Here is a 71,635-nt window from a genome sequence, read left to right on the forward strand (position 1 = left end):
TCAAAATATCAGTGGATAATATATTTTTTTGTAAAAGAACCAAAACAAAAAACGTTCACTTGACTTAGTTCTAGTCTAGTGCTTTTTACTTCTCTACATTTATCTAACAACTATAGTTAAGATTTTAATTTAAAAACCATATGGCAATCTTATCTACTAAAAAATAAACCAATGGTTTCAAACCTTTTTGACTTGAGTCTTGAATTCTTCCAGTTCGGTCTCATTGTCAAATATTTGTCTTTGAGTTGTTAGCAGGTCCACTAAAGAGACATTTACACTTTAATCTGCTCAGGAGGTTTTCAAACTTTTATCTGGATTTTATATCCAGTACTTTTATTTTAGAAAAATCCCCAAAATGAATGTAAACTTGTGTAGTATAATGTTTTTTTCATTCTTATAAAATATTTAAAGTAGTTGACCAGCTGCAAAAGTAAAATGTTGCTTATACATTGTGGCATCAGCATTAACAATCTCATAAAGTCAGATATAATAATAATACTGTATATCAGTCACATGGGGACTACTTTTGATATTTATAGCCGATAACATTTACTTTGAAGTGTTTGATTTTTAATGATTTAACAGTATTTTTACATTGTTGTATTGGCACTTTTACTTAAGTGAAGGCTCTGACGTTCCACCGCTGGTTCTAGTGCAGTAAGAGGAGGGAGAGCTGGTTCTAATTGGGATGAGGAGATAGGCTGTAACCTTATCTGCAGAAAGCTGCTGTGTGCTGCATTATTTCATCTCTTCAAAATATGACAAAAAAACATCAGAGAATGGAAAAAGAATGACCTCAGACTTTGTAACCTGGCAGATATAATCCAATCATTCTGCTGAGGGCCTAACTCGTGTTTAACGCCAGTCTATACATCATACTGTATATCTAATTTAAGGCTGAGCTGACTGGTCTTTGAAGAGGTAGTTTTGAATTCACATTCCAGTTTCCCCTCCCAAACAGCAAATTATTTCTACTCCCGTGAGACGTGTGATTTCGGACTCAGAGTTGGAGCAAATCACTTGCAGACTACTTCATGAGGAGCTTATTAATCTGAGACAAGGGGTCTGGGATTCAAGTTGAAGTATAAACAACCTCATCATCAATGGACAACGTAAAAAAGCTTTGACTATATAGAGTGTGTGCTTGGTTCCACCTTAACAGCATCAACATACGTTCAGAGTTAGGTTTGATGCCAGATACCACAGAGAAAAGCTACGTCAAAAATGTGCCCCATAATTGGTAACAGTCTCTGAATTTATGTAAGCAAGGTAGGCTGTAATTAATCCCAGCACAATGAGGATCCTCTGCGGAGCGTGCTCATGTATTTGTTATTAGACGTCACCACAGGGCCACTCTGGAGCCCATCAGATAGTGTCTAAATACACTGCAATCAGATGGATTTTATTTTTTATTTTTTCATCCCCCACCAATGCCTCAGCAAAAATTACCAAAGGTTATCAGGGAGCATCTACCACCAGACTCTGACCTATATGAACCCACCCTCATTTCCCCTAAAACGTGCCTCAGTGCCTTCTTTCTTCCTCATTAAAATCCTTGAATCAGGCTGTTTAAATTAGGATGGCCTGCAGTTCTATTGCGAGAGTTGGAAGAGAGATGATGGGAAAGGCAGTTTGGAAATATGCTGAATGTACCTGGCACTTCTTATCTACCACATATTAGCAAAGTTGAGAAATGGTATTTGCCATGTTGCATTAGCCTGCTGCCGTCCCATCATCGCCTGCCATTCCCAGCAACAACACGTTCCAAATGCAGTCCAGATGTCTCAGCCATCAAGCTTCAATATTTCACTAACCCTGCATTAATCTTATCAAGTGTGTCACAGATCCCTGCCTGATAACATCTCACAGGATTTTAGAAAATCAGTGCCTGCAGCTGACCACAGCTTCACTACAAATTGAAATTGGTATCACCTTGCAGATTTATCTCCCACAAAAATAGCAAAATAAGCTGGAAGCCTAACAGTGAAATTAGTTGCATCCATCTGAAAGTCAGAAAATAGTGAAACTTAAATAATCCACATAGGGCAAACAGTAACTAACCCCAGTGCTGGACTTAAAGCACAATTTTGTGGTGCATTAAAAGGCTAATCTAACTCTATGATAAAACTATTAACATAAATTGTTACATTTAAGAGGTTTGCTAAGCCCATTAAATATGACACAGTACAAAACTATAATAACCACATTATTACAGTTTCTCTTCTCAGCATCACAACTAATGTATAATTTAAAATATAAAGGAGGGGTTCCAAACTTCTTAATTTCAAGGGCCCCCAGGAGTTTGTTGTTATCTCCTCTTATATTATATAATATATATTATTGTATTTTTATTCAATTATTTTTAGGTTTGAAAATAATTCTCACTATAAAACTATACTACTGTAATCAATCATAACGACTAACCTTATTTCTTCCCTGTTGCTTCCAAAAATTATGATAAGATCTAAAGTATTCTACCTATATTAAATATATTACTATATATATTATTTTACTGGGGACCCCCTACAACCCACTAAAGGACCCTTGTCAGTCCCCAGGTCCCTGTTTGAAAAGCACTGGTATAAAGACTTAAATAAAAATAAATAAATGATGTGCAGTTCAGAGATTTTAAGAGCGATTTTTATACATACAATATATTCCATACTGTATAATTCATACTTGTGGACAGACTAAGAGTTCAGTTCAGGCCTCCTACTCGCCTCTCCTGCTTTTCTTAATAATACATGTCCACAGACCACTAGAAACACCAGCACACTGGTAACTGCTGACAGACCTGAGGCTTGCTTTGCTGAAGAAACTGGATTGTCAAATAAGTTAAAAACAATAACTTTCCTGATGCTCACATGAGTGAGCAGTTTCATATTAGTGAAGAGAAATTATACTTTCAATAGATCAATTTTCATCCATACTGAAAAAAGCTGATGGAGGTACTTCGCATTATCGGTAATAAAGAAGAAAAAAAAAGGATTTGGATTGTCACCTTGAAACAAACACAAATATTTGGGAAATCAGATGTTTTTATTAAATTCTGTTACACATTTTGTAATAATTAAATCTGACACATCTGCAAGCTCATGTTTATTTTCTGGACAAAACTGTGAACAGTTACCATTGTGCCAAAACAGTCTGCTACACCTGCTGTTGAGGTTTAAGTGCATATCATTTTTAACACACTAAAATAAAAAAATCATCATACAACACCCTCAGGCTCAAAAAGCCATGACATCATCAGTTTCAGTATACTGACAAGAAACATTTGCTTAAAATTTAGAATATAAAAACTCCTATTCAACAGCAAGTATTATTATTCCTGCAGGACACTGAAACAACTGAGGCCAATACAGACTGAATGAGAACTAAGTAAGCTAGTTTCTCAACCTGCCATTCAATTTCCTGAGCTGAGTCTGGGATACCAACACTGCCTTCACACCGTGCAAAGACCCTTTTCCTCTCTTAAGAATCCTTGTCCTTGGAGGGAAAATCCTGTTTGATGGGTCCTGATTGCAAGGTCCAAAGCCTGTTTCCCTCAGGGCCAAGGTCACACTGGTTTCCCCAGCTCTGGCCTTCCAGGATCAGTCTTCCTCTGAGGAGAGCTGGGCTCCTTCATCATGAACCTCTCTGTAGGCAGCCATGGGGCCACCATCAGGAGTGTAGCTCCCCATAGAGATCTTCAGTCCCTCAGACAGTTTCTGGGCTGCCAGCTTGGCCTGCAACTCCTGAAATTAAACACAACACAGAAAGAGAAAAAGTTGACATGAATAGGCTCGTGAACAGAAAACCAGCACATTATCATAAAGCAGCACAGCCGTAGCTGTTAAACCCTCAACAAAAGTAGGACTGATAATAAGCTTAACAGGCCTCCTTAAGTTGACAACAGCACACTGTTTGACGTTTGGCTCTGAAGTCATTACTCTAGATGTGAAGTGATACACGATGCCTACACTGCCTGAACGCTGCCCTCTAGAGCTGGTGAAGGGATCTGATGTGGACTTCACATTAATTGTTTTAATTCCACATTTGATCAGATGAGAAAATGTCACAAGTCACCACTGTATAAACTCTTTGTTTGTACGCAGCCCTTTCATTCATCTAATGGGGCCAGTCCAGAGCTGCCGACATACAGGGCTCCAGAAAAAAAAAAAAATGCAGGGTCGTCCAGCAAAATAGTTTCTAGCCGCTCAACTTTTGTTGCACCACAATGCAAGTCCATCTGTCACTTTGGTGGCCAATCTAATACATGCAAGAGCACATTTATTAGTAATTTGTAATGTGAACACTACATTTTACATTTACAAAATTGTGCTGATAACACCCCTGTGAGCAACAACGTAGTCACATCCTTTCTCATAATATAAACATTGTGCAGTGTTTTGCTGTCCAATAAGCTTTCGAAATAATGTATCTATTATCAAACTACATATTCTGGATCATAATTTTAATGTCTTAACAGCACACACCTGCACCAATACAGCCCGTATTCAAATACTGTTATGTCAACATGTTACCACCCAGCATGGTGAGGAGTCATATTTGTGTATTCAAAGACTTCTTTTTACTCCGTCCGTCTGCCCACAGTTTAATGTATACAGTGTAAATATAGGACAAATGGGTACTAGATGACTGCACTTACGAGTTGCTTCTTGACTTGTTCCTTCAGGAGGACAGCCGACTCATCCAGAGACAGAAGCTGGGCTGGACTGTAATGGAGAGGAGGCTGTCTTGCAGCAGTGATGTCATCCAGGTGTTTTCTGTCCCGCTCCTTCTTGGCCTGTGCAGAGAGCGGTGATGAGCCTTCAGAGGACTGACTTGGTGATGAGGATCCTGAGGGAGAGATGTCACTTCTGTGGGGCAGCCTGGAAACACAATTGAGACGTTTAGAATTAAATAACTAATAAGAACTATGAAAGACAGCAACATAATATATAGTTTTAATGGTTTACTAAAATAATCATCACTCACTGATTTGGTTTGAATTTTTGCTTCCTGGGAGTTGAAGTATTCTCTGTTCTTTCCAGGACAGTTACATAGTGAGGCTTTTTTGGTATCTGCTGTCTGAGAAAGTAATTGTCTCTTGCTGTGCTGTTTAATGGGTCTTTGGACTCGCTACTGAAACCAGTACTAGTTTCAGACAGTCTGACCCTTTCCAAGGCCTCCACAAGGTCTCCCTCTTTTGTCTCATCAGAGTTCAGAGAGGACCCAGCAGCAGTCGTCTCCATGGTTTCACCAGCAGCTGCTCTGGACAAAAACTGGTCCTGTGGCTCATCCAAAGAGTTGTTTTCCTGCACATCAGATGAGGCAGGTGAGGTCTCCTGCATCGCATCACCTGCAGCAGCCTCACGTTGCCTGTTTCGGTGGGAGGCTGCTGGTATGTTGGGGATAGCACGTTGATGGGTAGTGAAAGCCTGCTGGTACTTGGACTGAAACTCTTTCCTGGCAGCAAAGACCGAGCTCTGTCTCCTCTCCTCTTCATCGTGGTGTTCAATGGCAAGGCGCACTTTCTCTGCAAATTCTTTGATCTTCTTCCCTTTGTCAGGAAGAGTCTGTACTAACCTCCTGCAAACAATACAACCCCATCATTTCATGTTATATTTAAAACAAGCATTCAAGATACAGAATGGAGACATTAAACAAATAAACCAACATTAAATGTCTTGGTGGTATTGTGGATTATGGTAATAGAGACGCTCCCACTCTCCTGTAGGTGTTCATTTGAGTTAAAATATAATTTGTCTCACATCATTTTAATATTCATGAAACCATTCACTGAGCCCCTATAAAAAGATTCTGCCTTTGTTATGTTATCCATTTATTTAATCAGCTTTTTTCTTTTTCACCCATCTGTATTTTATCTTAAATAATTTCATATATCGCATCCGACATTCAAATAGTTGTATAATTAAGTTGTACAATATATTCTATTACTATCTGATCTAATACTACTGTAAAACCATAATAGTTGTGTAGAACTATTTTGACCGCAGTCTGTTTTTTCCATTGTAAAAATGTATTACAATTGCAAATATTACTTGACATAATAGTTTCATTTAAAACTGGCTCAGATAATCTAACGTGTATATTTAAATCTACAGTGTGTGCATTTAAGTCTAGCTATGTTGTAATAATTCTGCAGCACTGTACTGGAGGCTCTGTATCATAAACACAGCAAAGCTTTGCACTATTTTCTCTGTTCTGTAATATTAAAGACAAAATATGTGGAGAGAAAAAAAAACACCACTATAATGTAGTGCTACAGTGATACCCTGGACTACAAAACTTGTTCTCCAGATATAGGGTTTGTTTGGTTCAGACCCCATCATATCATTATGATTTAAAGAGTTTTTTCAGTGAAAATAAAAACTGTGGGGCAAAAAGGATCATTCCCACTAATCTCTAATCATATTACAATGTCCAAATCTGCCAAAATAATCGGAATATGATTTTTTACCACATGGTGCATCCCTAGTTTAAAGTTACAGCTTTGCACTATTTTCTCTCAGAAACAGTAGCCTCACATCGCTGTTTTAATTTTTTTTATTAAACACAAATATAATGTGTTCATTGTAGGGGGAAATATATCAAATAGTACATATCTGAGCTGAAGCAAACATGTGTCTTCTGTCATACTGCCATCACATCATCAAACTACATCAGAGCTACTTTGACAGGAGGCAGGTGGCTAGAAAGGTTCCCAGTTTGTTTACCACAGAGGAACAAACTCTGATAGTGTCAACTTACTGGTTAGAGAGTATCTTCTCCTGTCGCAGGAGCAGTTCTTGGAGGTCTTCTTTTCTCTGGTGTCTGAGGTCTCCCACCTGTCCCTGGCGCTCTGTCCACGACGAGGACATCACTGTGAGTTAGTTAGTTAGTGCTAGTAAGCGCTAGCTACAGCCATTCACAAACAGCAGGAGCTTACGTCTCAGTTTAACAACAATAACGACAACAACAACAACAACGTACGAACTCTAATCACATGTTAGCCAGCTCAAAACGCCCCCTGTTAACTGGCTCTTTTATAGTTAAAGAGAGAGGTTTCTGAAGGCGGCAGTTCACTTCTTCAACATGAGACAACAACATTTCAAAGTGGGGGGCTCTGCTTCTTCTTCTACGGCGGAAATCAACCATGTGAGGTGCAGCTCTAGCGCCCCCCGCCGCACAGGCCAGTGTAACGCACCGCTTCGTCCTGTCACAGCCAGAGAAGGTGATTTGCTGCCCTCTGCAGGTCAATTGTAGTCATCAGCGCTAAGCGTACATTTCAAAGAGTGACAGGCAGTTCTTTATATAAGATATTTTCTTCTCTTTAATCAGTGCAGTCAGCCTAAACAGGCTTCCCAGTCTCACATTTTCCATAGCTGCATTTCCTGTCCGGATGTTTCCCAACCACTGTGCCAAGCCATTTTTCACTCAACTCCACGAACAATGACCCAACTTCAACCAAGAGGTAACAGCTGTGTCCTTTATATCCCTTCTCAGAGTTCAAAGTCAGTTTAACTTTTGGTTGCAGCTGTACAGCTGGAACAAAATCTCAAAAATATATTTTTCCTTTGATTTATTATGTTACAGCTTTCTCTTCTTCAGTGCTTGTATTAGACATTTAGTCCTGTGTACCAAGTCAGATCACACAAGACACTGTAAAACATTTGGCCTTTTTGCAGTTATCTTCTTTCTGTGTACCCTCACCCTCTCTCTCTCTTTGGAGATGTTGGAAATACCCTATCTGCACCCCACACAGAAGACAGTTCCTCAAAATATACTCTAATACTGAGCTGTTGCATATTTACATAAAGTTGATCTGGAGTTCAGTGGTTATGCATGACATTTATGTAAAATTGGGAAATCGACTCATTAGAAATGGAAGGAATACAAACAAGCCCTTTTGTGTGTAAAATTGGGATCCACAATGAACAATGAAGTAGTCATATATAAGCTTAAGGCTTTAGAGAATGAGGTTGTACAGTATGTAAGTGCATGCACTGACACAATCAGCCTGTCTGGTTACTTATACAGTAAAGTCTTTATTATCCAAACGTACGCTGGCCTCTTAACATGAGTCGCACTGTGATATGTATCGTTAAGGAAAAGGCACGTCATGAAACACAGTTGTGGCAGTGCAGATAACAGCTGGATAATACTTGTGCCTGTGGCTCAGGAATGGCAGTCACCTCAATAAGGTCGATATCTATAAAGTGATTTAACAGTTTTATCATTAGCATAAAAATGCACTTCATATTACATTGTTATTATTACCCTGTCGCCAATTTAAAGAGATTCACTCCCACCACCAGTATCAAATACTAGGCTGTTCACAAAGGCACAAAGCATGTTAATAAATATTTTTGTGAAAATGTGAAAAATAAGAAAATAATATTCATTTAATTTGTACAGAGCCAATATAAAATGAGGAAAATACACACAATAACCTTATCAACCTTCATATAGGAGTCAATGCTCCACAGGAAACATAGGCTACATTTACTGTAAACAAAACAAATATAATCCTTCTGTATGTTATTTACAAAATATTTTTACATTACACATTATTTACACCCAACAGCAACCAACATTTTATTAATGGTGCTATGTGCAAATGGCTGAAAAGACTTTTCACATCATCAACCAGAATCATATTCTGAACCATAAGACTTAATAACACATGTGTCAGCTTTTGAGTATTAAAAAAAAAGTCACATTTGGTTATTGTTTAAAAGAGATAATCAACCAAAGATAAAATGAGACCAAAGACAATTGACTTAAATAATAGTTCAACATTTTATAAATTACACTCATTCACTTTATGCTGAGAGTTAGAAGAGAGGATTAATACCTCTCGTATGATAAATAATGTAACTGCTGTTAACTTTAACTACAGCAACATGTTTACTGTACAGTCATTATGTATAGATTTGCTTTATGCTAAGCTAACTGCTGCTACATATAATTTAGACTGGAAACTGTTTACTGTTCTGTCCACAAGTATCAAAATCCACCTACCAGCACCTCTAAAGTGTGAATAGATTTCACAGGAGTTTGTGTTTTCTTTTACAAATTGAATAAATACATATAATGTTGTTAATCAGCTGTAGAGATGACGATATGTAGGTTTTGTGTTATTTGGACAAAGCCTGCAGCCTAGGTGTTTCCCCCTGTCTTGTTGCTAAGCTAAGCTAACAATAGCTTCATATTTAACATAAAAAAATGAAACTGATTTTGAACATATCATCAAACTCGAGAGAATGTGTATTTCCCAAAATGTCAAACTACTCCTTCAAGTTCACTCTATATTAATATTTGCTGTTATTTCCATTAGTTTCATGAATGGTGAATAAACTTGAGGGGCTCTCGATCTTGGTCGAGAAGAGAACAAGGATGAAGTGGATTCATCTGGACTTGACTGTGTGTCTGTGTCTGCGTCCACCTGATCTCTCCTGGACGAGACCTGACTCGCAGGAGACTCAGATGCAGACGAGGGAGTGTAGGAGAATGTCCCACTTGTTACTGATGGATTGGACTGCAGGAGGCGGCTGTACTGGACAGGAGTGTACCTCAGTAAACTGGAATCCAGCCTGCTGGGCGGAGGGGTATTAGACTTAAACGTCCTTGGTTGGGTGGGTGTTGTCAAGTAGTGGAATGGATGTTGAATGGGAGATGTAGGGGATGAAGTTTGTGTGGGAGATGAAGGTTGTGTGGAAAATGAAGGTTGTGTGGGAGATGAAGGTTGTGTGGAAAATGAAGGTTGTGTGGGAGATGAAGGTTGTGTGGAAAATGAAGGTTGTATGAAAGATGAAGGTTGTGTTGGAGATGAAGGTTGTATGGGAGATGAGGGTTGTATGGGAGATGGAGGTTGTATGGGGGGTGGACGTTGTGTTAGAGATGGAGGTTGTATGGGGGGTGGATGTTGTGTTGGAGATGAGGGTTGAGTGGGTGACGGAGGTTTCACTGATGATGGAGGTTTCATTGGTGATGGAGGTTTCACTGATGATGGAGGTGGAAGGAGTGGTGGGTGTTGTATGGGATGGAGATGAGTTGGTTCACGCTGAACATCATGTCTTTGTGCTTCATGTCTGCAGATGCACAGTCACACATCAGAGTGAGAAAACCACCTCCAAATGAAGCACCAGATATATAACCTGATTCTGCCAAATATCTTTTCCAACTTTGTTTCTTACCTGGGGAGCAGATCACAGCCTACTCCTATCTCCCTGGTTTCCAAAAACTCTTGCGGTCTATTCTGTGTGGACATAAAATACTTCAGCTTGTCTTCTAATTCATTATTCTAGGAAAAGGAAAAGAGGAAACAACACTGTCAGGTCAGACACATGCAAAAGATCGAAGTCACTTTACACATGAAAGGGATGTGATAGGTGTAGTGACACAAGGAAACCACACAGACATTGTTGAAAGCTCAGGATATCCAGCGCTCAGCAGCCAGGGCAATCATGTGCCACCATGTAGGAGATTGCCACACCACACCATGATTAAAACAGGCATAAGCACATAGGGAAGTAGTCGTCTTACCTCACACTCAACTATTGCAATTCTGTCCAGAAGCTCCGAGATGAACATATCCTTCTGAGCCACTTGAGCTCGCAGTGATTCAACCTTCACAAAGAGTTCAGTTGCAATTATTATGTGTTTTCAGTCAGATCTCTGCTTCGTTGATTCCATCAAACATTGTTATCTTTGTATGTTGATTGCTGGCAGTAAGTGTGTAACTTCCTAATAATGTTTTTAGAACGATAAGGATGTCTCCTAGAATTTCTTTTCTGAGTTACACTCCTATTCTTACATTTAGATTTCAATTTATTTCTCCTTCATTTTGTAAATGTACATGAATTTTATCCTTTTACTTTTTATTTTAATTAATTTCTTTATTGCTTATATTTGCTACTATTCATACAATCCTGTATATTTTATGTAATCCTTTTATATAGATGAAAATAAGCACTGACACAATAATATACTGTGTATATGTTTTTCTACGCTCGATTGTGATTCTTATGCACCAATGTACCAAGATTCCTCGTATGTGAAAACTTACTTGGCAATAAAGCTGATTCTGATTCTGATTATTTTCTTAGAAGTTTCCTGGAAATAATTATTATTTGATGCTAATTTTAGACAAAATAGGAATAGAAAGAAAAGCTGCATTCAAACCAAACATTATTCATTTTAATTGAAAACTTGCCTGTAGACAATTGTTAAATTGTTGTTGTTGTTGTTGGAGGTTTGGCTGCTGCGCATTTCAGAGTTTCTAAGATGCACTAATAATTCATTATTAATAATAAGACGTGTTCTAATCAAGCACTGCCGCTATCTTCCCTATATACTACATAATAACATAGTTATTGCCAGGAATCTTCTTGGAAATTATTCAGAAATACAATTACAGCAAAAAACAGTCTGTGCAACACTTCAAGAATCATACCGTGAGATATGATGGATACTGAATGGTGTCACTGTAATACTTTAATCACTAAACCCTTTATTTGCACATTATGTGTGTCTATCTTAACCACTAGGCCACCATGGCACTCCACCTTTTATTGACTCTGGGCCAGATGAAGTTTATATTGCTTATGTGCAACTCAACCGTACTCTGGAGAAAAACTTCTACTACTTCAGCTGAGGTATGTCTCCATCATCCACGCCCATTATCAAAACATAATTAGAAAAGAACAGCTAATGCTGGTGACTGGACAGTATTCACGCACAGATAAATAAACACTCCTCACCTCCTCAATCATTCCTTTGACTTTCCGCTGCTGGCAGAACACCATGTCGTTCAAGTGTTTGATCCTCTCACGGAGATCCACAGTTTCAGACTGCAGCTCCTTGGACCTAAACAGGACCAACAACAACCAGTTAAACCCATATAAATCCTTGTATTTTCCAGAAATGTGCAGCCAGGTCAGCAGCTTCTCAAATCGAGGATACAAACCCTAATCCAAACCCTAAGCCCATGCAAAACAATCTCAACTCAAGGTGCTCTTGAACATCTTCAGATGCAACTTTATGACAACCTAGAAAACGCCAACTACTGATGAAGACTGTGTGATACAGTTAAAAAAGAAAGCTAGTGAATGCACCTCTAGTTGGGATTGTTTTGTCATCCTGGTGTTTGTTTATGAGGACATCCTTTTTGTACCTTTTGGCTACAGTTGCATCAGTTTTGTCCGTCAGCTCCAACAAGCGGAGACGCTGTTCAGAGTCCTGCAGCTTTTTTTGGAGTTGACTCTTTTCCTGTAAGAAACATTTTTTATTATAAGTTTTTATTGTCTGCAAACAGTGCAGATAGCCTTTTGTTAAGTTAAAATGTTCCTTACTTTCCCCATACAGTCCAGTAGACGCTCCACTTCAAGGATCCTCTGGTCCCTCTCAGCAATCTTGGCTTCTGCAATCTTGATGTTGCTCTCTGCTTCCTCTAGTCGCCTGATGTACTCATCAAGTTGAGCCTGTGTGAACAGAAATACATTTCAGTTTAGACGTTGGACTGCCTTTAAAATGGCTCATCAAATTATCAAGAATGTACAGTAGTAATTTTTGGATGAATGATCACACTGCATCATAATCTTTGTAAAATGTGTCAGAACCAAAAATATTTTAGACATCTTCAGTTATCATCACACATCTATCCTGTTCTTATAACCCGTATGTTTTGGTTCCTGTTGACATTGAAACTATATGTGCATGATGGTGAATGAGGACTAAAGAATGCAGACCTGTAGGTTTTCAATCTCCTCCCTGTGTTTCCGTTGTTCCTCCTGCAGCTTTTCCTCATACTCCTGCTGTAGCTTTGCTGAGAGCTCCTGCAGCGCCTGAGTGTTGGCCTCCCGTGAAGACTCCACCTGGACAATTCACAGCACAGCAGAAATTAAGACTATGTGAGGCTGATTATTCCATATTCACACTAGAATATAAGATGCAGATACAGCTAATGTGTTACTGTACTCAAGTTAGATGATCTGCTTCATCAAAACACACTGATTTACCTACTATTACTCATTTGTTTTAATTAATTTAAATTGGGGTAATTTGCTCTCCAATTGAGAGTTTTGTCATTACACAGACCATAGATGAACTTTTGGGACTATATTGATAATCAGTTAAGTTTTATTTTTACCTTTGATTAAAAAACATATGGTATCAGGCAAAGAATAATTTCTACATGTGAAGCGTTCCCACATTTCTTTGTTAGCTGTCATGCAGTGCCACACTGTTACTGACTCATCAGACCATTTGTGCAGCCACTCTTCACGCCAGCTGGGTGACCGGTATCTCAGTTAATGTGGCGGAGGACATACTTCCACCGTGATGTTTTTAAATTTGTGACTGCATGAGGGTGTGTGTGTGTGTGTGTGTGTGTGTGTGTGTGTGTGTGTGTGTGTGTGTGTGTGTGTGTGTGTGCACACAAAGAGATGTGTATGCAGGATTACCTGTAGCCTCAAAGTCTGGTTTTCAGCCTGTGCAGCAGCCAGCTCCTTCTCCTTATCTCTGAGTTTTTCTTGGGTTTTCTCACAGGTGCTTCGCAAACTCTTCACCTCCTCTCTCCTGTCTACTCTGTTCTGACAGTTCTCCAGAAGGGATTTCTGCAAAGGAAACTTCTTTTACTTATGAAGTCTTTTCTGTGATGGCATGCGGCTGCCACGGAGGAGATCTTCACTGGTTCATTGACATTGATTTGTTACCTGCAGGCCGATATTAGCAGATATAAGGGAGCTGTTCATCTGATCAAAGTTCTCCATGGCTGTCGTCCGGATCTTCACCTCTGACTCCAGACTCCTTCGCTGTGAATTGGCAGCCTGCAGACACACATGACACCGCATTTTCACATTTATTCACAGCTTCACAAACTGGAGTTTGATGAGCAGTCACACGGTGTTACATAATTCATTACCCTGATTTCCTGCGAAAGCTTCTGCATTGATTGCTGCATTCCTCCGAACTGCCCGTACATCCGCTCTCTCACCTTCTCTAAAGAATCTCTCACCTGTATAGAGATACACAGAACATACAGATATATCCTACAGTTCAGTAGATTAAGTGACATTAAAACAATGAAGTGTTGACCTGAAGGCTTGGCTGCTTGTTGTGTTAGTTTCCACTCACCTCCCTGATGTACTTCATCTCATCGTGAAGGTGACTGACTGTCCACTCACGCGCCATCACCTCCTGCTGTCTGTCCGATCCCGTTGTCTGCACAACGCCGTACACTTTGGGCCCATGATGCTGCAGCGAGGTCTCTGGCACCCCATTGGTCATGTCTCCAAGGTGCTGAGGGAGACAGGATCACACCGCTCAGGTTTCTGTAGCCACCCTCCACTGAGGCTGACTTATACTGTCATTGTGTTTGTGTGTTCGGGTGCTTGCTTGTGTGCACACGTGCAAGTGCATCATATGTGTTTGTGTGTGTGGATGCAAATGCCTGCATATGAACACTTGATCAGGTATTTCCAGCACCGCTGCTGCTGAGCACTGGAAACAGGAGGCTGGGAACGAATGGCTAAAAAAAGTGCAAGGTGTATTGAAGGTGTCATGTTTCTGCAACCTAGTACATGAGCGGCTGCCGTTTCTACCTATTGTGCCTCGAGCAGCTCAGTGAAAACAGATGCACACCAGCACAGAAGTGCAGCACTTTAAACAATGCAATAACTAAATAACAAATAACAATTATAGTTAGGGGCACAACTAAATTACAGAACTGAAGCTTAGAGAATCAACTTCTATAAATATTTCAGTTGGCTACTGTAGTGCAGGAGGCAGACATTTTGTCTGGAAATTAGAAATAATTTATTTGGGGGCTGCAACTAATGCATATTTTTATTACTGATTAATCTGTATATAGATATAGATAGATACACTTGAGACATTTAATTTGTTACTGACACCTGGCATCTGTTCATGGTGAGTATCCATGAATACATTATTAATGACAACCTGAAGGTGCATGCACAGAAATGTGTTTTACAGAAGGATGTCAGCGACACACATGCTGAAGCAGTTGCAGTATATGCGTCGCAGTGTCATGTCTATTACTCATGTGGCGGATGTGGCTGTCTACCTGCTGAGGTGACTCCCTGCCAGCTGGCCTCTCTCTTTGGATCAGCCCATTCTTCTTCTTCCATGCCCCATTGACATCCTTCTCTTTCTCAGCCTACAGAGAAAAAAACAAATATTCAAGATTGCTGTCGGATGATTCCCTTAATTCCAGGTGCAGAGCCTGTAAAGTTGAAAATTTTTTAAAATACGGCATTCCACAGTGTGGATACCTTCTAATTATCAACGTTTCTGTTGCAGTAATGCACTCTAGTCTGTCATTGTTTCTGGTTACATGTAGAAAATGTGCTCTCAACAAGAAAGAATGCAAACAAACAAATTTGAGCTATTTTATTATATTTGTTCTTTGCTTATTTGTTCCATCTTCATTTGTATTTGTTGCACAGATTTCTATGTAAATATTAGATTTAGTTTTTCTTTTTTTTGTTTCTTTATTTTGGTTTTAGATCCTTTCGAAAATGTATTTGTGTTCACATCTGAGAAGTGGTGTGTGAGCTAAGCTAGTTTGTTTATTGTTTATTGTCCAATCAATAAAACTGTCATAAATTGTCTCACCAGTCAGTGTCTGTTAAAGACATGTATAGATAGATAGATAGATAGATAGATAGATAGATAGATAGATAGATAGATAGATAGATAGATAGATAGATAGATAGATAGATAGATAGATAGATAGATTCAGACTAAACATTCAGGACCTATTACCCACATAAAGAGTCTTAACATCTCACAGAGATAAGAGTGAGGAGGAACTACAACAAAGATGCCAGTGTTGTCTCATGAACAGAGCCGAGCCTCACATTTCTCCACCACTTAATCTACAGAGGACACGGCGTTGAGAAATGGTGGGGGCCCACTAATAGGCGGATGTGAATTCCAGTAGATGGGAGGGAAGAACAGCCAACATCTTTATGTTTTAACAACACTGCAGCCTCCTTCTCTGAGAGCTCAGAATAACAGTGCTTTGAATTTTACAATGCCAATGTTTGACCAAACTGGTGGACAATGTTTACCTGCTTCTTGTAGCTCAAACTGACATTTTGATGGGAGGAACACACTGGGTTTCTTTTGTTCTATTGCCTTAAGCAGCATGACCTCCTTACAGACGTGACTGACTGCCTTGATTATGTAAGCACGTAAAAAAAACAACTTCAAGACGCCCCCCCCCCCCCAAAAGAACTATTTATCAGTGCATTGTCAAACACTGTGTTATTTGTTTGTTGCACACGAACTGACTGAGTATCATGTGACAGCATGTGAAGGACTCTCCTGATTGGATTAGCTCTTCTTATTTCCGACACAAACATGAAAGCTGTATTTGAAGTCACAACACAAAGACCCTCTCGTGTAGCTCGTTGGGCTGAAGCTTGCTCACTTTGAAGAGACTTTCAGCCATTGTGGTGATGAAATCCAAGGATATAGGTGTAGAAACTTCTATATGTAGCAAATAGGTCTGTTCTTTGTGTGTGCTATGGTGCAGATGTATTATATCTCATCTAGGCCGTGGTCACTGGTTGGATTGTGTCGTCTCAGGTTGCAGGATACACCCTTTCTAATTTTATGTCAAATAACCACCTTAACCAAGATTCCTACTGAAACCTAATCCCTCTGGTTATCTCCAAGGATGTTTCTGTCACTTCCTTCCTCCTTGATCCCCTCTTTCCTTCTTTTCCTTTTTTATCACAAAGTCACAAAAAACACAAGCTCAAAAAGACTCAACTGACCTACATTTGAGTTAAGATTACATGTAAGATCAAAGATTTAACAAATTCAGTGAAAATGTGTTCAATCAAATTGGCTAAAAAAGAACATGGATGCTTTATGTCTAAATAAGTGTAATAAAAATGGATAAATCAAGCCTGCTGAACACTGCTGGTATTTGAGCTAAATGTTGTTGTAACAAGTGACAAGAGTGACGTGTCACAGCAATTACTGCCACACCTGCACAGAGCTCTGGGCTGAGCACTGAATGCATAATGAGTAAATGAAGAGGACATGGAGAGGTGAGTTGTTACCCTCTTGAACCCTGATATTCCCCTTCAGTTTTCCCTGAAATGGCTTCATGGTTTTTTCCACACGGTACTACAGTTTCACAAGCAAATTATATATCAGCTTGTTTTATAATTTAAATTAGTTTCTATTGAGTGAAAAATGTTACTCAAACTGGCACCATAATACTGAATTGGAGACCAGTGTTGTCTTGTACATTACTTTATCCACATGTTCTTGCCAAGAGTTAGATGAGTGGATTGATAACCACTCTCATGTTTGTATAATAAATATGAAGCTGCCACCAGCTACACCAGCTACAGCAGTTAGCTTAGCTTAGTATAAAGGGGAAACAGCTGGCCTGGCTCTGTCCAAAGGAAATGAAATCTGCCTCCAACCACCTCTAATGCTCAATTACACATAATGCCCTGCCATAAAACAACAAATTATAATTTTTTACAAGTTTTCAGTACATAGGGCTTCAGATTAAACAAACAAGATACTGTATACTGTATAATTAATGACCTTCAGAGGTGCTGGTAGGCTCTGTTACCTTTGGACAGAAACAGCTTCCCCCTGTAAGGCCATTTCTAATTGTTTTCATTTTTATGTACTGTTTTTATTTACTCTCTACATTTCCTCCCACTATTTCCATTACACTTAAACTGCCATCCTGCTGTTATTCCACATTAAAATCCTTAACAAGGCATCTACTCCTTCTAACCCCATTAAAAATTCAAGAATCTATGAATTTGCTATTTTTTTCTCTATAGTTTTCCTGTTGGACAGAAGATGTCTCCTACTTCAGTACAAGTCCATTCTCAGTGTATGTGCACTGGTGGCTTCAGGTTTCTATATCACACTTGTAAACTGGACCAGTAATTTCTATATGTAAAGCATTCCCATATTTCTTTGTTTTGTTAGAGCTGCTGATGTCTGTCGAGGGAGAGTGAGCTGCACAGTTGCAGGGTCCTCACTGAACACACACTGAAGTACACGAGAACATGTGTTTGTTACTCTTCAGTTTGTGTTCACTCTTGATTAGACTGTCCTCTACCATCAGTTCCAATAGTCATGGTCACACCCTCCCAAAGGGAAGCACATAGGGAGATTACGGCAGCGTGCTATCATTGGAGTGTGTGGAGGTGTGGTAACTAGACGAACACCATACGCCTTGGCCAAGGTTCATACAAAACATATCACCATGTCATGCACAGTTAAAACGTCCAAAAACCTTTGCAGTGCCAACAATGAGTAAAGTCTCACTCAGTTCTTACACTCAAACTCTGGCAGCAGCCTCTGGACCACAAATTCTGAACACAAACAAAGGCAGGGGCCGAGCAACCTACAGCAAACACCCACACAGCCTGCAGCATACTCAGTACAGTCACAATGTGCACTAACAGACATTGATACTGTACAGAGTGTAATTATGCACTCCAATAAGCAAATGGCATTTTTATGAGCTATGTTTGTTTCGTTACTAATGTTTGAGTCAATACTGTTTCAACTGAGCTCTCAGGTGTCTCAGGTGTCTCTGTGAGATATTAAACATGGTGTCTGTTCAGTAAAAGTATTTCAAATATTTTGTATTGTATGGAATAGATTTACTGTCAGAGTTGAGCTTTGAAGTAAATGTGAAACAGCTGCATGTGCATTATCACACGCACACACCCTCCTGTCATGGTTGTGTAACTGGTCAAGATGATAAAAAAAACACATAAATCTCAGTTGCTCCACCACCTTTCATGCTAGTATTTTTATATTATGATGAATTAATGTTGTATTTTTGGTGCTTATCATTCTCCCATATCGCTATTTTTTAGTGTGTGAGAGAGAGGCACACACACATTCAGTTGGTTTATTGAAACAAAGAGGGAATTTAAGGGTTAATTTAACTCTATTCATTAAACCTTTATCTAAATAGAGCTGTCAAGAAAGACTTATAGGCAGTATGTAGCATGGTTAATTGTAGAAGTTTCAGTGACAGAGATATACGACTTACTGTGTCTGAGTTTGCAGTTCCTGGCTTCTTGTTTTCATGATCCCCCGCATGTAGAGTTAACCTGAGGCGTCTGATCCTCCTCTGAGAAAAACAAACAGACAAAAGGCAAATAAAAAAATGTTCTGCAGGCCTTTTTGCATTATGTCATTATGAGAGAGGAGAGAGAAGAGTTGACATTAAAACATCACTGAAACTGAGGTGGTGGAACAATTGACAAATCTCACAGACCTCAACTGTCCACCACTGTGGGTTTATTTATAGACTATGACAACAGAGCTGCAAAGTTTATGTAAATATAAAACTTTGCTACAGAAACACACATCGCAATATTTACACCACAGTTTGTATAACAACCAAACATTTAAAATGAGACATTTTGAAAGATTTTATTCCAAAGCTATTATTTCAGGGACCTCCCTTCAGTAATGAACAGATATCATACTCAGTTAACTAAATTATAATAGCTTCTTTCTTCCTCAGAAAACAATGGGAATCATTTAAAGGCCGGTACAAAGGCCAGTTTTATAAGAGAGCTGTTCAAATAAACATGACAGCCCTGCCTGCTGCACGGCTCTCATTACATGTTCTTGTAAGTGACCACATCCTATATCCAACATGAACTTTCAGATGATCAGTGGAGAGAAAACGTTAGCTGGGACCCAGAAAATCTGTCTCACTGGCCGGAAACAGACAAGAAACAAGTGGCTGCAGAGTTAAAAGCAACCAGGGGAAAACAGATGAGGGAGGGGAAAAAAACACAGGACTGTTTGCAAAACACAGAAAAGAAGGGAGAGAGAAAAGGGGGAGGTAGAGGGAGATTTTCAGGGTCCTGACTTCTCTGGGACTTCTTACCTCACTTGAACACTCTGGAGAATCCTCTGTTGTGGTGGTGGTGGTGGAAACACTTCGTCCTGAACCGTAGCGAAGCATGTCTCCTCTTCTGTCCACTCCTCGCTTCTCTTCCTCTCCCTCTCCCTCTCTGGACCTCCTCCCACCCTTTCCCTCACTTTCCTTCCTGAGTTCTGCTCAAACTCTCAGAGCGACCATCTGCCCCCGGCTCAGCCAGGGAAGAGGAGGGGAAATTCCACTCTGTCACGTCTAGTTGTGGAGTCCACAGAGCCCCCCGAGGTTCCCTCTCAGTCAGTGATGATCAGGTGCAATCCAGTTCCACACTCAGCAACACAAACACAAGTATGTCATTGTTTTAATTCCAGCCAAACTGCTCCTAAATCCACCTGGTTGACAGGCTTGACAGTCACTCAGCAACCTCCCTGCCTCTCTCACTCTGACACTCTTACTCTCTCTGTGCCTCTGAGTTCCCATCAGACCTGTCGGGCCACATTTCAGCTGCCTCCCTGGTCTGTGCCTCCTGCCCTGAGAGCAGGACTTTCACAGGGCGGGTCCTCTTACTCGGGCTGGGACAGGTGGAGCACTTCTTATCAATAGGAGTGGCTGATAGGAGGAGCCGGTTACTGTTCACAGTAGAGGAGTTTCACAATATTGTTCTGTTGTGGCTATAATGCAAATATGTGTCTCTCTAATAACTGCAAAACGTATTACTACTACATAGTCTACTTCACAGTTTTTATTAACCTGGTATTGTTTTATTATATTAACCTTTTATCAAAATAGATTTATCCTACTTTGAAATATTTATAACAATATTATTTGACAGTTATAGATACTAGTTACACACAAAACACAGGATTGTTTTATTACATGTAATGTATTTGTACAGATTAACTCAACACTATATAAAGTAGTGATGAAGAAAATTCACATTCTCCCACTGGTTTGGTCCCTTTCATACTCAAATTTGTATTCCTACTGTCTCCTTTCCCCTTGATCAAACCCCACACCGGCCCTTCTTCCCTTTGTCTCCATTGAGTTTGGTCTAGACCTGCTCTATTTGAAAAGTGTCCTGAGATAACTTCTGTTATGAATTGGCGCTATGCAAATAAAATTGAATTGAATTGAAAAATTGGTAATCACATTTGGTCTGACCACTACCTTTTGTCTTACTTCCCTCTGACTTCGATGTTGATCATGTAACGTCCACCGACTGCCTGATCAATGGCTGACATTTACATACTGTTAATCATCTCATTTGCTCTAGGTCCGCTTACCGACTCAGACCTGCTCTGTGTATGTAAGTTCACCAGGATGCCGGCATGCTTTATTAAACTCACACCAGCACAGCAAACCTGAACTGGGCTTGAATGATTTTTCTTCAACAGTAGCTAAAATGAGGGCTGAGAAACTGGTTAATACTAAAGGTACAGGAGGTGTCTTGTAGTACAGGAGTTGCTTTGGCCAATAAATTATTAATACTGTTGATAGTGGATAGTGATGAAAAGGAAGACAACACGCAAACATTATTTTTTAATGTTATTGTTACCTTCACAACTGCAACATCTCCTGGTTCAACACGATGATTTAATGCTCATCAGTTTATATTTCCTCATCCTGTCCTATAATATCTTTAAGGGACAGACAGACAATCATCCTGACGGACAGATCACATTCCTCATATGAATGGCCTGCAGTCACTCCCTCTTAATAGAAACTGGAGACACAGAGTCACAGAGAAACAAGTTTAAAGTCTGAAGTTGCCAAACAAGAACCTGTTCAGATGTACATTATTTTTCAACAGAAGTATGCAGTTAGTTAACGTCACAGTACGTCACCAAATATGAAAAGAAAACTTCTCAGAACAATATAAGAGGTATTTCTACAGGCCGAAGTGGTTAATTATTTACCAGACATCAAACAAATGGTGTTTCTTTACTTCTGCAATCAGTGGGCCAGTCACACAGCCAGGCCTCTGTCCAAAGCCAATGTCATGTGGAAATCCATATGGAAATCCTCTCCCATAAACATATGATATTCACTTCCTGTCGTGATTGTACTCTCACTGTTTCGTTATCAGATTCAGTGCTGGATTAATTTCCACTGGGCCGATCTGACAAGAATGATATTATAGTAAATGGACATGGACCAAGTATATAGAACAAGTATATGTGCATATGACTGAAAAAGAGCAATAGATTACACTCACAGCATTGTGAAGGCATTTCTCACTATTTTCTGACTTTCTAGAGGCCAAACAATGAATGTTTAGTTAAGGAAATAATCAGCACATTGATCAATAATGACATTAATTGCAGTAAAATGCTTCTTACATAATATTATAATACAGGCCCAGTGCCACAAGGGGGCTAAAGGGGGCTTAGGCTTTGCCCCCTCGGTTTAAGCTTTATGTCTCTAAAGAAAAAAAGCCAAAACAATTGCATTGTTGAATCAATACATAGCTATTACTTTATGAAGAAACTGCACCCTCGCCATTTTTAACAGCCCCCTCAGTCACTTCATCCTGACACCTGGTAATAACATTTGTCTGCATTGAGATACTTTAATTACATTTGGCTAATAACACTATAATAATAATACAGTTTTGAACTGATTATGAAACAGTCTCAATTTAATACTGATGCCTGTATTTGACTTACATAAACAAACAAGACCATCAGAAGGAAGATTGGCTATTTTTATATAATTATTCCTAATGTCTGTCATTCAGTCGGATTCCCCTTGAAATCAATGAAACAAGGTGGTGGAAACACTACCACTTACATCCACAGGGGGCCACCAGAATCAAAACTAAATGAAAGTTCCTTGTTGGGGTAAAATGATTAATATCACACAGTAATAATACACCACTGCATGTGAAAGTCATGCACTCGAAACGTATCTGAGTACTTTAATTAGGAGCTGATTGTGTCCCATTATTAAGTTGTGTGTATTGTTTGTTGCTGCACGTCAAAGTAGGAGCTGTTTGACCTTCTCTCCTGTGCGGTAGCAGTTGCTTGTGTAGGATTTTGCTGTTGAAACCAGCAACAATAGCTGTTGTCTGTTCAATGTTATTGCGGTTGTGGAATTCAGGTTGACTTGTGTTTTAGTGACTGCTTGACAGAAAAGCACCATTACAACTGCTGACAGACAAATGTGCTGTCTGTGATAAGATGACACAGCTTCACAATGACGCACTGTTTTCAGAACTGTGTTGCAACCTTAATAAAGCAACAGTTTAGTGATGGTTCAAAAAATAACTTTGCTCTGTTCAAGGAACGTTGTGCTCACATGGATCGAAGCTGCTTTGCAAACTTCTTTTCTTAGCAATGTCTTGAAACAAAAACTGTTATTGATCACTGTCACTCTTCCATACTGGCTCCAACAGAGATTCCCTCATATTTTTTCATGGGACAAAGGCCACAGTCCTTGTTCTGTGTAAAACTGACCTCCAAAGTTCAGCTGAGGCTTTAGACAAACCAAGTGCAGATCTTCCAAAATTACTGTCCAACTTTTTACCCTTTCAAGAGTTTTTCTAACGGAAAGGCTCAAAATGAAAAGAAATGACAGCTCAGCCTTTGATAAAGCACATGTTCAGTGATCTAAATGATTTAATTCAAAAGAGAAGGGGCATGCTGGAGAGGTTAATTGTTGACATTTCTGTGTCATAAAAAAAGAGTATCTGACACAATAACTGAGAGATACATGTGAAGATTTATACTGTGTAAGCAATGAATTATCTTATTTCCCCTCTCACTTACCTCTTGTATAGCTCAGGCCTGTTATTTATACTTTGATATGGAAATCTGCAAAGGAAGCTAATAGGTCACTAATCTGATCATCTGTTAATTAATCAGAATCTATGGATCAAGATGCTTGGCTGGAAATAATTTTAATGCAATTTAAAAAGCCAATATAAGTTAAGTAGTCCTTCACATAACTGATTGCAACCTCTGAATACATTACTTTATAGAAATTGACTCTGTGGTTAAACAATGAAACTATGTGTTGATCACGAAAGAGCTGAGATACTTGACAGTGACTCCAAACACAGGAGCCCTGAAAGCAGGTTTGACCTGCTGTACTGAGGCATCCACCTGAGTAATGTTAATAGTATTTCTTAAAATGAAAACATATTAATTGTGTGTTGATCTTGAAATAAGATCGAGTCACTGAACTTACAAGTGGGCCATCAACCTTTATATGGTAAACCAGCCATAAATTAAAAAGCCTTATAGCAAGCTATTAATCATCAAGTATTTGGGAGGTATGTGGGTTGTTTGAGTGGGAGACCTCCCTGTTTAGGTCCCTCTGGGTCTGCAGAGGTCTGACTGCTCAGCCCAGTGATAAAAACCAGCCACCCCTCCCACGTACAAACCATTTACTGTCTGCCACTTCATTACTAATGTTCATACCCGTGGAAAAATAATGAAGCACAGAAACAAGCCTTTCCATTGATAGTGAGCACTTTGTTTCACACCAATGAACTCACAAAACTCCAAATGCACATATTATCATCTGATCTTCTAGGAAAGAACCAAAACAATGAAAGCTGATATCTTTGAAAGTGCTATATAAATAAAGCTTTACTCACTTACTTTAGCATTATTACAGCTAGGGGGCAGCATGGCACTGTGACATTTTCACGGAAACAAGCACAAACTGTTTTTATTTTTTCTGTCTGCCTACAATGAACCGCCTGAGATGTTTCTAGATCCCAGTAAGACTTGTAAAACTTGTATGTTTCCTATTTAGTGCTGTGAAATAGAGAGCTCTGTGTGAAAGAGCTCTTAATCTACCCCCTTCACATCAGAAAACACCCACAGGTCCCACCAAGACAACTCTCTCTCAGCTGTCTACCTCTTTACTCCTCAGCACTCACTCTGGTAGCAGTCACTCAAGCACATAAAGGAATCCCAAGAATGATCACCTTGTTAAGCATACGCAAGTTTTCCCTCTTAAGCTGTGCTGTCTGCAGCCCCTATTAGTTTACTGCTTGGCTTGACACAAGAGAGAGAAAAATAATGTTGTGGCACTTGAAAGGTTGATTTGTTTGTTCCAGATAGAATAGCAACAAATGAAGGTCATGCCCTGCCAACAATAGCCCGTCAGCCAGTGAGATCAAGAAAGCCCAGTCTATTCACCTCTTTGTTCTGCTGTAGTCAGCTGTAAAAGTGAATATAAAGAAAGTTTTCAGACTGGGGCAGAGAGCACCAGTTTTTATGTTTTATTTTAAATCACTCGCTAAAAGTGGATTTAATGTTGTTGGTTATTTTTAACATTGATCGACAGAAAAAAGACAATTATAAGACAATACAATGTAACCTGAATGAATTACAAATACAGTTTCAACCATCCTGCTCTACACCCCCAGAGACTGAAGGAGGTCAAAGCTCAGCACTGAAAGGTGATCAGGCCCAGACACGGGATTCATTTGCTTCATTTGTTCCAGCAGGAAAAATACTGACCCGCTGAGCACGAAATTAAAGATAAAGAGCTGCTATTGACACAGCTGCTTTGACCCCACAGAGATTTTATCGGAGGATGAGTGAAGTCAGTGATCACTAGACTGATCAAATCATCTCAGTCAAAACCAGTGGTGGGAAGTACATTTACTCGAGTACTGTACTGTAAGGTTTACAAGTACCATTCTGAGGTACTTACTTAGCGTTTCCTCTTCCTGATATGTGATACATTAACTCCACTATATTCCAAAGAGAAATATTTTGCTCCACATTTATCTGATTGCTGGAGTTACTTTGTAGATTAACATTTTGCATAGAACAAGTAATTTGTGTCTATTAAGTGCTAAAATGTATTTTCTTAAAACAAGTGAAAAATGCTGCCATTTCTAAAAAAAAAGTCAGATTTCTGTAAGAATTTTTTTTTAAATCAACTAGAAACTAGATAAATGGCAGTTGTTTTTTATTGCTTATTTTAAGAAGGAAACAAAAAATATCATAATCGTCACATAATGTAATATACATAATGCTGCATGTTAATATTTATGTAATAGATATTCCATGTTACACATTAAAACACTGTGTAAAGGGTCATTCTGCATACTTTAATTACATTTTGCAGATAATACTTAAGTAGTTTTAAGTTAATCGAGTACTGTCAGACTGTGGTATTGGTGCTTTTACTTGAGTAAAGGATCTAAATACTTCCTCCACCACTGTGCAAAACTAACTATATCCAAATTTCTCAATCAATAAATATCTGCATATTGATAAATACATTCATTTTTCAATGAAGGAGGAGTAAAGGAGAAAAACAACTGTTTAATTAATAATTAATTAATAATTGTCTGGATGGGACACTTAAATGTTAAAATCAGTTGCCAGGAATAATTCAACAAGGACAAAGCATTTGAGAGTAACTGGAAGTAAATTTATTTTAGTCTCAGCAGGATTTATCAACATACAAATGTGTACAGAGAGGTAGTGGTAATTTGTCTCAATCTACTCTCCCTCCAGAGGCGTCGGACTTGGGCATATTAAGCACAGAGCCAACAGAGAGTGCAAATCATCACAGTGTAGTAAAAACATCAATTGTCAGTTTATCTCATGTGAAGAAAATTCCCTCATTTAGTTCAAGGAAAATTAAAAAAGGGCCACACATTCTTACAGGCACTGGACGGCCTCATGTATGAAAATGTTAAACATTAAACAAAAAGAATTAAACATGTTCAGTATTAACAGAGAGAAATCACCAAGTTAAATCAAAGTGTTTCCAGTATAATAATTGTCTTCAGAGATTAATGGTTTTTGATATGTGTGGCTTTGTTCGGTACTGAAGTCTGATTCAGAATCAGTAATCACAGAAAAGACTAAAGAAAGCTCATTTCCACATGCTCGTATGACGCAGCCTTTTCCAGTAGATGTATAAGCAATACTGTGATGTGGCTAATATTTGGAGAAGCCTGTCTGACAAAATGTTACACTAATGTTTCAATGCTGTTGATAATATTTTCATGGATCTATTATTTGTCATCAAACCATATAAAACTGTATAAAAATGGATGTGTACAAAGTCCCTCATTTACTGTTCCCTAAAACCCTCACTGAGTCAGGATTTTGTATATTCAACCAAGAATAAATAAAAAACAAAACTTCCTGGTACTGCTCACTTCATATATTCAGATTTGATCTTCATTCTTAAAAAAAAAAAAAAAAAATGTAAATATATTTTATTTGACTGAATTATACAAAAAATAATATTCAGATATTGTATGTAAATCTAACATATTTGATAGGCATAAAAAAAGTTAAAGGGTTAATAACTTCATATTGTTTACAAAGGCAGTACTGGTTGCGTTGCTTTACAGTGCATTAAAGAGTGCATTTTCAAGTTTACTATTGCTATATAATCATTGACAAGCACATGTAATCCATTTGTTAACAAGGAAAATAGACTCAGAATAGAACTAATTTACATGAGACTAAATTTGTGAATGTAAAATTACCAGATTAAACAGTATATACATTCAATTTCTAAATGATGATTTCATCCATCAATCTCAGAGCTATTCAATTAATACTGAGTAAATTTATGGACATCGAGATTGTACCTAGAATTAATATCCAGGAGAATTGTGTTAACTCTGTTGAAGTGGATTTTTACAGTCTCTGAATATTCACACAGATGTTTTGGTGTAATATTTACAGTTTTGTTCAAAAGCACATGGCACGGATCTCCAGCCGTTTGGTCCAACAGTGATGAATATACAGCAGCTTTATCCTCGACCTCAGGGTTTGTTTACAAAGTGAAGGAGGACAAGATGTTGTCTTGACTTGAGGAGCGTTTGTACCCCAATGATGAGCTGAAGTACGTCTCCCCATCAGTGCTGATGTCATCGTCGTCATCGTCGTCGTCGTGCAGACTGTTCAGCAGCGGGGCAGAGGAGCTCTTACGCCTGGGTGAGACAGAACAATATTATATCTAGGACACTGAGAATATCTTTTTAAAAAACCTTTTCTTGTCTTTTTTGTTGTTGTTTACCTGATTTCACTTCGCAGAGCTTTGAGCTGGCTCTGGAGCTGCTCGTTGGCCTCCTGTTGCTCATCCAGGTCTCTTTGCAGCTTCTTCTTGCTGTGCTCCAGTCGGTCGATCTCCTCCTCTGACTCATCCATCTGCCGTTTCAAGGCCTTCAGACGCAGATTCAACTTGAAGAAGAATCAACACACACAGCGTCAAAAAAGGGTTTAACAAAGCATTTTCACTATATGGCTGTGAGTTTAATGGCTGTTAGTCTGAACATTAGTGTTGTATTACGTACTTGGTCCTTTTGATCTTGCATTGTGTGTTGTTCTTCTTCACTTTGCATCATCATCTCTTTTACCTTCCTTTCCAGCCTGCGGTTCACCAGCTGCAGGTTGGCACGGTCCCTGAAACACATGTAGCGCAATGCATCATCATACATGTCATGCAGCACATCGTTCGACTTGCATAAGTCTTAAAACTCAAAAAGGATTAAGAGTTTCCTCTGGATATAATCTCTTATATAAGCTCCAACATTGTAGCTTAAATCCATCAATGTCTCAACTTTCATCTGAAAGCTAGAAGTCACTACCTGGCTGTCATACCCAACCTAATGAACCTCTCTTTTCAGTCAACCTTCCCCCCAAAGCTTTCCTCTTCCATCACCTTAACCACAGAGCATCTCATCTCTATTCCCAATTGGAGGATTTGTCTCACCTTTCCTCCCCTTCCAGCCTCTCCTCCAGCTCCTGTATGCGTTCCTCCAGCTGGGCTACCAGGCCCTCTTTGTTGGACTTCTGGGAGCCCTCTAGATGAGACAGTCTGCCTTTCAGATCTTTGTTCTGCAGAGGTCACAGAGAGAGAGAGAGAGAGGTAGTGAGGTGCTCAACTGGGCAAATGTATGTTTTTACATAATCATATCAGCGCATAAAAAAAATATGAATTTGAAATTTATGTGAGAATGGATACAATCAAATGAAAATGATGAAGACATATGAATGAAATGAGTTGGTGCTTTGTTGTGAGTTTGTAGAGTTAGACTGTGTGTGTGTGTGTGTGTGTGTGTGTGTGTGTGTGTGTGTGTGTGTGTGTGTGTGTGTGTGTGTGTGTGTGTAGTTGTTTTCCTCCAGACAGGAGAGTGTGTACCTGTCTCTCCAGAGCCATCTTGTCACACTCCAGGTCCTGTCTGCTAGCCCTCTCCTGCAGGAGTTCATTCCTCATCTGCTCCACCTGTCAAGCCGAGTCCAGACACTGTCATCGCTACAGTCCCACACAATCTGATGACAATTATTATCCGAGACACTGTCTGAGTCTCGCTCAGCAACAAAAACCACTGTAGCGCTAGGTGAGTCAAAATGCTAAACAATAGAAGAGTTAATGCTCAGAGAGCCTCAGTTAATTGGTGAGCTGGATTTTCTGGTTTGGCTTCAATCCACTTTTTGTTGAGATCTTCATGTAAACTCGCAGTGACACAGGGACGTAGTGGAAAAAAACAGTAGTTTCTGTAGAGAAACTATAGCTGTGTGCTTTCAGACTGTATATAATAACTACAACATTGTAGCTTTTACACTTAGCAACACTTTTGTGTGAAGTGTGTGAGATGATTCAACATTAAAGGTTGTCACCAGCAGCTGGTTAGCCTAGCTTAGCATAAAGACTGGGTACATAGGGAAACAGCTAGCGGGTAACAAAAATCTGCCCTCCTAATCAGGGCATCTCGTTTGTTCCAAAACTGAAACATAATGGGGTTATGTGAATATAATAAGCTTTAGAGGTTAGTTTTTGTTACCAGGGAAGCGGTTTCCTCCTGTACCCAGTATTTATGCTAAGCTAACATAATGGCTGCTAGTCTTATATTTAACAGGCAGAAAACAGTGCAGTATAGATCTTCTCATCCAATTCTGGGCAAGAATGTGTATAATAGTATATCCCTTTAATGTCAAACTATTCCTTTAATACTAATCTGGTGTCATCATTTATCCACTCACTGACCACTAAATAAACTCAGAGGCCTCACTGCATGAACATAACTGTCCACTGATAGCCTAGTTCAAAAGAAAGGGAGGATGAAAACTAATCGATACAGTGGTGATGGTTCTTTCTTTGTGAGGGGAGCTTAGAATTGGTGATATTTTATGCCAATTAGTGGGTGACAGTGGGCTGCTCTGATGAACGATGGCCCCTATAACTGGTGCACCCAGCACAGTGCTTGAGGGAGCTGAATCAGCAGACTGGAACATACAGCGAAACTAATCTGCTTTGTGAAAGACGGCAGGAGAGGAGAGGGGAGATTACTCTCATTTAGACAGGAGAGGAGCACCTGGTGCCAGGAGAGACGCAGGTGTTCTTCCTGCTGCCTCTGCTGCAACCCCACCACCGCTCCACCCCATAGCCATACACCAACCCCCTCCTCCCCACAGACATGAGAGCACACACACCAGCACATACCCGCATGTGTGTGCGTGCTCGCAAAACACACACCACCAGCACTCAACCTACTCCACTCTGACTGCACAAAGCTCGAGTGTTGCCTTGACAACCGACCTCAGCCTCATGCTGAACCAATGCCACTTTGTCACAATGCCACTCTTTTCTCATTGCCAGGAATTTTTTTAAAGGGAAATCATTTAAGGAGATTTAAATACTCTACTCAACCACGCTAAGCCTCTCTTCATGTCGCTATGCACATTAATTTAAAATTTTGGTCACAACCTTTGAATTTGTGTCAGCTCCAGACTGAGAGGCACCTGTAACCAAGCCAAATCTCACAGGCCTGTCTTTGGAGCTCATAGTTTTGAGTTGCAAAGGTGCCATGAAACTCTGACCACTGCGCTATGAGACATACACATTAGCATAAAATCAGTAGGGTTGCAATAAAGCAGTGTTATTTCAAAAACTTGAGCACTAACATCCTCCCTCTGATTAGTAAGCACTCTCCCATGAACAAACAACAATCCTAAAAGCACATGTACTTTATCTAAATCTTACTTCACAGTGCCTCCGTCAGCAGCTTTATCAGCGAGGAAGGAAAACTGGAGCATTTGCTGCAAGGATATAAAAACTGACTTCAAGCACAAGAACTGGATTTGTTCTCGAGGTGAAGTTACTGAGCGTAATTTCCAAGTGAACTCCACAACCTGAAAACTTGAGACATTTGGCAGCTTGCATATTTTGGCTCGGGCAGTGCATTAAGAAGGGTCTTTTGTGGCTGATGCATGAAAATTGGATAGACGCTCTCAGACCACGCTGGCAGGCTGCCAACCTGAATGATTATGCAAGATCATCTTACAAAGCAATAACCTGTCCACTTTATCCTGACCAGAAATAAACTGGGGATTTGTAGAGTGTGGAACACACACACACACACACACACACACACACACACACACACACACACACACACACACACACACACACACACACACACACACACACACACACACACACACACACACACACACACACACACACACACACACCATCAACCTGCATGTGAATTGACTCTTTCGAGACTGTATTTGAGACCTGAACCTGTTTTGTGGAGATCGTATGTTGGTTTCATTCAGAGATTAGTGATTGCGGTCATGATGTTAGAGGTGGAAGACAAAGCAACAGGAGATCTGGATATCATTTACAGGTTGAGATGGAACAGACACATGTCTCTGTGAACTTAAGTGATGGACAGCAGGTCACTGACACAGGTGAGCACTGATAATGAGAATGTGTTGAGTGCATGTGTGTACGTGTGTTGTACCTGCTCTCTTCCACGGTCTATCCTGTCCATCAGCTGGTCTCCACTCTGACGCTCCTCATCCAGGTCCAACTCCAGCTGAGCAATCCTATCCTGCAAAACCAAGTGGTTACATCCGTCAGGGTGAGTGAGCGTCGTTATCGGAATCTGTTTTCAATCAATATTTAGCTTAACCATAGACAACTGAGGTTCACTGAGGCGTATATCAGCGGCTTTATTTGACAATAATATGTACCTCCATGAGTTTGACATGTCTAGCTTTCTCTTCTTTAGAGTGGGCCTTCGTCTCAGCCTCCACCTCCAGATCTTGGACCTTTTTCTCCAGCGCCTTCTCTCTGAGCACGGCCTCGTCTCGTTCCCTCTGACACCGCTGCAGGTCCTCCTCCTGGTGTGACAACTAAAACGAAATGCATCCAAACACTTTAACGCCTGAAAAATTACTAGAACATCACACAGAAAATTCCCAATGATACATGTTTGATCCCTGAAGATCAGTGAAACTGGTCGAGTAGGGGTTCAGCGTCTCATTAAAAGGACCCTCAGCATGTTATAAATACTCCTGCAGTAAGTGTGGATTAAACCTGGCTCTCCTGGTGAAAGTCCATCTCCCTGTTCAATGTGTCATCAGACTTCCTTTCACATTTAACCGCTGCAGCGATGACCAACAATTTAGTTACTGCTTAGGGAAATTATTATATGGTTCCCCCGAGTGACTAATGAACCCAGTGCAGCTAGTGTTTCCCCCTGTGTTTATTCAGCAGCAGTGCCCCCCACAGCTGGAAAATTGCCCCCACTGCTTAATGCTAAGACAATGAAAATTCATCATCTGCCCTTCTTTCTTACCCAGAACAAATATTTGGCCATTAGTGCAGAACTGTTCCATATTTCATCATGTAAATACTTAAGTAAGACCTAATTTAAGCCATAGAGCACACAAAGACTTAGTAATAGGTGTAATGGGATAATCGTGCTTTCTCTCTAAGCTCCTGAATAGCTAAAATCAAGTTTGGATATAAATACATTTCTGCATTAACAAAGAAATTAAGCAGATCTAGGGAGGGAAACCTGCTATAAGTAACTGCTCTTTTTGCTGCCTTCATGGCCAGGTGTCTTGAAAAGAAAGAAGAATGGCCTACACTTGTAATTTTAGTGACAGTCTGCCAAGTTTACATGGGTGGAGATGGTCAGGGCATTTGAGAGCAGCTGGAAAAGTGGACTCACTAGGCCCAGTCCAGAGCAATCAGTTTCTCAGGAGAGGTGGAAAAGGAGGATGTGAATCCTGCCAGCACAGCTTTCACAACAATGATATCACAATACTGACATCCCCCTCTTCCTGTGCACCAGCTGGACGAAGATTCATCACCATGGATGAAGGCAGGAAAAAAGAATGCCGACCTTGTCCTTACATATACACTGAAATCCCTCATCAGGAACATCCAGATCAGTAAAAATGGCAGCATGTTATGAATGTCAGATAAAGGCTGAAAGTAATGACTACAGGTTCCACTAAAAAGCTCCTACCAGAGAAGGAAATGTCAATACTCTTTTTATTTCTTTGCTAGGAAGCCTCTTGAGCTTAAATCAGGGCATAGCCTGCCAAAACCTCTATTAAAAAAGGTACCCAGTGGACTTTTAGTTATAAACAGACACGGTTTTGTTTACAGGGTTAGAGAGAGGGCACATTGTAAGTATCTTTAAAGCCAATGAAACACACTGAATGAATTTCCTACCTCAAAACGTTCTACAAACCCTTCCTTGATTAAAAAAAAAACAAAAAACCCTGGATTGTTTACATCGGCTTATTTACAGTGATCTTCTTCTCTTCCTTAATTGGCGCCTTGCGTCCATTTAGGGCACATTACCTCTAACAACTGTTACTTCCCTGTGAAGCAGAGACGTGTATCACATGACCACAGTGCTCCTGGTGTACATTTTATCCAAGAGTGCAGCACAAAACTAAACATTGTTGCACAGCAAACGAAAGGTCAAAAACACCACCTCATTTTGGTATTAGATATTCTTCTTTTTACGCAACCAAATCAAACCTCAACATATTTAGCTCACCAAAAAGTGTTTATATTTGGTGCGGGGATACACCTCCAAAGAAAATCATCCTTTTACATTTTCTGCTTCTGGGTCTGAAATGAGCAGAAAACCTGATAATGAAGTGTGACAATCAGTTATATCTTATTCACAGAGCCTATAACTCACAAGGTCTCAGAAAAACTTCAGATGGATGGAAACCTAGAAGGAGTGCCGATCTTTTAAGTACTGTTATCTGTATTACAAAGTATAATATATGTCACAATGTCCTAAAATATTCTGCTCTCACTGAACTATAAAACTGTTTCTGCATGGTCACCTTAAATACAATCTCAACTACCACACCTTCTTAAATAAATATTTGATAAGATAAATAAAACAACATAAGAAATGCTTTTTCTAATATAAATTATTCACGTTAATCTATTTCTACTTTCAACAAAAACCATTCTTCACATTCCAAAGTGCTGACAAGGATAAATTACTTGAATGCAAACAACACAGAGTGGTCAGTTTGACCATGATGGTGTTATGGCCACACATCAAAGCATTATAAAGGAATTCCCCACATTTCCATTTTAATTCTAACTCCGTGTGTAAACTTTAATTTTAATAAAGAGCAGTAATTTTCTGCGGCTTGACTCAGCTCAACGTCTTCACTTTAATACTATGTTTTGGGTTTGAGGGCAACAGGGAGCAGAAATACCAAAGTGATGACATCGCTCTCTGAAAGGAGACGATGATGTTGAGGGGGGAGGTTAAACTGGCGGAGTGAGAACAATAGCTCGTCATCTGCTGGTCTCCATGGGAGGGCTCAGTTGGACTGACTAATGATGGCCTTGATTTGACCACTCTCGCCATGAAAGCAGTGTCAGCGTTTAAATCTGTGTTGATTACGTTAGACGTGGCTGACGTAGACCACTGTACCTCTTCTTGCAGGGTTTTGGTAGCCAGCAGGTACTTCTCCAGCTCCTGTCCTCGCTCCTTCAGAAGCCTCTGCAGCTCCGTCAGCTCCCGACGGTTCTTCTCTTTATAAATGTCAATCTGCTCCTGCAGCTCCCGGGTGGATGACTGAGACGCATCCACAATATCATTCATCTGCAGGCACAGTGAGGAAGAGCACAGCCCAAAGACAGAAAGCAATGTGAGAGAATCCTTTCAAATCTCTCCATTCTAAAAAGTAAAGGTGAAACACTTCAATGGTCATTGCAAAGAAAATGTTAATCAGGCATACTTGCTTTTACTTTTTCTGCCAGTTGGAATTTTAAACCAATTAACCGATTAAATGAAGCTTTCAATATACCCTGTCTCCTAGATCAAGAGTGCCTGAGGAACATTTTATTTTCTCTAAAGAAAAATAACATTCTCTGGACCACTTTGAAACTGAATGAGTACTTTGAGTCTTCATTGTTTAAATAACTTACTACTGAATAACTACAATTCAAATGTTTGCTAAAAATAAAATACAAATGATCAGCAGTTTCAGCGATGAATGTCACTGTACTCCAGACTCGAGTACACTCACCTCCCTCTGGAGTTTCTCCACTGTCCGATCCAACAACCTCCTCTCATCCTCTATGTCGTTCTTCATGTTCTTGAACTGCTCCTTCTGAGTCCTCTCCTCTTGTAACCTCTCCTCCAACTCCTTGTGTTCACTGCTCAGTTTGGTCAAGTTCCTCTGTAGAAGGACACAATATTAAAAAGGTGTCAAACTCTAATACATTTCTACACATGCAGCGGAGCGCAGTGTTAGTGTTAGTGCTAATCTCACCTGCACATCCTCCAACCGAATAGTCAACGCTCGATTGGCACGTGACATTTCCTCTTCTTGCTCCTTAATTTCAGCCAAAGATTCTTCCAATTGCTTTTTCTCTCTCTGTTAAGTGGACATAAGACTTTTATATAGTATAATATGCTACAGCAATATAATAAAACTAGCATCAGTTGCAGTTCTGCAACCCCTTGACCCCTCACCTCCAGTCGGCCAACTCTGTCACCCAGCCTGCTCTCCTGTAGCTTGGCCTCATCAATGATGCGGTTGAGTTTGGCCACCTCATTCTCCAGCTCTTGTGCCCGCCTGCGCAGCCGCTCGGCCTCTTGGGACAGACGCCCTGCTTGGCCCTCCACTGCACCCTTGGCTGCCTCCACTTCAGCCTTCTCACGGACCACTGCTGCGCTGCTCTGTTGATCAGAACAGGACACGAGGCTTCAGTACAAAGGAGGCAGGAGTCTGTGACACTCAACAGAAAGAGGAACGACGATGCACGATGGAACATTTGAGACTCTCTCAAATGCCTCATGCAACAAAAAGCTGTTTGAAGTGCTTAGTTTCTCACTGAAGATTTGTTGCTGGGGAGACACAGAATAACAATGTCCTTCTGTAATACTCACACACTTCATAATAAGCCACAAATTCGAGGCAATTAAATCTGAGCTCTCATTAGCCTCTGCTGATTGAGGGCCACACAAAGTCGGCAGGTTAGCAAGACAGACATGCTAGTTTCCTGTGTCACTGGATTAAAAGTTTTTCCACCTGAAATACTGCTGTAAGATGACTTTTTAGATGCATCTTGTGACCACAACCTAGCCAGAAATATCACTCATAAAACTTAGAGTACAGTTGTAGTCTGCACTTCTAACAGGGCAGTGGCATGGTGAACAGGGAGTCCTGTGAGCTCTCCCAGCGCCAACGTTTATGAATGAAGAGTGTGCTTTGGCTCTGAAATTTTAGGGTGGAGCGCTGTGCATGAGAGTAAGACTGGGAGACAGGGAAATACGTACAGTGCCTTGCAAAAGTATTCACCCCCCCTTGGCATTTTTCGTGTTTTGTTGCCTCACAACCTGGAATTAACATGGATTGTTTGAGGATTTGCATCATTTAATTTACAGAACATGCCTACAACTCTGAAGATGTTTTTTTTTTTGTTAATTGTGAAGCAAACAACAAATAGGACAAAATAACAGAAAAAGTCAATGTGCATAACTATTCAACCCCCTAAAGTCAATACTTTGTAGAGCCACCTTTTGCAGCAATCACAGCTCCAAGTCACTTTGGATAAGTCTCTATGAGCTTGCCACATCTTACCACTGGGATTTTTGCCCATTCCTCCTTGCAAAAGTGCTCCAGCTCCTTCAAGTTGGATGGTTTGCACTTGTGAACAGCAATCTTTAAGTCTGACCACAGATTTTCTATTGGATTGAGGTCTGGGCTTTGACTAGGCCATTCCAACACATTTACACGTTTCCCCTTAAACCACTCAAGTGTTGCTTTAGCAGTGTGTTTGGGGTCATTGTCCTGCTGGAAGGTGAACCTCCGTCCTAGCCTCAAACCACGCACAGAGTGGTACAGGTTTTGCTCAAGAATATCACTGTATTTAGCACCATCCATCTTTCCCTCAACTCCGACCAGTTTCCCAGTCCCAGCTGCTGAAAAACATCCCCACAGCATGATGCTGCCACCACCATGTTTCACTGTGGGGATGGTGTTCTTTGGGTGATGTGATGTGTTGGGTTTGCGCCAGACATAGCGTTTTCTTTGATGGCCGAAAACTTCAATTTTAGTGAAAACAGACCAGAGCACCTTCCTCCATACATTTTGGGAGTGTCCCACATGCCTTTTCGCAAACTCAAAACGTGCCATTTTGTTTTTTGCTGAAAGTAATGGCTTTCTTCTGGCCACTCCATAAAGCCCAACTCTATGGAGCGTACGGCTTATTGTCGTCCCATGTACAGATACTCCAGTCTCTGCTGTGGAACTCTGCAGCTCCTCCAGGGTTACCTTAGGTCTCTGTTCTGCCTCTCTGATTAATGCCCTCCTTGCCCTGTCCGTGAGTTTTGGTGAGCGGCCGTCTCTTGGCAGGTTTGCTGTTGTGCCATGTTCTTTCCATTTGGTTATGATAGATGTGATGGTGCTCCTGGGGATCATCAAAGATTTGGATATTTTTTTATAACCTAACCCTGACTTGTACCTTCAACAACATTGTCCCTTACTTGTTAGGAGAGTTCCTTGGTCTTCATGGCAGTGTTTGGTTAGTGGTACCTCTTGCTTAGGTGTTGCAGCCTCTGGGGTCTTTCAAAAAAGGTGTGTATATGTACTGACAGATCATGTGACACTTAGACTGCACACAGGTGGACATCATTTCACTAACTATGTGACTTCTGAAGGTAATTGGTTGCACCAGAGCTTTTTATGGGCTACATAACAAAGGGGTTGAATACATATGCACATGCCAATTTTCAGTTTTTTATTTCTAAAAAAGAGTTTTATGTATATATTTTTCCCATTTCACTTCACCAACTTAGACTATTGTGTTCTGATCTATCACATACAATTCAGATTAAAAAAACATTGAACTAAAGGCTGTAATGTAACAAAATAGGTAAAAAGCCAAGGGGGGTGAATACTTTTGCAAGGCACTGTATGTGTGTGTGTGTGTGTGTGTGTGTGTGTGTGTGTGTGTGTGTGTGTGTGTGTGTGTGTGTGTGTGTGTGTGTGAGTGAGTGAGTGAGTGAGTGAGTGAGTGAGTGAGTGAGTGAGTGAGTGAGAGAGAGAGACAGAGACAAAGAAAATTGATGATACAACTGATAACAGGTTTCAGTTTTGATGACACCCTTACAGTGAGTGACAGCGTCAATTGAAACAGACTTCCAAAGGTTTGTTTAGTAGCAAGAGTTTGACATGGAATGTAAGAAAACTGGTTTGTCAATTTCCTGTTTATCTCAGTACGGCGAGGAATGCCCACACTTGTACACAGAACAACAGAAGACACTTGTAAAATCTATAGTTACTGTTTCACTATTAAAACAGAGCTGAAACGGCTTAAAAATTAAATTAATTAAACACTCAAGATGTGTGCAAAAAGGGTAAAAGCACATTGCTAACATCCAAGTACATTACAGTAGATGCACGCACAGAAACAAGAAGACACACACACACAGACACAGACACACACACACACACACACACACAGACACACACACACACACACACACACACAGACACACAGACAGACACACACACACACACACACACACACACACAGACACACACACAGACACACACACAGACACACACACAGACACACACACACACACACACCCCCTTCTGCCTTGAAAAACCAACTGATTGAGCTGTAACCCAGCTGGTGACACACTGATGAAATGTGACACAGAAAAATGAATCAACACAAACATGGTACTGGTTATTATTCTCAAGCAGTACCCTTTTTGAAGTGCTGCAGAAATCCTTACAGCAGACACCTCCCTGCTAAATTACATCACAATCAGCAGGAAGAGCAGGATCATAAAACGTGGGCTCCTTAGACATATATCAGGAAAAGCATGGCCAAAAAAATACAACATTATGACGTTACAGCACTGTAGTTAGTGTCACCGGGATTTTGAGGTCTTAGAGGTGGTGACTTATTTACAAATGCAAAATGTAGTTTCTTCAGGAATCCAAAGTCTACAACTCACCAGTCACCCCTTAATACCCTTTGTGACTAAGGTGAAAGACACTCGTTGGTCAGCTCGTCTTGTCTTCACTGTGCGTGAACAGAGGCACCTCCTGTGCTAGAAAGGTGACGGTTGCCTCCCTGCTTCAGTGGTGGCAGGCTAGTCAGACCTGTTTCCCCTGTCACCACAGAGCCGCCCTCATCTCCACCTCACTGGGTCATGTAGTTGGTCACAGGAGCGAGAAGCCCTGTACAGACTAAATGCTGCCAAATCCAGAGATAACATTGTTCCCCCTCTCAAGATCAGCCAAAGAAATTAGCATTTCTGTTTTATGCATTATGACACCTCTCTAAAAAAGCTTCAACCAAAACTAAACATTATAATTTCCATGAAGGTAATACATTTGCTGTTGCAAGGTCTGACACATCTGCAGTTTTGTCATGTTGTGTTATAGCAGTTTCCTCATAGTGCCATGAAAAAGATTTTGCAACCAAAACTTTAATACATGAGTTTATAAAGGAAACAATTCTGAAAATTGGCCGTAAAACTGAAATGCCCCCAAATCTGCATCAGTGTTAATGTTATTGCCATCAAGTTAATTCTGATATTAAGTCATTTTCTAGCATGTTTACATTCTGTTATGCATGTGGTTCTATTGGTAATACCGTGACTGCGTGGCAGCTCAGGAATGGAAAAAGGGGTTTGATGGGATGTGGAGCTAAACACAGCTTTCACAACAATAATACAGCATTGATAGAGAGTGTCAGGGTTGTATCAGTGCTCCGTTTTAACAAAATACACAACAAGTTCAGCCCTCATACTTCTCTGTCCCACTTCCCACACTGGGTCACATGAATTGAAAACATGGGCAAAGCCACCCAGCCAGAAAGAGAGAGACCCTGCTGCTGTATGTGAGAGGAAGTGGGAGGGGATGCAATGACAATGTCTGTGAACTGAAGTGTTAAAACTGCTTGTGGAAAGATCAACTATTCTTGAATTGTAAGACAAACACGTAAATGTCACCTCTAAGAGAACCCTTCATGTATTATATAGTTATATTAGCTGACTAATTTCTTAAATACTAGTTATTCAGTTTCTCATAAGTCTTCACTACCTTTTTTATTCACTGTTACAAAGAGTTAATCATTCACTAAAGGTGTTAAAACATACCTAACAATCACTGAAGGATTAGTACTAACTAAACAATCACTTTATCAGCTATTAGACAATGATTTGTTTAATTTGTCTATTTAATATAATTCTTTATCGCCTCTTTAAATACAAATAAAACAAAGAGTCTGACAGCACAAGCTGATTTCAGCATATTAGTACAATATCATACAAAAATATGTGGTAACATCAAACCGCTAGTCTTTTTTTCCCCCTCGACCCGAACTCAAAGTTTGACTCGTGTGTGTACTCATACTGTTTGTCTAAAGTTGCACATTAACTAACATTGTGCAGTCTTTGAAGCACGGCATGAACGCTGTAAGTGAAGCATGGGCCCCAGGTTGTGTGCTGTGGTGAAATCTTGGATGTCTCGGTTATTCGCACCAAATCAGCTTCCAGCATAACAAAAGCTAATGTTCTAAAAATAAATACAGCTGCAAGTAACCTGCAACAGAAACCCTAACAACCAAGCTGAGTGTTGATCATCAATACCAACTTTTATAAAGGTCGGGGAGATTAATCCCATTATCGGGTATCATAGATTCACACCACCACATTTTCCACAGAGTCAGCTGCTAACATGTTGTCATAGCTCTCCCCTCCCCATTCCTGATGTTGCTCTGCATGTGCTTTGTTTTCTTTTTTGAAGACAAACATGTTGGAGGTATTTTTTCCATATGTTTTCTCCCCTATCCGCCATCTGGAAATCTCTGAAAACACATGTTCCACAAAATCCAACAGAAATGGCGCAAAAAAAATAACATGCTGTGCAAAGGTTGCCAGTTCTTCTGGTGATGAGTTTGTTTATCCTGTTTAACTATTACGCTAACACGTTATGCTCTATGTGTAGATTGACTGATTGATTTTATTTATTTAAAACCATTGTATGGTGCCCATCCCATATGGGGTAAAGCAACATCGCCACTGAGATGGCAAGATGTACAAATGCATTATGCTCTTTGTTAAATTGCTGACGATAAGCCGTTTACAGTTTTCTAAATTCACTGGTGCACTGCAAGTACTCCAAACCAGGATGCATTGAAACACATGACTTCCTTCTATAGCAGCTGCAAAAACATGCTAACTGTGACTTCACAAAAACGGGCCCTCACTGACAAACCAAAGCTTCTGCAGGAGTTCCATAAGGAAGACATTTTCTCTTACATTTCCTCTGTCTTTTTTACCACGGTGAATTCCCTTTCCTGCTCTTCCTGTTGTCACTCTTCACTCACACGTTTCCAGCCTCCCAGTTGTTTCCTCTTTCCTGTGCTGTCAAATGTCACCTCATTCACAAATTTCATATATCACCCACATCTGTTCAATAAACTTTCCTTCTGCGTTCTACAAAACGATCTGTATGACTCTCTCTGGGAGACCAATCGTTGCATAACCATAACCCCCACCTGACCATCACCTGCAGACTGTACTTTTAACACAGGAAGCTTTAACATCCACCTGCTGTTCCTGCACTACTACAAGTGACATCTACAAAAAAAAACATGTTTTAAAGGAGTTCTCTGTTTTTGCTTGACTTCTGAGTGAAATACAAGTTATTACCTCCTGCCCTCACAACGTCAGTCTAAACAAAGAGATTAGAGCTTTGCAAAGATGCTAAAATATGCGTTGCAGGCCAAAATAAGCCTTTTACTCCTGTTAAGTCTGTCTGAAAAAAGACCAGCGGCATGGTGAGTGTTGTAGACATGTATTTTGTGTTTATTGGCCAGTCAGCTGCTCAGTGTTTGGGTGGCGGGAGGTAAAACTAAGTCACTGGTCCTGTTTCTCCTTATCGTGGGTTAGAGATTTTTGACAGAAGGAGTGATGTAGACTCATTGCAACAATAAAAAAAAAAAAAGCCTTTGTCGCCAAGCATGACCAAATAAAATAAACTATCCAAGGTCATTCAGAGTACAAGTCGTTTCCTATACGGTATCACATTATCTTAACTTAGCCCTCATATCAGGTACAGAAAAAAACTTTTATGGCAGTGGAAAAGTCTGGATTTACCTTGCCAGCACAAAGTATGTGTTACAAATAAACAGCATTCTTCATAAAAGAAGGTACAGAGACCTGAGGTTAACTGGAACAGAAGGCCTGTCATGGACTGAAAGGAAGGATTGAAGTAGAAATTAAAACGCGACAGCTGAGAAGCACTGGCATCTCTTTGGTCAAAGGGAGACGGTAATCAAATCTTGTCTTGTCCTTGGAGAACTGAAAACAGAAACCTGCTTTTAAAAGAATCTCTGTGCAAAGCCAAACTGCAACCTAGCAGGGGTCTCTGGATATAACAGAGAATTACTGAAATTTGAGAGATTGTGACCATGCAGACGCTTTAAGTGACATTGATGTCTCCAATCTGTCAATTTGACTTTTTGGGGATTTGGCTGTTAACATAAGTTGCTGACAACTACAGCCACAAATACAATAGTCATATAAACATAAATGAGGTATGACAATGTTTTGATGCGCCTTCATCACAGTGCACCTAGCTTACAACAATAAAACAACTAAGACAACAGAATAAAGAAAGTGAACACACTATCTGAAGTCATTTGGAGCAGAGGTTCTCCATGGTCTCAGGACAGCCCAGGAAAACATAGACTAGTTTAATTTTCACTCCCTGTGGACCAGTACACCCAAGACTGTAAGGACACTTCCTGCAGTCAGTGCAGTATTATATCTAGATGCAATTTTTGTGTTTCCTGGGACCAGATTTGATCAAACTGGGGTCTGTGATCTCATCTCTTTCTGGATATTAAGAACTTTAAGATCATCTTATCTTCCCTTACTTTTGTGAAACTTTTTAAGAAAAGTGTTGCAATACCATTTACTTCACATAAACAGGTATTCATAAAACAGTAAACAGTGTTACACACAGTTTACCAGAGATAGCTGCAGGGGAAATGATGAATTTCACATGAAATAGAAGGCGAAAGATGTTAAATTAATTCCTTTGATGTAAAACCGGATCATGCAAGGTGAAGGCAGAAAATATGTTACTGTACCAGATGTACCACATTGTTACCACTGTAACTAAAGAGTTTCTCAGAATTAAGAATATGACTCAGACCTTAACGTCCATGCTTCACAGTGCCAAAACTCAAATCAAAGTCTCAGCAGAAAGACAAAGAGGGAAGAAAATTCCTGTTCCTGTTTTGAATAAACCTGAGAACGAGAGAGAAGGAACGCACAAAATCGACAACCCACACAACGAATAACAACTCAAACATGGAGCTCTCATCCAACAATTTACTCATTTAAAATGAAGCCCAGACTCGTGTACTGAATTTTAACCACTTGTCTCAAATGTTCTTGGTCATCTCAATAGCAGATAGTATATTTAACTTGACTCCTGCAAGTTGTTCTGGCAGATTAGGCTCCCACCACATCTGTGCTCACAGGCAGCGAAGTAAAGGAACAACAAACACCACTACCTGGTTTCATATGGACATTTTCTGAACTGAACCCCTTTCTGGCTGAACTGCTGGGCATTTAGGGCCTGTTCTGCGAGTGTTTAATGTCATCAGTCTATAAAGTTATCATTAAAGCTATTTGAAGACCTAGAAGACCTAATATTTCAACAAGGATAAACCGTTAATTCCTCGCTGTCTCTGTCAAGATCCAGAAAGTCTCTCCATCATTTCCTTCCTCGCTTACTGCTCAGCGTCTCCTTCCTCCATCAGCTCCTAAAGCTACGCTGGGAAATATAGCGCTATCATCAAACACACAGACTCAAGCGGGAGTCTTTACTTTCAAAACAAGCCTGAGGGAGAACTCTTCCCTGGGCTACGCAAGTTTGATGATCAGACAGTGAGACTTCAGTTCACACACTGGCAGAGATTACTCGAGAGGCAGGCAGAGATACGGAAGAGAATGACACAGGCCAGAAAATGAACTGCATTTAGGTGAGTGGGAGATCACTGCGGAGTCCTGTGTGGAAACTGTGGAGTTAGGAAATGAAAAAATACAGCATTTGGGATTGAGGTTACAGATGAGAGCGTGATAACAATGTGGCCGTGTTACACACTGTGGCTCAAGGCTGTAGGTGAAACATAACAAGAGCTGGAAATGGTGTGATAAGGGCAAGGCTCTGTCTTTACAGTTAGGAAGGGAGAGTACGGCTGAGACCTATTAAAGCCTCTAACACTGAGAATCTGGAGTGCTGCAGAGATGGAGATGCAACTGCAGCACCCTGAAGAGGCGTAAATGAAAAGATCTGAGTCTCTCCCGCAGGTCGGAGCGGGTGCACTGTCACAGAGCTGGAGCCGAGTGAAAAAGGAGGTGTGCCGGGTGCACATTCTCCACTTTGACCCCAACATTCCTGGAAACAAACCCCTCTCTCTACTTGCCGCACCTCATCTTTCCAAATGTTTTGCATACCAGCACATGCTGACACAAAAGATCAAATCCACTTCCAAATGTTCAGACGTATTTCGTTACAGAACATTAAGAACTCAGATAAGTAGTGCTCAAAATAAGCAAATTCATATCTTCTCAAGAAAGTGTGACCGAGACTTTCTTGATGAAATTCCACAGATTTCACCTCATGGAAAACACAATGCAGCTTTCAATTTAAGACACAAAACAGGCCCCCCGCTCCTTTCAGGGGGTCAGCCACGCATCCCCTTTCCTTTAGCATACTGACCCACTTATTCAGCATGTCCCAACCCCCGCTGCTATTATTGTGTGAAACAAACTCATCATTCATCATCGACTGAGGTCCGCAATTACCCCCACTCTTTCAGGGCACAGAAAGAAGAGGGGACACGACGCAACTCAGGAACGGCAGCTCATTAGATTAGTGATGGCTTGTCACTGCAATTAACTAGTGTACAGAACAATGTAGTGCTCCAGTTTCCAGCATTCTTCTTCGCATGGTCCGCTCTGGTCACCGCAAAACGTCAGGGCCACTCAATGGGGGGAAGCAGCAGTTTGGTTAGAGATGGGGGCAGAAAAGATGCACAATTCACTCTGGATCTTCTTGTTCCTCTGTCTGACAGCCTCACACAAAGCAGAAGTGTATATGAGATAATACGCAGTTTGAATGTCAGACTTTCTCATAACTTGTAGCTCAGACAACTGCCCTCATGCTGTGAACATTGTACAGAAGTATTTATTACTGGGATGTTTTCAAAACGCTTACTTTGTAGCTTTGACAACAAAATGATTTATGTATTTTAATGCTGATGTATCAGATCTTATCACCTATTTGAACATTGCCCCGACATAAACTGAGGTAAAGACTAATAGTGCCACGGTATAGATTAATTTATGTTCATATTTTTGAAGAGCAATTGACATGCAGCCTTCTAATCTACAAAGTATTCACAAAGTCCGAGGACAGAACATTAATTCAAGGACACGATCACAAGTCTCCGCCGAGTGAGGGCTCATTTATATCTCAAAAGAGAAACAAACAATGACCTCATCTCGCCAAGTGTTTACAAAGCACTGAGGGTAAACCCCTGATGACTTACTCCCTCGGGGGAGCAGTACCTCTGTTTGACAAAAGGAAATGTTCTCATAGACTCCTGCTGCAGAGTGCTGCTGTGGACTCCCACCAGGCCTACAGGAAGCCTAGAACAAGCACAACTTCCAGTCTCTTGGAGACAAACAGGACACATGTGAGTCACAAGGCGACCTGCTGAAAACAATGCGTCTTCAGTCCTTTAAGTATCCTGCGTCATGCCATGCATGTTTCATCTTAATGCAATGTCCTCCATTTATGAATTGTTTTGTTGACAAACTGTCCCTGCCGTACTTCTAATCATTAATTTGTGAAAAATGGCTGGTTGATTGATTTATAAATTCTGAGCTTGCAGCTTTTCAGAATTGTATTTCTTGTCAGTGCAGTAAAAACAGAACTGTGTCCTGAGTATATTGGTGCCTTTAATCAAGACTCGCTACTTAAGCTACAATAGCAACCTTGCCAGTAAGGCAACTCCTAACAGTTTCATATACAGATAAATGCCTCCAAATAACTCCAAATGTTATCATCAAACATCATTCCTCCTGTAAAATGTTCCTCCCTAGAGGAATAGGCTGAGATAAGAGAACACCTCCACACTTGACTGGCAAGAAAGAAACACTTCCCATGAAAAATGATGACGAGCTACATTTAACTGTTACATAGTGTTTTGTTTTCATTTTATCAGCTTGCTCTGTTGACACAGCTCAAGTGTGTGAACTCTTGACACTCAACTTGAGCTTACTGTCCACTTGTGTCAAAAACGTACAACTTTTCACTGCAATATGTGAATATCCTATCTTATGCTGATCTGCGTGTTAAAATTACTTTGTTTATTTAGTGCAATTACATCGATACTAAAAACTGGGATGTTTAAGGTCTTTGTCCTCTGCAAGCCAACAAAACCGAATCCTCACAGATTTATGACAGCAGATATGCACAAATCACCACATTATTACTTTAAAAAATCTATGTATGTACAAGTATAACTGGAATTTTAAGGGTTAACAGAAATGTGGGAGGAACATTGAATGGAATATTGAAAAGTCAACTGCTAACTTGTCTTTGTACATATACATAAGGCTACAGTGGTGAGGCATCAAATGTTTTGAGTATATATTATTCACTAAAGAAGACTGAAGAGTAGTATGCTGTGTAGATCTTTTGCTGTTGATGAAAATAATTTAAAATTCTTGTTATACTCAGGACTTTCCTTTGCCCTCTGATCTTCACCTGGTACACTAATTCATATGTTGACATCTTGAATTAAAGTTTTTTTTTCAAATACAATGGAGTCGGCCAATGAAACAAGGCCTGTTTGCCTCCTTTTTCCACTGCTTTTGTGATGCTGATTTCAAGTGACAAGCTTATTCTGGATATAGTATCTCCTGCAGTATAAAAGCAGTGCCTCAGTATGTTGATACTCAGCACCACAGATGTGAAATGGTGTAAAGGTGTAAATAACGTCACTTCAAAGCAGCGGCCCCCGACCTCTGATGACCAACATATGGCACAACTTGCAATGCAAAACACACACAGACACAGTTGCAGCTCCCCTGATGCGGTGCTTATCTCCACACTCCTCTGTGACAGGGTGTGTTTCTGGAAAGGGGGAGGGTGAGAGGGAAGGAAATGAGGAGGAGGGAACACTGTCAAACTGGAAGAGACGAGGAGGGAAACAACCAGGAGGCTGATTACCTGCTTGGCCTCCTCCAAAGACATCTGTAGCCGGCTTATGTCCTTCTCATACTGCTCCTTCATCTTGTCCACTTCCTGATCATGAGCAGCCACTTCCTCCTTCAGGGCTCCTTTCAGAGCTGTCAGCTCCCTCTCTCGCCTCCTCAGCAACTCCTCCTGCTCCTCCTTGGCCAGGAGAACTTCCTGCATCTCCAGCTTCAGTTGCATCATCTCCTGTAGAAAATGAAGACAGTTTAGTAATTCTTTATCATTTCAGAATTTGCAGAATCGGACTGTGGTTGACCCTAAAGTTTGACCGTGACCATTAAGTTTGCTCTTGTCTTTGGTTACACAGACTTTTCTCACTGCAACCACATTTAATAAACCATTTAAAGAAATAAACTGAAAATTATTCCCTGGCTTGGTTGTTGATTGAATTTATTTTCTATTGTCTCCAGAGATAAATCTTTCAGATAAAGCCTTCACCATATGGAGTTAAGGTTTATTGGAAAGGTTTTCAGCAAACTAAAATGCATTCTGTCTTATTTCAGTGTGACTAACAATGGCGATATAACAAATCATCGAGCACCTTCCAGACCCACTGGTTGCAATTGGGTTTAAACTCTTAAATACAGCATGAAATCATACATTTTTAACAAATGGTTTTATGTACAAGTAGTACTCAAGATAGCAGAATATAAAAAAAATATGAAAATCTTAGATGGTTATTTTGCCGAGCAGTAAGAACAATGAACACTGTGCATTACCGCCATAATGATGTCTTTCTCTCCATCAGAGGGTGACTTCTTGGCCGTGTCAAGCTCGTCATGCATCTCTGACAGCTGGTCCTGCAGGTCTCTGATCTCTGTCTGGTACTGCTCCCTCTCCATCTTCACCTGGAACAGCCTGACAAATGAGACAACATGTCACAACACAGTACAAGCACTCTACATGCTGTAGACATGCACGTACACACCCGCACACCTGCAGTTTAATTCACACATACAAATGGCAGCACCTGTGCTGGGTCTGAAAGTGAGGCCTACAGAGCACTGAGGTTAAAATGAATACCTGGATGATGGCAAACCAATAATGTCTAAACTGCCTCTACACGACAACACTGGGGGGGAGGGTGATGAGTGATGTGAGGCACCTCAAACAAATCACCATACAGTCACGTAGACTGAAGCAGAACATCTATTCCTGCTGTAAGAATACACTCAGAGGGGAGCGACTAGTAGCTGACCATGTTTCTGCAACGTACCTGGTTTGATTCCAGCCAGGGGAACTTACTAGCCCTCTTGTTTCCTGTCTACCTCTTTACTATCAATATGGGATTTTGCCTTTATATCCTAAAAATGAAAGGCCCAATACAGAAGTGCAACATGCCACAAAAAGAGCAAATATTTAAAAAATAAAAATTTCATCTGTTTCATGTTTCATATGAAAACTGAAGAACCCCAAACAAAACCAGCACGCTTTGCATGGAGGCAACACTCTGGACACCGACTGAGATCAGTCCAACAATAATAGTTGTATAACGTATAAGAGGGCGGAAATGAAGTCGGACAGTTGGCGCTGTCAGAATGAAAAGTAAATCAGTCACCAGGCTCACATTAATATGGAGGGTGAAAGATAAACCTAACAAACAAGATGAGACACAATGGGTTGTATAATAAGACTGACATGGTGACCACTTCAGTAACCATCAACAGTCTGAGTGGTTTCATCAACAGACATCCTACACTGGTTTCAGCATGAAATGTCAAGTACTGCAACAGCTGATGAATAACACCTCTAGCTAATTATAACTATTATTTATGATTATATGACCTGAGGAGGTGTTAACATTTATATGGTTTTGCTGAAACACCGCTTTTTCATTTTACCTGCCAACAAATCAGTACGGATCAGTTAGTGTAGCAACAAGAACCTGATCCCTCACCAGCCTCCCACCACAATCATTGCCAGTTGTGTTCACTGGAGCATACAACAAAGACAAAGTAAAAATACCAGTAAAGGGAGCTGAACTTGGCTGCGTTGCCTCAAAGCAAATACAATAAAACATTCTGGAAATGCTAAATAAAGCTAAGCTATTTGATTAATCTACACTGATCACTGGTCGTTCTCCAGCACTGTCACTTTGCACTTACTCTTCAACTGTGGTCTGGAGTTCGGCCTCTGTTTTGGCTAGTTTTTCCTTCAGACGCTTGCACTCCTCTGCACTCCGCTCCTTCAAATCTGCTGCTGTCCTCTTGTCAGCCTGGTTCTTCTGCAGGTGAGACACAAATATTAATGTTGACATTTCAATGTACATACACTCATTTAGTCTCTTACATCTCTTGCACCAGGCTTTTAGAATTTGTTAGCAGGATCTGTTTTAAATATTGCAGAGGAGGATCCCAACTATATGGAAAAGCAGCATGTAACATTTACATATTGTAAAAATGAACTGAATAACAGTTCCCCCCATAATAAATCCATTCCCAACAGTTGCAGTTTCAATTATTTAACTTTTAATACAAAGTAAACAACTGACTTTTGAATTCCTACGTACTTTATTGCAATACACACACACACACACACACACACACACACACACACACACACACACACACACACAACACAGAATTAAAGGTTTTGAACAGACTAGCCTCTTTGTTCTATTATTGTGTCTATGAAAATATGCCTTTGTATAAGCTTAGCCAATTCTACATCCAGCAGTGGTCCCAAAATATATCTTATATATATATATATATATATATATATATATATATATATATATATATATATATATATATATATATATATATATATATATATATATATATATATATATATATATATATATATATATATATATATATATATATATATATATCATATATATATATCATATATATATATATATATATATATATATATATATATATATATATATATATATATATATATAAGTAAAACAGTAATCCCTTAAATCTACTTTCCAACCAAACCCTTAATTAAAGCATATTCTCAAACAACAAAAAGTTCAGCAATAAACTGACATGGCAACATAAACAGGCTGGTGTTTGGAGGCAGAGTTTCAGTTAGACTGTTGTTACCTCAAGCTGTTCCTTCAGTTCGACCATTTCTTTCTCCAGTTCAGCATTTTGCTCCTGCAGAGCTTTGGTCTGTGTAGCAAAGTCCAGGGACTGAGAGGAAGAGAGATGTTTTTACAGTTGGTTATTTCTTATTATTCAATTCAGAATGAAAATAGGAAAAATATTTAATAGCTGGCAGTGCAAATAAACAGCCTGAGTGCAAGAGCCTGAAATAATACGCACACTTTAAAGGTCTCATAAAATTAATCTGAGATCTCATTCCTTTAGTGGTTGGAATCAAACAGGATGTTATGGCAGAATAAGTTTACTTTAAAAATTCAAAGTAGGACAAATATGTTTCTATCAACCGATCTATTAAATCAATACATTGACCCAGTTGGGCTTCACTTTGGGAATCTGAAACTCAAACACACATTGCTTGAGAAAACCTTTTTTTCATAGGCTGTTAATTAGCGGTGCACAAAAAATAGCGATATCACAATGTCTTACTTTGTTGTCGCCTTGTGAACTTGCCGTGGCCCGAGACTTCAACGTCTGTATCTTTTCAAAGACCAGGTTGACCTTTCTCTTCGTCGCTTCATCATTGTCGTTGCTTCTGCAGACACACAGGTATGTTAACACATGTTATTAAAGGGAAAAGTAAAAGAAAACTTCTTTCAGTGTTTTGGGGGATCAGGAATTAATTCCAGACTGTTCTGAGAACAGAGTAATTCATTCCCAGCTTATAAAGGGTCAGGAGGGATCATGCTGCTTTGATTTGTCACCTCCCAGCACAAACAGCTTCATTGCACCCGTCTAACAAACTATGGCACCTGGTAAATTAGTAGGAACTACAGCTAAAAATGTTGTAGCAACCATGCAGGGATTAAGAAATATCTTTCTGATGCTTTGAAATATAAATATCATGCAAATGAGAGAGATTGTGAGTTTCTTTTTAAAAATATTATGGATTGCTTGTTGCTTGGTATTCTGAAAATATAATACAGATTATATTATGTAGTAAACATTTACCATCAAATAGTAGTTTTGTTCATCAATTATTGAAAAACAGAAGAAGCCTGGATTCACAGCATTCGGTCACAAAACCAGCCACATTCACACATATCAACCAATAACAGTACTGCTCTGGACAGTAAATACCTTACATTGAAATTGATGTTTAGGAACATCATCTTCTCTGGAGCTAAGAAAAGCAGCTTTGTCTTTAGCATTAAACACTGAGCATTTCTAAGTTTATTGCCAGATGTTTGAAAGCCCAAAGATGGGAGGATTTTCTCAACCCAGAGAACAACATATAATCCTTCAGTTAAAGTGAAAACACCAGAATCCACAAAACTGGAGTTACAACACTTTCACATGACAAAAGTGATATATTATATCAATAAATTTCAAGGCTGACACAGAAAGCCAAACCTCCCCCAAATCTCTCTTCTTCTCATACAGATGATTTTCATTAAACCTTTATAACCCCTGTTGGTGAATGTTTGTCTTCTGGGTCTTGGGAATGTAGCTCAGTTTCAGCCCCAGCACTTCCATCTGTGTTTCCTTTCCTTTGTCCTGTGACTCCTGACCTGTGGCCCGACACACCCAAGCAGTTTCCTGTTCTTTTTCTACATTACCACAAGCCTGTAAGACACTCAAGAACTGTAGAAACCTGAAAACTGTATAATCACATACAACTAGTGCAACTGCTGTAGAGTGCAGTTTAACTGGCAATTGTGATTGACTTTAACATTCTCCTAAAACAGTTCTTGACATCGACTTGCTACTTTAATTAAAAGAATCCACAAACCATCACATTTGGCACCTTTAAAACCTTAACTTCAGTTAACCTTCTAACCCAACATGCCTTTCTTTGACGAGCAATAAGTGTCTGATTACAGAAGCAAACAGAACGTCTTCCCCTCATTTCACACTGCAGCAAAGAGAAAGCGGAGAAAGTGGGATTCTGCAAGAAAACAAACTCCAGACAGCTGGATCACTCACAGCCTGGATGGGAGGGTAAGAAGAGCACATTCCTTCACTTTTATCACAAACAGTCCAACTCTGATAAAAACCATTTATGTGCTCCCACAGAACAGTCTCTCCCTTTATGATGCATTGCCTTATGGTGCAACATGTTGGATTTTTTAGTTTCAGAGAGAACAATATGCTCCGTTCATGATTCAGCTAACAGCCAGTGATTAAGACTAAAACAATTTCACAATATTTATTTTATCAATATGATCATATAAAAATAAAACTTTAAAAAGTACACCAAGAACGATAGAAAAGATAATGAAAGTCAAGATTACTCACCCGTCCTTAAGGTAATTGAACAAAATTTGTTTTGCTGTCTCTTCGTGTGTTTGTTGTGAAAGCTCCTGTTGACCTTTTAGAAGATCAGGTGTCGCCTGCAAATGACAGGAAATGAGAGCGAGATCTAAATGAAATAAGAGAGTTCTTAACAAAGCAAAGATCTCACAGATCCTCATTTTGATTAGATTGAACAGACAATCATCTGTTGGAAAATATACTAACATTAAGTAAACAACATAAGACACAAGATAAAACAAAGACATTTCAGATTCTAAACGTAAAATCAAACCATAATGCTACAGCATAGCTCTCTGGCCTTTTACCTGAACATCTGCGTTTGTACTGGGCTTTTTGTCTGCGGTGGAAGAGGGCTTGGACAGCGATGTTGACAGCAATGTTGTCGGAACCTTTCCAGATGAAGAGGCATCATCCTTACTCTCTTTACTGGTGAATGGTACTGAGGATGTGTGAGTCTGTGGCTTTTTGTAACCCTGTATGGAGCTTACACCTTTAGAGATGGTGTTCTGGGGGGAGCCGGGTGCACTGGTGGCATGAGAAGATGAAGCCCTGGAGTTGACCTTACCATCTACAGCCGTGAGCCAGGAGTCCTGACTGCCTGCTGTCTTCTGCAGCCGCAGCTGCGAGGGACGCAGTACATGCTCCATTGATGTGCCCCGCTGGCGGCTAAACTCGTTCGTGTTGCCAGAGCCATCTCGAAGGCCGAGGGCGCTATCCACGCTGCGTGAGCGCTTCCTGTCCTCTGGGTTGATCCTGTTCCTACGGCCCGCCCTGCCCCTGCGCTGGTGGCTGCCATCTTTGCCATCAAACTTCTCAATGAGCTCATCGACTCCAGGAATGGAGCCTGTGTCAATGTCTCTGCCTGAACCGGGAGTGAAGGGGATGTAGCGGCGGTTCTCATGGCGGTTGATGGTGTCTGCATACAGGGCGTCCATCTGCTCATCTACCGTAGCCTTAGAGGTCGAAGATGAGGAGGAGTGGCGCGAGCGGGAAGAGGACTGAAGAACTGGCCCGCTGGAGTCAGTCCTGCGTAGAGGAAGGACATCAGGCTCACGGCGGGTGCGCTCCAGGCTGGAGTTGGCGCTGCTCATAGAACTGGGGGATCTGCACGAGGTCTTGCTCTGCTCACTCGTGGGACTCGACACAGTGGACGGCTGAGGCTGGGCTGGAGGGACTGGTTGCTGCTGAACTTTAGAGCCTGGCTTGGACTGAGGTGGATTCAGGTTGGCAAAACGAGGTTTGGACTGCGGCTGAGCCACGGCTGTTAGTGTCCTGGTTTGAGGCTGAGCGACCTGGGACGGAGGCAAAGACTGACGCTGTGACTTCGGCTTTGAAAGGGCCGTCTCACTCATGCTCTGAGATGGAAGCTGCCTTTTCTCTAGCTGGGTTGGGGGTTTATTCTGGTCCACACTTGATGACTTGGCATTGGATGGTGCAGATACAGCAGATTTGGAGATTTGCTGTTGGTTCCCAGTCTCAGGCAGAGACAGAGGCCTTGAAGGCAGGCTGTGGAAAGCATCAAGGTTCAGGGAGTTGGTGTCTGGATCATATGGCTGCAGTATCTCCGGATGCTTCTGAAAGTTCAGAAGGGTGGATGGTTTCTTTCCTTGGGAATCTGCAACACCATTTTGAGGACCAGAGTAATGCATCATCTTCTGAGACCTGTACTCCATAAAGGGGCTGTTGGATCCAGCCTCCTTTCCTCCCCGGAAATCATACTCGTCGTAGTTCTCAATAAAAGAGCTGTCCGTGTCGATATACCCATTACTGTTAGGGTCGACAAAGGACTGAGAACCCCTATCCTGGTTGTTGAGAACTACATAGGGATGTCCATCTATACCCTGGACACGGATGCTGAGACCGTATGTACCAGCTCCATTACTATGGGGCCTGGAGGGGCGGGACGGCTGAGTGTGGCCCCGCTGTGGTCCGCTGTTAGGAATGCCAGTCACTCTGTACGACTCCATCAGGAATGCAGGAAGGAAAACAAATCCCTCTCCCTGGATCAGGTGGACCACCTCTGCAACCAATGGTTCAGACAGGCTGTATTAGTCAGAGATGAGACACTACATTATTCAGTAATATCAACAAATGTTTCCCAGATCCACACTCAGCTACTAATGAAACATTAAAGCCGTGCTGCATTTAATTACGTTGTCGGCTTTCATTTCTTTTACTCGTCTTACCATTCTTAATGTTCAGTTTTTTTTCCACAGAGATACTTTATGTCAACTAATGTGCTCTGGCCGAATGAAGGATGAGAGAACACGATCACTATGTTGCCTAATACATCTCTGAACCCATAACAACTCTGAGTCAACTTTAGCCACATTCTTTCTAACTACAGAAATGACCAGGTACAGGTGAGAAAGGCCTCACAGGCGAGTGACTAACAGACATGGTATCACAAAATGACTGTTTACCCGGCATGACAAAGAATATAGGTTAAACAGGTTAAGAAAAAGGGACTGAAAGATAAAACTCCAACATGAGTCAGACCTGAGAAAAATGTGACAGATCAGCCATCTCTACACAACTTTGGAGTGTGTGTGTGTGTGTGTGTGTGTGTGTGTGTGTGTGTGCATACACTGTGTTGTTGATCCTTGTAAATGACATTGTAATTTCAGCCCACGCTCATGGGAAATGCCATGAAAAGAAAGCAACAAAATCTTATTAGGCTCGATTTTGTCACATTTATAATAATTGCAGGGTTGTCAAGGTTGACAGATTTGCAGCACGATTGTGAGAACACACAGCTGGCAATAAATATCAAACTGTGTACAAATATTAAAGTAAGCCGCTCAATGTTCTTTAGACACATTTATGCCTGGGAGGTCGGTGAAGACAAAGCCATCAGCAACCACCATGTGTTTCACTGAACAAAGGGCTTTCAACAGGTTCCTGTTTGCCTTACTGATAGCATCCCATTCTACCTGATGTTACAATACAAAGACCGGACCAAGATGGGCCTGGAAGAAGGACACTGATAAGACTGACAACAAAGGCAAAAGCAGGATACAGCACATTGGCATGAAATAGGTAAAGACAGACCGATGGACAACTGAGCACAGAACCATGTAGGGATGGGAGATATGATAATATATAGCTTGAGCAGATTTGTTACTGTTTGTCTCAAATTAATGAGCAGCATAGTGTTACCAGGTATTTATTTAAATACAGACATTCCTGTCTGTCCCGTATTGTATCTGTTACAGCTTCTAAATAGACACTATATTAGAGATCAATATCACAATACAAAATTACATGTACCCTGATAGAAGATTTCAGGATTTCCCCTAAAAAAATTGGTTAGTCAAGGTGGTAAGGTACTCATCTTGTTAAATATAATGATATAAGTGTAACATTTTATTTCCTGAAAGTGTATTCATTCAGTTTTATATGATGTTAGCCGAGGCTGTCTGTATTTCAGGTATGGTGGCCTGCCTCTGCCATGAAACACTGCATGAAACCATTTATTTCACACATGTCGGCCACTCCTAGCCCCATATAAGAATAATTCCCCTTGCCTTGGTTTTGACAAGTCAATGAATGTGGTGACTGGTGGATCCTGGTGCTTCAATTAGTCAGAATTAGTCAGATTCACACTATTCAGCCTGCACAGGAGGAAGAGGAGATAAAGTGTCCCTTCCAGCAGGAAGAGTGCCGTGGAAGACAGATTAAAGCTAAAGGCGACACAATAGACTCTTTCATCCTTAGTGTCACATGTATCAAAGCACAAAGGCTTTCAACGAGTGTGCAACTTTTTTCCCTCCCACTGTATTTTTCACTGCAAAAAAAAAGGAGGAAACCCTCACTGAGCAGCCCCACTGCCCTCCTTAGTGGCAGTGCTGCCTTCAATGACCCCTGTGCTGCAGAGCAGAGAGGTCGGCACAGGGCACAGGTTGGATGTCAAGGCCCTGGCTTTGATCTGTGCAAGAGGTTCAGATATTAACAAAGCAGATTTTTCTCTCCTCATGTGAACTGATGGGTTGTCTGTGTCACAGAAAGGTCCCCCACACAATGTAGCTGCAGTGACTCACATGACTACATGAAGAAAACTAATCAGTAAAAGCAGCTGAGGACAAAGTGGATGTAAAGACTGAACTAAATCACTCAAGACAGCGAGGATTTACACTGTGGGAAAATATTATAAAGTTACGTAACATGAATGGGAGTTCACTAATCTGGAGCGTCAGGTAAATGAACCGTGAGTGTACAGCAGCAACTGTAAACACAATTAAATAACAGCACCGAGTGTGTGAATTATAGACTACAGACAGTTTAATCTTAAAGTAGCTGGTTAACTTAAACAAACTACGTTAACACAAGAGAAGAAATAGTTGACGCAGTTTGTGGACATTTTATACATCGCTGCTCAGTTGCAACAGGTGGCCGTAAACACACCACCAGCCTGAGATTTACTGTAATACTTCATAAAGCTTCACATATCCCCGGAGTCACTCACTTTATAGCAACTTATTGTCCTTTTTTTGGTGTTAAATGTTCAGTTTTGTTTGGCAGTTTGTTTGAGTTTTAACGGCTGTTAACGGCTCTCACAGCAGACTGAATGAACACTGTTAGTTTACTCACCAGCGTCGTCTCTCTCTCTCTCTCTCTGGTTCACTTATCGCAGGTTACAAACGTTTGTTTAAAGATAAAAAAGGCTGAGCAACAGTGCCCACACCACCGCCTGAGAACTTATTGAGTCCTGTGCTGTTTTCTAACAGAGAGAGTAGGACAGTTTGAGAAGGACGTCCGACCCTCCGGGCCGCTCCGCCTCCTGAAACAAGCGCACAAACCCGCCCACCCCCAAAAAGAAAAACCCCAGTCCGCTGGTCCAGGAACAGATTTCACATCATGAATCCTCCCTGAAGTCTGCGTAGGACTTATCCCAGGCCAGGCTCGGTTCGGACCGGCCAATCTCGGCTCGGTTCAGCTCAGCAGGGTCTGGAGAGGCTCTGAAAAGCAATAGGGAGCAACTTGTAGGTGGGACTTTACAGCTCTCAACCTGAGTCTTTAAAATCAGCTCAATATAAAACATTTATAACTTATTTATTTATTTATTTATATATTTTAAATTTAATAAACTAAGTTTAATACATTTTAAACCAGCAAAGACAGTAATGCACGTCTGTTTGCTTGTGTTTGGAAGAAACTGAGCCAACATAAAAAAAACCTTATCATAAATACAAAATGAGTTCATAAGTTTTGAGGTATGAGTCATAATTTTACTATGTGAAAAAAACCCAGTACATGGGTGGACCCAGTAGAAAGCAATCCTAATATATCTGTTGGAAAAATACAAATAAACCAAACACACCCTAGTGGAATATTTCATCAATATTGGGAGATTAAAATAATAAGTTCCCTACTTTAAGTTCATTACTTGATATTGATGTATTGTTCAAACTGATAGTTTCATTAATTATTTAATGCCCTAACACGTACATGCTCGCCTCAAGCTGTCTGTAAATATAATTACTTGCACTCTGCATAAACGCAATTTGCAGCTGCGTGTCTTTAAAAAGCGAGAGCGTCATCTAGTGGATAGTAAGCTGACCTGAATGGGATTAATTAATGAGGACCTGTGCTGGTGGTACTGCTGCGTGCATCTAACATGTAACAGTTTAGTAAACTCATCACCGACAGATAATGCCCTGTGAGCATCTGCCCTGGTGCACAGGGAGGGTTGGGAGTGCAGCATTGCAACGTAAAAACATGGCATGAGGCGGGTGTTATGCTGAGTGGGATGAAGACATGTTGAAAAATGTTTGGTGTATACTGGAGAGTGAGTATTATTTTAGAAATATGGAGTCTGTCTGTACAGAGAAGAAGTGCAGGACTAAGCAAACAACACTGAGCAGTGATAAATAATATCTAGGTAGTAGGGCTTAAAGGAGGTAGTAACGAGAGCAGGATTTCAGTGCACTGAGACTGAGTTTGTGTGATATTGTATATTAATATTGTAACTAACCGTTGATATTATATCTGCACTATAGCAAAATAAATAAATAAATGTATTTTTCTGGTCATCTGTGTGTTACTTTACACTGGATACAATTCACCAATGCAAGAACCTTTAACCTTATCTTATACAGTTTGGTATCCATGTTCATATAAAATGATGAGTGATGAAAAAAGTAAAACAGTAGAAATATCACAATGAATGAATGAAATTACCTGTAAATTGTACAGATCTTTGTTAATTTTATTTAAATAATGATCATATTGTAGATATTGTCTCTGTTTATATTTGTATATCTTGTTTCTTTATTGTCTCTATTGTATCTTTATTTATATTATTCTATGTTTATTGTTTTGCATACAACAAGGTAAATTCCTTGTATGTGAAAACCTACTTAGCAATAAAACTGATCCTGTACATAATATACATTAGGATCATTATTACTCATGCATCAACATTTGAATGTTGTAGCTGGTTGTGAAGGAATAATGTCAACTACTTTACACTCTGTTGACGTATAAAGTAGCATAAAATGAAAATACTTAAAGTACATATACCTCAAAAGAGCAATACTCTGTGGTAAATGTTACTTCCCAGCATTGATAATGACAGACAAAGCTAACTGTAAAGCTCACTGACGTACACTGAGATTCTGAATAAATGATAAACTCAAAGTTGTTTTTATAAACCTTTCCACTGCAACATAAACTACATTAAACTGGAGACCCAGCTGTCCCAGCGTCTTTGTAGTGGCCCACTGTTTATATTTGTGTCCACAGAGAGGCCGAGCATCACCACAGCCTTTAATCTGAGCTCTGTGCCACTGTGTTGGGTTACAGCACCACACAATGAGAGCTCTGTTCTCCACTGAGGTGCCACAGCTGGGACCTCTGGACATGCTCAGTACACAGCTCAGTCTTATCCTGATCACAAGAAGGACCACAGACTTTCCAGTGACAACTATGCCAAACTGACCTGGACCGGAGATATTATAGATGCACGCATTTAGCTCATTCAGTTTCAGCATTTCTGATGTGGCAGCCAAAAGCGACCACTGAAATAACTATACTTTCCACTTTCAGTCTATGTAGTTGTTTAGATTTTAGAAGATATTACATTAGCAGGTCTGAATTCTAGCAGTTTACAGAAATTAGGTTTCATCCCTGGTGGACTGGTTTGCAGCCAACAGCTCAGAGATTAATGTTTCCAAAACAAAGAAAGTAGTCGTGGACCTCTGTAGAGCCACAGGGGTCATAAATGGTCAGGACATCTGACAGGTGGAAAACTACAGATTATTGGGTGTAACAATCTCCTCTTCTTAAAGTGGGAAGTCAAAACTACAACAGTACTGAAGAAAGATCTTTTTCAAGACAGATGATAATGTTTTCCATCTCACAGGAAGGTATGATTGAATTTTAGAGTGCTGGTACTGAGAGCATCCATTCAGAAACAGCACTTACCCAGAGGCCATTTGCATCCTTAACTCCTAAATTACCAATGTGCCGTTATTATTCTTGTCCAGAAGATACTGTGATCGTATCATGGACAGATTATGAGAAAATGGGCCCCTGGGCACAGACATGTAAAATACCCCTCCACCTCTCCTACACAGAAACAAGACACCCGGACTCTTTCAGTGACATGTTGCAGGTGAACCAGATGCTGTTGTTGGTTTGAAAACTGCACCTGAACTTCAGTATTTAGCTCACACTGAAGATGAAGAGAGACTGTGTGACTCTTCGCCAAAGATTCTTGCAACAACAAATCCATACGACACTCCTCTGCACAGATATAATATAGTAAACAAAATATTACAGGAAACTTAAGGTTGCAGCTGCAGGTTCTATATTTCCAAAGCAGAGCTGATCTACTTCTGATTTAAATCACTTTAATTTGACTGTATTTTGATGACAATTTACTGTGGTCTCATGCATGCTGTGCAGCTGACGAAAAGAAATAACAAAAGCAAAAATACAAAAATGTATGGGCCTGCAAAGCTCTAATAATTCTGTATTAATTTTCAGGAAGTTTCCTGGAAAGAACTTTGTAAATTGGTATAAATTGCAGGGAAAATAGGAAGGCACTTGAAAGAAAAGCTCAATTTAGTGCAGCATGCATTCTGGAAGAAGCAGAGAGGCGGATGATCTTACTGTTCGGAGCAGGAGGAGCAGCAGGCTCTTTGGTCGGGCTTCAAGGATGTGAGCCAAGGACTTTCTGTCAGCTGGCCCAGCAGCCATGACAGGAAGTCAGCCTTCAAACATGGTGGTCCCACTGCAACAGAAAACATGCACACCCACCACCAACAGCCCAACACACTCACACGTTCTGTGTTTCCCTGCAGAGAATATTGAAAGATGACAGTCATGATTTACATTGCATCACTGAGCTCACCACAGGCAGAACAGCAGTCAGCAGTTTTCCACCGAGTGTCACCTCTGTCAGAATATTGAACTGGGATCAGACCTCTCAGGATGCGATGAGTACTCATCATGCTCACATCTGCATGAGGGTAATTCGGTGCAGATGTACGGGGTCGGAGATTTACAGCACAGCAGTCCTCCAGGTATAGAGCAGCATTTTCACAACACTTTTGGGATTCATTAACTTCAGTCACAGCACAAGTAGCAGATTGAGAACTGCAGTCTACAGAAAAGCTGCTTCCACCAAAAACGTTTATTAGAAAATACAGTTCGGCTATGTACTTGTCAGAATGACTTGTATCAGTTTCATTCCTGCACTCTAGTTCCAGCTCATCTTTCTTTCTTCATCCTGCGTAAAATCGAAATGGCAAAACAAAGTAGGAGCACATCACATGGACAGTACGCTGCTATCACACTTTATTAAAAATAGAAACATATATTCATAGCACTTTTCATACAGACTACAATGGTCCACTGGTATTATTTTCAAAAATGAGTTACATACTATAAAACACTCATTTGGCCTAAATCCACTGTAGAAATGTCTTAAAAAACAAACAATAAAGAAGTCTAAATCAGTCCCCATGTTTCTGAGCGCATCTTACTTCATCCTCCCTGCACCATTTCATTAAATAATACTTTATGGAAAGGGGAAAATGTAAATATGGAGAGGAAACAGAAACAAATGTGTTTGCTCAGCGAGAGAAATAAATGCACATACAATTGAGTTTAAAAAAAGATGGCACATTTATTGCAACATAAATGTTATATACATTGTGTTTTTCTGTTTAAAAAGACAGAAAATTCAAATTCTCGTTGCCGCAGTTTTTTGATGTGCATCGACAATACCTTTTCATTTGACACAAGAACAAATCGTTTATCAATCAACAACGGAGACTGGAGAATAAGATGGAGTTTGCACTTTTAGGAATCTGGAGCTCGTATAAAGCCTTTTTAAGCACTTGACTACGAGCAACAATTCAACTATGTTCTTGAGATGCCATTTGTAAATTTCCTGTAATAATGAACAGGTTATCGGAAATAACCGCACATTTTACTATCTAATATAGTAAAATAAAGTAAGAAACTTTTTACTCAAAACTTTTGCTTTCAAAAATCTAGAAAGAGTAATATTTAGAATTCAAGAAATATTCTTACAGTATTATTGTATAAAAGACTAACTACAGTGAAAAATAAGCCAAATGTTTTTTTTTTCCTTTTGATTTTCTGTTTTTTTCATATATTATACAAGGGAAAGCATCTGGGAATACAGAAAAGTCTAACTTGGCAAACAGAGGAGCAAAGAAATATAGGAAGAACAGGAAATTAAAAAAACGAAAGGAAAGAGCAGGAAGTGGCATACATTATATCCTCAATCAAAGTCTGCCAACATGAATACAAGCTCAGGAATACTGAAATGAAGAACAAGGCCACATTATCAGTCAGAGAATACACAAAAACATTTTAGTTTTTTTTTCCACTAAAACAAAACAAATCATAATTTTTTTTAAATGTAAACTCTTGTTGTGGCATCTTTTATTCTAATTTAAGTCCCTTTTTTTGTACAGAATAGTCATTCTGAATGTGGCAGCCTTGTTTAAGGTCTAGATAATGATAGAAGACAATTTACAAAGAAATGAATGGAATATAAAGCAAGTCTTAAGACCAAAGACTTCAGAAAAGGAGAAAAGGAAAGCATGCACACTGATAGGGAAAACAAAATAAAGCCATGATCAATGTCTTGAAACATAAAAGAAAATCCTGTTAACTGCTTTTGTTCATTATTGTGCTACAGTTCTATGATATTCGAGAAAATCCATGAAATATCTAGTCTGTCTTATTGTACTGAGTATCTCACGGCTTGGATAGAAAAAAAAATAACTTAGATGTCCTCTCTGCTGACTGTAACCGGACATTATAATGCTGGAAGAAATTACTTGTTACAACACAAATAAGCAAAACAAACTTCTACTCAGAATAACTGCGTCTGAAATGTAAATGTCTTGAGATATGAACAAAAAGAAAATTAAGTGACGTGTTCATCAGGCCAGGAGAATATGTGGTCGTCGTTTTATTTTTACTTCATCAAGCGATCTCTGGTTAGCTGGTGGCGTAAAACATTATTTAAAATGAAAAAAAGCCACCTCTGTGCTGACTTCAGGAGTATGTAACTGTCAGGAGGCTAAACAAAGACAAGAATCTATATGTTGCGGCTTACATTTAACACTATATGGCAAAGGAACTGAAGGACAATGAAGTCATCCTTTCCTTTAGTTAAGACACTAAAAATATGCAGGGAATGCTAAGGTTTGCAAATAGTTTGCTCTCTGTATTTTCACTGCTCACTACCAAGGAAAAAAAACACACAAACAAAACAACTAAATCTGAGCTTTTTTAGTAAACCTAGAGTTTGCCATTCGTCTGTCACCTTTATAGACAATATTGTCGATGCTAATGTAGTAGGGACAATTATTCCGCTGATCAGTAGCACAAAAACTGCTCTAAACTACTCAGAAACAAATATAGGTAGTTTTGGTTACACATATGGCCAGTAGCAGAATGAATAAAATATAAATATAAATAATATATCTTCTTTTTTTAAAAAACATGGGGCGCTTACGTCTTTATTTCTAACAATCTAATGATCATTTTCAGTTGGGTATAAATATTACTCTAGACTGGCCAATAAATTAATCTTCTCAGTTCCCAAATATTTTCCCCTCATCTCGGACTCGCCAAAAATTTCCCGGGGTGGAGTGCTGAGTTTTAACAGTGACACTGGCAAACTATAGATCAACTGAAAAGCTGCTTACTTCTCTTTGAATTTACTGAACTTTTCCCTTTAGACATACACTTTATAGCTCAATAACATAATAAATAGAAAAAAAAAGAAACAGACAAATAAAAACAATTGCTGTTACAATGCATTCGTCAATTCAGTTTAGGCACAAGGCAATTTCCACATACGGATGGAGGAGATTGCGGAGTCTCTGATTGTTCAGAAGCAAAACACTTCTTGCAGACAGTGATATGTGCTGAAGATTTTTCTTGGTGGGGAAAAATTTGCAGATGGAAACTGGACACGGGGAGCCGGACGCTTGGTTCTTCTTCAATCTTTCGCTTCAAGTGGTCTGTCTCCTCAAATTGGTGTCACAAACTGTGAGTCCTGTCTGTCACTGGGGAAGCAAGGTCACCGACTCAAACGGGACAGAAATGATCTGGATCAGTTTGATCTGGAGAGAGGAACACAGTGGTCAGAGGTGTACATCAATAATCACGCAAGGTACAAAACAAATTCTATTAATAGTCTTATATTTTAGGTTCAAGATTACACCAAATGGTTGAATTCAAAGTGATATTTTGACTGTTTCACATTTTTATAAACAGATAAATCAACATAAAAGAATCGCTAAAGCCGTTTATCATTATAGTTCCTACTTCTTCAATGTGAAGAAATCATTTTTGGTTTATATTACTGAAGGCATTTTATAAACAGAATAAAAAATAATGTAAAGAAGAGAAGGCCATAAGATAAAAACAAGTTTTAAGACGATACTGACTTTGCTGGGATCTTAAGATGATCAATTAATCGACTGCTTGAGTCAACAATAGTGGAGTGAGTAGAAAATAGAGGTGAGAGTACCTGTCTGCTACTCAGAGGTGGCCCATGGGGTTAGATGTGTCAGTCAGGCCTGGATGGACCCCTGTGTGGGCTTGTTGGGCATCACCGGAGCCCCCAGACACTTTTTCCTCCTCCCTTCTCTTAAGGCAGGCCGCTTTGGGGTTCAAATTCCGCTCTGTAGGTCCAGAGAGACAGAATAAAACATTGTTCCACCTTCTAATTTCTACAACATATATACAAATAATAAAGCTTTGATCTGTACATTTTCTGTTTATTACACCAAATCATGAGTGATATGAATATCCAGCATTTCAGTGAGTGAATGAAGGATTAAGTATGATGATACAATGTTTTACTCTATCATTACTAACTGTAATATCTATAAATACAATCATCAGACAAAAATGTAATCAGCAGCTGACTTGAACAGCTTCCCAGCAGTTTCTCTACTGGTGTTGTGATATTTTGGCTGAGTATTGATTTTTGGCAGCTTTGTAAGTGAAATAGCTTCCTATAAATCAGAGAGCAGCTCTTTTTACTGCAGTTCTCCTCCTTATTTACAGTATCCTTTCTGGATGTGATGTAGCACTGACATTTCAGTTACTGCAACAGTGCTAGGGTGAAGCTTTCATTAGCTGGACACTGACCTCTGACTTGCTGCTCCAAGTTAAGTATGACAGCCACAGCCTGATGGAGGATGAGCAGTTTAGTCTGGGGCTTCTCGCTTTTCAGGTGCAGCTGGCACATGCGACCTAGCTCCTTGAAGGCCTCGTTGATGTCTCGCACCCTTAGGCGCTCACGGGCGTTGTTAGCCATCCTCCTCTCGCGCTCACGCTCGGCCTTCTGCTCCGGATTCAGGTCCTCGTCTTCAGTGATGCTGTGGGAGAAAGAACTGTTTTACTGTTAAAGGCTACAGAAACAAAGCAAGACAAAATACAAGTCTTCCTCTCTCTCTCTGACTCAAAATAAGAAACCTACACTAACAAAATACTGTCTTTATTTTTATTATTTTGGAGGGATTGTATGCGTTTATTACAGCAGAGAGACGACAGGAAAAGACATGGGAGAGAAAGAGAGATCAGAAACACAACATAGCTCACCTCTAACCCACAGGGCAACCCAGCCCAACAAAATTAAAACTAATCTTCACTGAAACAGTGTCATGGCTGCATGCCGGCGTGGCTGATAATTAGCAACTGATCTGTAATAATGTGAACTCATTACGTTGAAGGACTAAGTGGCAAGTTAGATTATGAAGTCCCACAGTACTACACATTGGTAAAACGACATTAACAGCATTAATTGTGTCAACTTAATTAACTAAAATGAATTACACACATTAATGTTAGTGACAGCTAATCAATATAACATAACACAGATTTACTTTTTTGACCTGGGGCTACATGTAATTCAGTGTCAGCTGTGTGCTTCTGTACTTATTACCACTGCTGCAAGATTAATACCCAGAACATGGAGGAGAGTACCTGTCCAGGTTCAGCCTATCAGTGTTAGTATGTTTGCTTTTGTCTTTTCATTTTTCTCTGTGTTCCTTGTTAAAAGGTATTGGTTTTGTAAGTTATGCTAACAGAGACTTCAGCATCTTAACTATAAAAAAGTTGTTGTTGCAGTTCTGTACTGACATCATGAAAACGCTGAGATACATATAGTGACATTTTGTTCAAAATTATGTAATGTACTATGCATCGACTGGAGATCTCTCTACGAGGTTCCTGCTCAGGCCTTATTCTCTCTTTGTGCCAACTGTACTGTTATAAAATCATTAAATACATACAAACATTTCAGTAAATATCTTTCCCCACCAAACATCTAAAACCCTAAATGATTTCACCATTAGATCATATTTTTGACTGTTCTTACCTGGTGCGTGTGCCTGCTCTGGGTGTCCTCATATTTTTGTCACTCTCATCATCTGACTTGTCATCAGTGGAGAGATTATTGTGCATCTCATCCTTGTCCTGTTTCTCCACCTTCAGCTCCAGGGTGGCAGGCACCTGGCCAGCCAGGGCTGAAGTAAGACCTGTAGCAGACAATATAAATGTAAAGGTAAGATAGCATTCATACACTGAACCACTCAGCCATATAATAAGTTGATAAGCCAGGGGAAGGGGGTGTATCTGACCTCTGAATGCTTCCAATTGGTGGTTGAGTTCTGTGCTGGATGTGGAGCTGGCGCTGGCCAGACCTCCGTGGCTGTTGTTGAGGCTGGCAGCATCGTCGGCGTGGGCACCACCCTGCTGCAACACAGACAGGAAGGACATCTTCAAGAAAGGAAGCAGACATTTGTACTTTTTAGTAAAACATTTTGAAATTTTGATTTAGACTGGATGCATCTGACAGCCTGTATACATTGAAATATTTAAAATACTCATATGAAAAGCTATTTGTTGCAAACAGAGTTCAGGGTCTAATAAGTAATTCCAAACACTGGGGGGTGCTTTGGTGATTTGATTCAGAGTATTATGTTGTAGAATGCATAACCAAGGGTAAAAAACACCAAATAAGCCACACAGCCACCTGTGTAACTTAGAAAAAGAAAAAATACCAATTTTCGACCCATTATGAACCTCTCTTTATTTGTCCCTGTTTATGTCATGTTATGCTGCTGCAGTGACATTCTCAGGCTTTTCTCTCTGTAAACACAACTAAGACCAGGTCTGTTTCTCATGTCTAAAATGAGACAAGTCCTTCTGTGTTCTGTTTTAAAAGATGTCAAGATGAACCCACTCTACAGTCTGATCATTTCCTTGTTATTTGCTCCACATTCATAACATAAAAATGGTCAACTCCCACCCTCCCACAAAGTCCCTCCTTCCTGAGGTTTACCGCATGTTCTTGAACTATTTGATTTCCCCTCTGAGAACCAGAGAAAGGCGGGGAAATCTTGACTGAGGTTGGACGTACTCCCCTCTTTTCTTATGGAATGTGATCCCCAGTCACTGTTGGCCTCTGTTAACCCCGCCACCCTGAGGCCCTCCCCTTCCTCAGCGCTACGCTAATCTTTGCTGTGCTCTCAACAGGTGTCCAAACAACTCTTTGTCTGGAGGAAGAGGAGGGAAGCCTGGGCTCTGGCAAGAAAAGAACGCTGCCATTTTCATGGCTGGGCCTGATTACCATACAGCTGAGGACCTCTATTTGGGTGGAGGCCGCGGGTTCAGACACACGTTTCCAACGATTCAGATTTCCTGGGTTGTTAAAAAGAAGTGATGAAAAGAGGTGGAAGGGGGTAGAGGGCGGGGTGTCAGCCGGAGTAAAAAGCCTGTGGCTGTGCCGTGCCGAGGCTGGTGAGCTGTGTCTGAGGGGACCTCTTCCCACACAGGAAGTGCTGTGTTAGTGCAGACACAGTATGTTCTATCTCACAGTCGCAGTCGGTCAACATCACTGCCACAAACAAGCTCTCTGTAACAAATACATCAAACTGAGCTCTTCTGACAACCAAGGAAAAATTTGTGCGAGGGGACAAAACGAGATCCAGCGACTTCAGCGTTAGAGTGAAAACACCCAAAGACAGAAAACACAGAGCCTTACAACAAACAAGAAACTTTAACTGTATTAATGTTGGCAAAGGAGATTTGAGACCACAGACCAGAGAGGGACATAACAAATCCTTATAAGAAGCTGGAACAAATACAGTGCAGCCTTAATGATCAGCCAACCAAACACAAGTTAAATCCTTTTGGTGAAAAATAAACTAAAATGAAACTATTTCTTTTTCTTCCTTTTAGTTGAATTAAATTTCAAATGGGCTTCAGGAGAAAATATTTTTATTAAATATGTGTTTGTGTGTGTGGGAATAAGTTGTACATTTGTGTGTGTTTCATGGAGCCTGAGGCTGGGTAATAGGAATAATGTAACGGTACTAGAGATGAAACAATTAGTTAATCAGCAGCAATTTTTATGATTGATTAATTGTTTCACTTTACAAGAAAAAAAGGCCAAACAGTCTCTAGTTCCTGTTTTCCAGTTGTGAGGATTTGCTGCTTGCTCTGAATATTTTGGGTTGGTTGGACAAAACAGGAAATATGAATACATTATATTAGCCTTTAGGAACATTTAAGGGGAGGTTTTTCACTCATTTCTGACCAAGCAATTAACATACAAACATACTGTTCCTGATACCGTTTCTCATTAATATTCAATAAAAAAACTAAAAAACTGTATGGCTCTACTTTAATGTTAATTAAATATGTTTTTCATCAGACCAGGGCTTTACATAATATGAATTAAAAAAACATACGTTTAAATGTACTTATGTTTATTTGTAAACTTTTTCTTCAAGTATTTGCATCCCGTATCTTTCCAGATTAGTAATCTGAACTCGTTAGAACTAATTAATCATTGGTTTTTTTCCTGTGTGTGACTAACATTATTTCAGGCATTAACACCTCTGGATTACAGTCCCCCCGTTTTAATTTCCACCGCAGATGTGTTCAAGTATCTTGACTCTATAAAATGAAATACCTCGGATGGAGGATGATGAATACATTTTGATTTATACTGAAACTCTGTTTCTCAAAAGGTTTACATTTTAACGTTAAAAGGAGTGCAACACACAAACACTTCCTACATCCAAAGTAAAACTTCACTCCATTACGCCTGTTTTTCTCATTTTTCTTTCACCCTTGTGTATACAGCCGCTCTCAAAAGGAGGGTGAGTCTTAGGCCAACCATTACACTTATGGAAAATATGTCAGGATAAAAAACTGCTCATGTGTGGAAAATGTCTAGTTTTTATACATGGCAGCAGACCTGTTTTGAACAGGTGGCAGAAGTTTTTCTGTGTTGCGAAGTTGGACAAATAACATATACGAATACGCCAAAGAAATGTTTTCTCCATCACTTTATGGAATATCCTGAATAAATCTAAATCTAAATACTTGAAGTTCTCATACCATCGCTGCTGTCCGACTTGGAACCAATGCAGAGGCGGGGAAGTTTGCACCAATGGCTGCTATTGGCCCATTTTGTGCCTGTCCCAGCAGACTGTGTATGTCGCTGGGAAGACTGGCGGTGGAGCCCACTGCATGGTTCCTCAGAACAAGGATTGCATCATCCAGTCTGTCCAGACGATCCTCCATTCGAGACTGGGAGGACCAGAGGGATTGAAGAGTGAAGGGTTAGGGAGAGGGAGAGGGAGGATAGAGGGGAAGAGGGACAGAGCAGCTTAGTATAAGCACATTAGGACAAAAATGAAAAAAAAATGAAAACACTGATTGTATGGTGTGGACTTGAAAAGAAACAAAAAAACATCTGAAACATAAGATAAAGAAGGCAATTCAAATACAAGATGAATTAAGCCATTTCAGCTTGAGTTGTAAAAGTCAACAAATGCCTTCATTTGTGGTTAAACTGAAAAAAGTGACAGATGCAAAAAAGCCACTTGCAGTGCTTCAACAATCAATTTAGAATTTAACATCTGCACCTAAGCTGATTACTGCAAGCTGGGACGGCTAAAAAAGACAACATAACATGACAATATGGCAAAACAGGCACAAAAAAAAAAGAAAAAAGAAACTGCATTTCACTTTGAGGAATATGGACTGCAAGTCAAACTTGTGAGAGAAAACAAAATGAGGAAAGACGTATGGGACACGTGATGAGTAAAGACTCTATCTGAAGAGTACCTCGCAGACATCCTTTAAGAAAGACATGGCATCCTGGAGATGCTCATGTAACTGCTGATGAACTCTGTTTTTCTGGCAAAGTCAAATAAGAATAAGACAGGATTATGAAAAAAGATCAGTATCTATAAATACTAGAAACACCCTGTGGATAGAAATTGTTTTTGTAAAGACACACAGACAAGAAGTGCAGGATTTGGAAGGAAGCACACAGCTGCTGACAGTTCACTTCGTAAGGATGAAAATGTTCATTGTTTGCACATTTAATAACCCCTTCTACAGTATTGGTCTTTTCTTTGGGTTTGTAGGAGGTGTTACACAAAGTTCACATCCTCCACATCATATTTAATACAATGCACAAAAGTTTCTTTACACTGGCTCCCCAGTTGTGTGTGTTGTTATTTCTTTGTCGTAATAAATATAGTTGTTGATAAAAAAAAGGGCCTTCTCTGTTGTCCAGTATCACCCTTGAGTGATACAATTATAAAGCATCATATTACTTTGTATTTTTATATTCATTTTATCCAGCTGTGTCTTTTGCCTTTTTTCAAGGGATATGAAGCAACAGGCCACTTCACAGGAATGGATAAAGATTAGTATTAGTATATATTAGTAGTATATATTTAAAGATAGCCTGATATAAACTACTGTCGGTGGCCCACGAACAAGATTAGTCATTTTGACTGTAATCTAAGGCTCAACTTGCATGTTTGGACAGTTGTTCATCACTGTTTTCTATAACTAATGGGGCTTTCCAAATTATTCCAAAGTATTTTTTGACTCAGCTACCAGGGAACTATGATCCATCTGTTTATTCCAACAAACTTTTAAACAAATCATCCTTTGCTCCCTGCTTGTGAAATCATTTTTTCAATAAAACTGTAAAACAGTAATGTGAAGTCCTTGGGCATAAAGTTTAAGCATCCAAAAGGTTTTTTGTTTTTACAGCTTAAATTTAAAAAATATGCAGTGACGTGTAAATGCAAAAAGTAAAAAAAGTCAACGTATTTGACCATGGGACCTTCTTGAACAAGCAAAGCTTTGAATATACTTTATGAGAAAGTTAACATCGAAAAGAATAACCCATAGTCAAAATTTAGGGGTCAGTGAGT

The 71,635-nt window shown here is 40.0% G+C and overlaps 4 protein-coding genes across 15 annotated transcripts in view; all 4 read right to left on the bottom strand.

Annotated features, from left to right (window-relative positions):
- Positions 1-2,618: 2,618 nt before the first annotated feature.
- On the bottom strand, positions 2,619-7,102 carry polr2m (RNA polymerase II subunit M). The gene is made up of 4 exons (XM_051378479.1): positions 6,757-7,102; positions 4,981-5,574; positions 4,652-4,874; positions 2,619-3,737 (listed from the first exon to the last, which is right to left on the bottom strand). Exons 1-4 carry the CDS (start codon positions 6,864-6,866, stop codon positions 3,594-3,596), a joined length of 1,071 nt encoding a protein of 356 aa, XP_051234439.1. The 5' UTR covers positions 6,867-7,102; the 3' UTR covers positions 2,619-3,593.
- A 911-nt stretch (positions 7,103-8,013) lies between these two features.
- myzap (myocardial zonula adherens protein) lies at positions 8,014-20,462 on the bottom strand. 3 transcript variants are annotated; one of them, XM_051378477.1, is made up of 15 exons: positions 19,919-20,462; positions 19,067-19,147; positions 15,077-15,169; positions 14,125-14,289; positions 13,913-14,005; positions 13,704-13,817; positions 13,452-13,604; positions 12,738-12,863; positions 12,342-12,470; positions 12,164-12,258; positions 11,751-11,856; positions 10,534-10,617; positions 10,185-10,291; positions 9,733-10,079; positions 8,014-9,696 (listed from the first exon to the last, which is right to left on the bottom strand). In XM_051378477.1, exons 1-15 carry the CDS (start codon positions 19,994-19,996, stop codon positions 9,290-9,292), a joined length of 2,178 nt encoding a protein of 725 aa, XP_051234437.1. In that variant the 5' UTR covers positions 19,997-20,462; the 3' UTR covers positions 8,014-9,289. The 3 variants fall into 3 exon arrangements, with proteins under 3 accessions (XP_051234437.1, XP_051234438.1, XP_051234435.1); XM_051378478.1 differs by having other exon boundaries at positions 8,014-10,079; positions 10,185-10,246; positions 19,919-20,461; XM_051378475.1 differs by having other exon boundaries at positions 8,014-10,079; positions 19,919-20,460.
- Positions 20,463-26,286: 5,824 nt separating this feature from the next.
- On the bottom strand, positions 26,287-57,632 carry cgnl1 (cingulin-like 1). Of its 3 annotated transcripts, none has more exons than XM_051378481.1 (19): positions 57,468-57,631; positions 53,183-54,897; positions 52,860-52,954; positions 51,051-51,153; positions 50,562-50,651; positions 49,611-49,729; positions 48,225-48,363; positions 47,479-47,691; positions 35,667-35,873; positions 35,464-35,568; positions 35,218-35,370; positions 34,620-34,790; positions 31,885-32,046; positions 31,653-31,742; positions 29,045-29,128; positions 28,616-28,740; positions 28,197-28,305; positions 27,920-28,083; positions 26,287-27,833 (listed from the first exon to the last, which is right to left on the bottom strand). In XM_051378481.1, exons 2-19 carry the CDS (start codon positions 54,842-54,844, stop codon positions 27,677-27,679), a joined length of 3,948 nt encoding a protein of 1,315 aa, XP_051234441.1. In that variant the 5' UTR covers positions 54,845-54,897; positions 57,468-57,631; the 3' UTR covers positions 26,287-27,676. The 3 variants fall into 3 exon arrangements, with proteins under 3 accessions (XP_051234441.1, XP_051234440.1, XP_051234442.1); XM_051378480.1 differs by having other exon boundaries at positions 51,051-51,156; XM_051378482.1 differs by lacking the exon at positions 29,045-29,128 and having other exon boundaries at positions 51,051-51,156; positions 57,468-57,632.
- A 4,358-nt stretch (positions 57,633-61,990) lies between these two features.
- The window catches only part of tcf12 (transcription factor 12), a 75,541-nt gene continuing 65,896 nt past the window's right edge, over positions 61,991-71,635 (bottom strand). For 2 of the 8 annotated variants that reach the window (XM_051379316.1, XM_051379321.1), the window contains 7 exons: positions 70,527-70,598; positions 69,795-69,986; positions 67,025-67,163; positions 66,763-66,922; positions 65,532-65,761; positions 64,906-65,059; positions 61,991-64,495 (listed from right to left, as the gene is read on the bottom strand). In XM_051379316.1, coding sequence (XP_051235276.1) covers positions 64,917-65,059; positions 65,532-65,761; positions 66,763-66,922; positions 67,025-67,163; positions 69,795-69,986; positions 70,527-70,598 — 936 coding nt within the window. In that variant the 3' untranslated portion in view covers positions 61,991-64,495; positions 64,906-64,916. Of the gene's footprint in view, positions 64,496-64,905; positions 65,060-65,531; positions 65,777-66,762; positions 66,923-67,024; positions 67,164-69,794; positions 69,987-70,526; positions 70,599-71,635 lie in introns of all 8 variants that reach the window. The other 6 variants (XM_051379320.1, XM_051379323.1, XM_051379318.1 and 3 more) reach the window with 5 other exon arrangements.

The sequence above is a fragment of the Dicentrarchus labrax genome, unplaced genomic scaffold (genome assembly GCF_905237075.1).
Source record: "Dicentrarchus labrax unplaced genomic scaffold, dlabrax2021, whole genome shotgun sequence".
Taxonomy (NCBI): domain Eukaryota; kingdom Metazoa; phylum Chordata; class Actinopteri; family Moronidae; genus Dicentrarchus; species Dicentrarchus labrax.

What these genes read in the sequence shown, in the direction of transcription:
- myzap (XM_051378475.1), bottom strand. Translation starts at nt 19,996, where the DNA reads ATGCTTCGCTACGGTTCAGGACGAAGTGTTTCCACCACCACCACCACA. An exon ending in GATGCAACTGTAGCCAAAAG is followed by an intron (nt 11,857 to 12,163) that starts GTACAAAAAGGA and finishes GGTCCTGTTTAG; the next exon opens with GTCCAAGGAGCTGCAGTCTG. An exon ending in GGCTGTGATCTGCTCCCCAG is followed by an intron (nt 10,080 to 10,184) that starts GTAAGAAACAAA and finishes GTGCATCTGCAG; the next exon opens with ACATGAAGCACAAAGACATG.
- cgnl1 (XM_051378480.1), bottom strand. Translation starts at nt 54,844, where the DNA reads ATGGAGTCGTACAGAGTGACTGGCATTCCTAACAGCGGACCACAGCGG. An exon ending in AGAAAGACATCATTATGGCG is followed by an intron (nt 47,692 to 48,224) that starts GTAATGCACAGT and finishes CATTTTCTACAG; the next exon opens with GAGATGATGCAACTGAAGCT. An exon ending in TGGAGAAACTCCAGAGGGAG is followed by an intron (nt 34,791 to 35,217) that starts GTGAGTGTACTC and finishes CTGTGCCTGCAG; the next exon opens with ATGAATGATATTGTGGATGC.
- polr2m (XM_051378479.1), bottom strand. Translation starts at nt 6,866, where the DNA reads ATGTCCTCGTCGTGGACAGAGCGCCAGGGACAGGTGGGAGACCTCAGA. An exon ending in CAAAAATTCAAACCAAATCA is followed by an intron (nt 4,875 to 4,980) that starts GTGAGTGATGAT and finishes TTGTGTTTCCAG; the next exon opens with GCTGCCCCACAGAAGTGACA. An exon ending in AACAAGTCAAGAAGCAACTC is followed by an intron (nt 3,738 to 4,651) that starts GTAAGTGCAGTC and finishes GTTTAATTTCAG; the next exon opens with GAGTTGCAGGCCAAGCTGGC.